Source organism: Pyrus communis, chromosome 7 (genome assembly GCF_041283825.1).
Source record: "Pyrus communis isolate YQ-2024b chromosome 7, ASM4128382v1, whole genome shotgun sequence".
Lineage (NCBI taxonomy): Eukaryota > Viridiplantae > Streptophyta > Magnoliopsida > Rosales > Rosaceae > Pyrus > Pyrus communis.
The window spans coordinates 7,639,533-7,710,238 of record NC_142571.1 but is presented as its reverse complement, the minus strand read 5'-3'; the positions used below and the strand labels follow the sequence as shown (position 1 = coordinate 7,710,238).

Sequence of the window (70,706 nt, the reverse complement as noted above, 5' to 3'; positions counted from 1 at the left end):
ACGGCATGATTGTTTACATTGAGAGATACGTTTTTGCTTTTATTGGTAATGGGCCTATTATGCCATGGTTTCATGACATGAAACCTCACGCAACAACAGTTGTAACTTGTTTTTATTGATAAAATATGATCAAATTAATATTGTGTACTATCTAAAAGAAATTGGTTATCTAAATATTTTTAGGACCTTTTACCCTTTTAAATTTCACCGCTTTCATTCAACAATATCTTTTGATGAAGCTTTCATGCAACAATATCTTTTGATGAAGCTTTTATGTTTGTGTTTCGAATGGACCATTTTGAGCTGTCCATTGTACCTTCTTATGGTGTTTTATTGAAGCATTTTAGTCAAACGGAAATAAATGTACACATCCCTCCCTTAGTGCATGGATCCTACGTGGCATTTTGGTTACCATGTGTCAATAATTTTGAATCATATGCACAGGTAATCTAAGGAGTTTTGTTCTTATTTACCGATTCTCTTTTAGAATTTTAATTATCTTGATTCGATCTTTCTCAATTACTAATTAGCCAATTTCTCCTTTTTAAGATGCTTTTCTATTTTTCATTCTTAGTTTGAATTTCTTTTGACTTTTAATCTTTATCTTCGTCTATATGTTTTTTAGGGGGTGTATTCTATTGAGTTTTTTAAGGACTTTAAAAGAGTTATAAATCCATGAAGTTTAATAAGGCTTCATAGACTTCATGTGAGTTTAAGGGAATTCATTCAAAATCTTAGGGGAGAGGCTTCACTTCGTAAAGCCTAAAAAACACTATAAATCTTTCACTCCTAGTGACTCCACTGGATGACCATGCTTGTTTCGCAAGACAAGCCATCTGATTTGGATATGGACACAATCAGATCTTATAAGTCTTAGAGTCTCTACAATCTAAGGATAGGCGTGCGCTGCAAGTAATCAAACTCCAACAGTATAAATACACCCATCTAGGGTTCATATATGGTAACACAATCTTTACACTTTAATTCTCTTGCCCACTGCTTGAGTCTAAAGATCATTCACTAACTTGACTGTCGGAGAGCCTTTGGCTAGCACACCCCCCAGCCTAAGGTTTGCTTATGGTTGTTTTACTGTTTTGCAGATTGCTAAGGATTACTTGGATTTGTGCTCAACCATCACTAACGGAGCAGGTTTGGTTCCAACATTTACATTATATCATCTTTTTCTTAGAACTACATCGATTTGATTCTCCTTCTCGGAGATATGTAGGCAATCCTTATCAGATTCAATCATACCCCCTTGTCAATCAAACCTATTTTTTTGCCATAAATAAAGAAACTTTATTTATCTTACATGTTCTTTCCTTTCTCTTTTTAGTGATGTAGGGAATACGCCACACTCTTCGAACAAGGCATAAAATTTGAAAACTTCGTGCATGAATGCAAGTCTAAAATTCAAAGTAGCATTGTTAGAGGAGTCTCTCTTAGCCCATCCCATGATAAATACTTAGCGGCTTGGGAGATTCGAACCGTAATAATCGTGTCAATGATTGGGGGGCTATGGGTACGGATACATGGCCCCCTGACCCGAAAGTTCCATACACCCTCTAACCAAGGCCGGTTTTGAGATTTTGGGGCCCCTGTGAGAGACTCAAATAGAGGCCCTTATATAGTCTAAATTTTGGTTGCTATATTTTCATTTATATTTTTTTTTTCTTGTGTATAAATTGATATAAATGCAAAAGAAAATAAATAAAAAAGAAGCATGGTTTGGTGGCTATGTACCTATCTGCATTCTCTATGTTTTTGGGTTTGAAACTCCTTACTTTTTAAATACAAAAAGCATGTGTGGTGGCTACGTACCTATCATATCACGGTACATATATCATAATCAGAACCACTTATGTTCTTTATTATCAACTAGTTAAACAATTCACTAGTTATGATATTTCTAGCATCTTATAACCAGCTATTAGTTTTTTATTGCATTTTTTCTCATGCCCTAAAGTGAGGATGATTCTAGCCCTCACTTGGTTCATTGTGGTTAGATTGGTTAAAATTTGAGATTTGTGTCTTAAATCAATTAAACCAAATTAATTTAACGGTAATCAATTGGGTGTGAGCATCACTTGCTCACCTCCACTTTAGTGTTGTGAGCAAAGTTGTACTATAATTGTTTTATCTTTTTGTGGATGACTAAATAGTCTTCAAATGGAATGAAAATAGATGATCCTTAAATGGTGACCAAAAGTAAACGAATGACATGTATTCGATTAAATGATGTCATATATGGAAAGGGGGGGGGGCTTTTAAAGATTATATCTTCAAACTTTGTAGGATTTTAATTAATTATGATATTCCTAATTATAGATTTATTTCAAAAGTTATCTTTTAAAATGATAGAAATTAAACTATAAATATTAAAAAAAATAATAATAATGTAGCTCAAAAAGGCCCAAAATGATTCCACATGGAGTCAAACCCGTGCACAATTAAATGTAAGAATTAGTGCTTGACAGCTCCCCCAAGGCAACATTGTGAACAATGTTCATACCCTTTCTATATGTATACGTTATAAAGGTTATTAAAATTCATAGGTCCCAAAAAATCGGGGGTCATGTGCGGTCACACCCCTTGCACCGCCTTAGGGCGGGCCCTGCCTCCAGCATCCTGAAAGTTTATACAACTTGCAAAGTTATAGGTTATAACATTCAAACCTGGCCTCTATGACATCTAAGGGAATATTCTAAAGGGGTAGATCCAAAATCATCTAAAGGTGGCTCTGAACTCCGACCCTGAGTACGTCTACTTTTATATTGGGCCAACGTACTAAGTAAAGTATATTCTACAACATTGTATGTTAGTAGGTTTGAAGGAGGCATCCAAACAAGGAAATCCAAAAGAGGAATTTTATTCCAATAGAGCTTTGATATGCTCTGACTAAGCTAGTCAAGGTAGTCCAATCGAAAACGCTCAGGTTCGATGCATAGGGTCCGACAAAAGGATTCAAAAAGTGTTTTCGACCCACATGCCAACAACCAAGTCTCCATAGAACTTTTGTTTAAGCTTCATTGGATACTGACACGCGGTCAAGTCTAGGAAAGAAATCCCTTCCTCGTACTACATTGCAAGTATTGAAATCCTTGATCCAAGAATTGGGCCAAGGAAAAAAGTTTTTATTGGCTTGTTTCTTGCAGGTTGTTTCAAATATGGTTTGAAATTCTTAAGATCGATAAATGTAGTGATATGCATAGAGCAAAAGATTCTTCATGGGTTTTGTGAAATCCCGTATCCGGAATTTCATTAATTAATTATGTATTTCGTTATTCAAATTCATGTTTTGTTTACGTGATTTTTAACTTTATTTTAAAGTCATTAATTTTAGAATTTTAGCCATATAGTTACAACAAGGTGTGAAATTAACTGAGGGTTTTAGGAACAAAAAAAACAAAAAAAGGGATTGGATAATGCCAGATGGCAGCAAGAGAGAGGGAAAGGGTGAGATGTGGGAAAAAGGAGGGGCGGGAGGCCCAATTAGGAGAGGAAGGAAGGAAGGGAAATGAGGGAGAAAGAAAACCACCAAATTCGGGTCGTCTTTGACCCGCAAACCCCACTAGCTCCAGGTAGAAATTCCAACGATTTTCGTTGGTTTTTCCGCCGAATTTCCCTCATCCGTCACTTGCACACTCCACCCTGACCTTTATTCTTCCATTTCCACCAAAAATCTGAGAGTTTTTTTGCCTTACTTTGGTGAAATCCGCATGGTGGGTGCGGCGGGTTCAAGGGCGGCGATCGGTCGATTCCAAAAGCCTCACCGTCGACCACCACCCATTTTCAACTTCTCTTGAGTCTAGGAACAAAGCTCAGGGGTGGGTTGAGGCGTCAGAGCTTGATTGGAGTCGAATCGAAGTGCACCCAACTTAGGGTTTCCAGCGAATTAAAGGAATTTCAAAGGGTTTCTCAACTGAATTGGACTTTGGCCCAGGTATGAAAATTACTCCCCTTATTGAGATCTACTTGCCTGTAAAATTTGGTAATTTTTAGAAATAGTTTAATTTTCCGGTGAGTTGGGGTGGCCGGCCGCCTTGTGCTGCGGTGTGTGGCGGCAACATATAGGCCGAGGCACCCCTGACCACCTGAAGCTAATTTGGATGCCCTGATTCCATATGTCACCTTTGATTAACGAAATTCCATTGTTTGGGTATAATTTCGTTAAGGTCCGACACTTGAATATTATATGAATCAATGATCCAACCGTTGGATTGGCACTAAATTTTAATACATTATAGAACGTAATATTTGAGGACTATAGAAACTTACAAATCAGGAATCTAACGTACTGATCTTCCTGAATTGGTTTTGAAAGTTCGTAAAATAAAAACGTTGACGGGCGCAAGAAATTGTGATTGGCGGAGATCCGATTGTCAGATCGTGGTGAGATTTTATTATGATATTCTATGAGAATATTGTGAACCTTAGGAAAATATGATGTGTGGATCTTCCAGATTAAATTGCTAAGGTGTGGACCCTATCATTGACTGAAAGTTGATTTTTGGTCAACATGTTTGGAACCATTTGAATTACTAAAATTAGTATTACTAAAGACTCAGTAAGGCTTTGCAGACTTGTCTCGGTGAGTGACTTTAATATATGTGATATTGGTGATTACCCTGTTTTCGTAATTGTTATCCTGTGTGGATATGAGTTGGTTTTATAAATATGTTTTCTATTAAAATGCGATTTTTATAATTGGCCATCGATCTATTTTATTAAATGTGATTTGATTCATGGATTGGAAATATTTGGAAAAAGTGATTTGAAGTGCATATTGAAATGCTTGTTAAACTGAGGGTTAGTAGGGGATCGTTACCCTAGTGTCAGAGGGTTAGGTGATATCGAGTCTGCACCATGTAGCAGTGGTACATAGATGGTCCTACTTAATTAATCTACGTTGGGGGACCATACTATTTATGGATTGTGCTTGATTGATATGCGTAGGGCGATCCTTATGGCCATTTATACTTAGGGTGATCACTACCTAACTGTTATGTAGGTGTGACTTTGCTTGGTTAATCCACGTTGGGGGGTCACTACCCACTTGGTTATCTTGACCTTGCTTGGTTAATCCGCGTTGAAGTTCACTAGTTAATCCGCATTGGGTGATCACTTCCTAACAACTGTAGGAGTGACTCTGCTTAGTTAATCCGCGTTGGAGGGTCACTACTTATTTGGTTACTTTATCAGGGGTGGCTCTGCTTGGTTAATCCGCTTTGGGTGGCCACTTCCTATTTGGTTATTTATGTAGGTTTTGGTCGAACTGCGTCCCTCTAGCCTTAGTTTTTAATGTACATATGAACAATGGTTTTTGGGAATCTTGTGGTTTAAATTAGAAAAGCCGTTGGATGTCTGGGTGACTCTTTTGGAGTTTTCAGCGACTTGATTATGATTTTGTAAAACATGATTCTATACTTGATGTTTATAGATTGTGATCGATGGTCTATTTTTTATTGGATATCACATACTTGTATTATTGTCACTCACCCAAGTGTCGCAGCTTATCCGAGTGCCTGATTTGCCCAGTGTGCCATCTCCATGATGTAGGCATTAATTATACATAGTACAGGTCTGGGTAGATTATGAGAAACCGATTGATATTTTGGTCCCGTTGAGTGGTTCGGAATTCTTGCTTGCTCATTTCCATAAGGTTAGTCTAGAACCCTAGATTCAAGTGAATGAGAATTACCCATAATAGACCTTATGAATTTATAAACCATGTTATTACTGAAAATCCAAATTGGGAATTATATAGAGCTCTTTAAATAAATTCGTGAAATGATATGTTATATCTTTGATTGACTAAGTTAAAAGTCAAAATCCGGCATCCTTGAGTTATGAATTGATTAATTGATGGGATTGTGGAATGACGTTGGATGTGATTGTTATTACTATGATTATCTTAGTTGATCAATGTGGCTTGAGAATAATACTATGCTTCGTTGGTTATTTGATATGTTACATGTTGTGGATGGAGGTAGCATGTTGATAATAAAGTAAATTATGTAATGATTGTTCAAGTGTAGTGAATGATAAACTACGAATTGTTTGATCCCTTTTGAGGGTATGTAGGTAGTCTAACGAGGAGGTTAGATGTAGCCATAAAAGTACAAATAATCACTACGTAATTCGAGGCTTGAGTTGTGCTTGGTACATATCTCGGAGGTGAGGTATGTTATATATATAGGTACTTGGTGACGCCACGTGTTGATCCTGGACGTATGTCGGGATCGGGGCATAACAGGTTTAATGTTTAATTTCTAGTACCGGAGTATGGTGGTACTCTGGATATCGCAATGAGAATACTTTATAGATGCTAAGTTTGGGAGGTAATGTTTCTTAGAATCAACATTACTATTGGGGTTTTTGAGTTTTGTCCCGGATCCACAAGCTTACTCTTATTTTGCTCAATTGCTTATTTTATTTCTTAAAATTTGTTTACTTTGGAAAGATTTTATCAGATTTAAATAAGAAGGCATAAGACAAGTAAAAAGTTCGCAGAAGCACATGTTTATTATCAAGGTCCCAGTAAAAGGGCTCAAATAAATTCTACAATTTTGGGGTGACAAGCTTTCACCCCTGGCAAAAGAAATTTTTGAAGGCTACTTGGCTAGAATCCTTGTCGCTAATGGAGTTTTTACCATAGGACCAATTGCGTGCTATGCCTATCTTGCTGCATTACGAGAAGATACTACATTGAGGGCGAGTATTCTGATGGAGATACCCCACGTCGTCGTCCACAAGTGGAGGATATGAAGAAAGCAGTGACGAAGAACCCTATAAAGAATCTCAACATGTTTTTGGGATTCCACCCACATGCAAGGATTGCATGGAGGGTACTATGAGGAGTGAATGTTATGGAACAAATCTCAAAAAGCGAAGGCTATTAGCATGGAATTATGGCTAAATTGGGTATTACTTAGCTTCGTTTGGCAGAGATTGTTGAGAAAAAAAAAGAAAAAGGTTTTTAGTTGAAGGATTTCTAACATTGAAAGATCAGAGAGGAAAATGAGTTTGGAAAGAAAGCTTTGGTTAAAATGCAGAGGTTCTATGGTGTGAAAGTGAAAATGACCAGAAATCTCAAAGTATTTAAAGTAAGTCACTAAAGGATCTCATCGTTGAATGTGAAAAGTCTTTAGTCTTGGGATTGATGGGTATAAGATCGAAGCCACTTAAAGAAACAAGTGATTGGTTTTTGTGAAACGTGCACATGAAATGGAGGCATCCATCATCATTATAGTTGATTTTGGATGATTCTAGGGGTTGCGTGACATAAACCAAAGCGACTTAATAACCTCATTTTAACGCCAAGGGTCAGATTAACACAAATGTAGAAGACCAAACAGTACATATTCAAGCTTACTCCGAAAGGCATGACCTTGGGTAACGTAACCTAAACACTTGAATTCTTTAGAATTCTCCTAGTTTAGAACAAGGATTCTATCCGGATATGGACACAATCAAATCTTTAAGTCTTGAAGTTCTTACAATATAGGAATTGGTGCGCATCATAAGTAATCATACCTCTTAAGAGGGTGCAATATCTACTTTTAGATATCCGTTAGAATTCTCCCAGCTTAGAACAAGGATTCTATCTTAAAAATGTTTCTCTCCCCACGGTGTAAATACATCCGTCTAGGGTTTATTTTTAGTAACGTAACCTAAACACTTGAATTCTCTTGCCCACTGCTTGAGTTTAAAATTATTCACTAACTTGACCGTCGGAGAGCCTTTGGTCGACTGCCTACAGTTGTTTATTGTTTTACAGGTAGTCGAGTTTGAGCACATACACGGCAATGCTCGAATTTAGTTTCAACATCAGTGAGGCTCCAAAACAGAATGATGGTAGCATCATGGCCCTATTTGTGCAACTTTGAGATGAAAGTTATTTAGTCCCTGACCAAACTACAAGGGCATTCTTACTCTGATCCACTTGACTCTAAATAGTTTTAGAGTAAAGCGGAATAATATGTTGTTCGGACTTCTTCATGTGTGGGAATCCGGGTCCATAATTGCCATGTGGTGTAGGGGTTATTGAGGTTCATGAGATTTTTTTTCTTCTTACTCTGGTATGCCCATTGTCATTTTCCATTACAAGCTAGTAGTAGAGGTGGACAAGTGTGGAGTTGTCACACAGTGCTTTGTGGGTGATTTTTGTTTTAGGTTGTTGGAGCTGACTTGTATTGGTTGGAACCCTTAGGTTAGCTATTAATGACTGTGTGCATCTTGAACTCATATGTTGTTGTGGCACGTTGTACCTCGTTTGATATGGGTTTAGAGGAATAACTTAGAAAATCCCGCAAAGAATTCCAGCTTGTGCTATGAGTGGTAAAAATGCGATAACACCTTCTACAAAATTCTACATAAAGCTTACATCCATATCTTCGTGATGATGTATTGCATAAAACTTAGTTTTTTTCGAGCATGTATAGTTTAACCTGGCAAATTGGTTGTGTAGTTGTAATGTGCTGGTTGGGCTGGCCTACTGTTCAACTGCTTTGCATGCCATATTTGATACCGTTCTGTCTTAGTGGAAAATTGTAGCTTTATTTCTTATCTTTTAAGGAATATATAGCATGTTACTAGAAAAAATCGGGAAGGCTTTGAAATCTTCGTTTTCCCATAGATATGCAGTTCTTACGGAAATGCAGCTTTGACTGTCCTTGTTCCAAAATCTGGAAGTTTGGCTTTGTAGAAAATTATGAAATTTCGATACAACGATCTTCAATGTCCTAGCTTTCGTCTCTAACTGGCCTTGTATTGAAATTCATCTGGGAAATCAACTTTCCATTAAAAATCATTTAAGTGCGCATAATTAGTTTCAGGCACGATTACATTGCCCCAGAGCTTTGCGATACTTCAGTTAAGAGTTTTATGAGTTAGACTTGTGATGAGGTGTTGTTCTGCACAGAGCCAAACTTGTCTTCGCTTCTTACTTGCAAGTATTAGTGAACCAAGTTCGTTTTGGGTGAATTTGTATGGACATGCTTTTCCCTAAATCCTAGGAATATCACATCTTGGAATCACAAGGTGAGTGGTGAACAAAAATATACCAATAATCTAATTAATCCTAGCTCAAACAAAAAAAGTTAAGCGACGATAATTGAAAATTAAGCAATAATAATGGTAGAGAAATGAGACTTCTATTTTGTAATTCTTTGTGTCGTAGCAAGATCACTGCGCTGCGTTGTACAACTATCACGGTTCATATTTGAGTTCGGAACTTTGATGGAACTTGAGACTTAGCTTCAAAGTTGAACTCAAACTTTCTTTTAGGAGTGGCTTGCCACCAATGAATTTATTTCCGTTTTGAGACTTTGCTATGCTTGTCGAAATGGTTGTGTCATTGTTGAAGTAGAAGCTGCTCACTTTCCTAACCTTATTACCTGTTATAGTGTACCACAGATCATGTGCCTTCATAATATGGATTTTGTTATACATCAAGCCCATGCGTCACTTAATGGATCCCACCACAATGGAGAAAGACATGTGACTTAGTCGCTTAAGATTGGGAAATCCTTATCCTATACACTTGCCGAAGCTTTTCTTCTTCTTCTTGGGTTAGAACTTCTTCTTCATCCAATTAGCATTTTAAGAGAAAGAGGTGGCGGTCCACACATATTGAATTGGGATCTGAACAAGGAGAAATATGTTGTTCTTTTGAGTTATTTCTCCTTATCGTTTTTTTGAGTTCTCTCTCCTTACCATTTTATTCAAATAACAATTTGGTTTCTGGATGGATAGTAGCTAAGCACCCCAGATTAGGATAAATGGAGTAGCCAAACTGCATTAGACTTAGTGCATAGGTTCTTTGTTCAAAATTATTGCGTAGAGCCAAGGTTGTTGCAAATCAAACTTGCCTCATAATAGTTAGATTGGGTCGAGTGAGCGGAATTCTCTATAATTCTGTTACGAGTCTGGTGAGAGTTGCATGTTTCAGTTTATGATGTAAGCCATGAGTTTGGCAAATGACGTCACTGAAGTAGAGCACACGAGTTAACTAAGCACTACAGATTGTACTGTCTGTATTGGACAGAGAAGATGAGGTGGATTACGAAACGGATGGTGCAAATCCAGTGTGTCATAATATAGTCGGTTTCAGAGAGTAATCTGGTGATAGAGTTTGTTTGTTTTTGATGTTTTTGGTTGATCATTTTGGATCTATTTCTTAGGGTTAGAATAACAGAGAATGGAGAGAACTTAGAGTTGGTACTGACGGCTTCAAGGCTGTGCAGAATGCAGCAACATTGATTTCATTAAGTAAAGAAACTCTTGTAGGGTATGGTGCATTGCCATGACCCATATTTGTTTAAGAAAGTGATTGATAAAAGGCTTAACAACCATTTCAGCCTTACTACCCTAAATTGAATCCTAGCCCTTCATTTGGGTTTAAGTGATTTAATCTAGAGTGTACACTTGTCATTCATACACTCACACATATATTAAAATTGAAACTAGTTGTTGGTGACTAAAACCCTTCATTTCTTTTTTCTTCTTCGATGCAGACCGAATCCAAGCTTGAGAATTCCTTGCTGCCTTCGATCCCTCAACTTCAGAAGCGGTTTAGCTTCCAACACTCCCTTCTAAATTGCTTCTGGGAGTGAATCTAAGCAATCTCCTCAGGTAATTGAATCTTTCATTCGGTAATGTTTTTGTGAAAATGTCTGCGATCTGATATTCTGTGCTGCAATAGAGTAGCTTGATTGTGTTGTCCTGCAATGCCTCTCTGATGAAATGATATCTCCTTTTGATGTGCTTTGTGCTCTGATGAAATACTGGGTTTTTGGTCATGGCAATTGCAGAGGTGTTGTCACACAGAAGTGGTGTGGCATCAACCTGTAATTCCCCAAAGTCTTTAAGTATGAACCTTAGCCAAATAACTTGAGCTGTAGCTTTTGATGCATTCATATACTCTGCCTCAGCTGTGGATAGTGCAACACTTTGTTGCTACACAGCGGCCCATGAGAAAACACCTGAACCAAAAGTGAAAGCATAGCTAGATGTGCTTCTGTTATCATCTTCATTGCCACCCCAGTCACTGTCACAAAATCCAATTAAGATAGTTGACTTCCCCATTTCTTACTTGATGCCATAATCAAGTGTTCCTTGCACATATCTTAGAACTCTCTTTGCTGTCCCCATGTGTATCTTGCTAGGATTCTGCATAAACCTAGAAAGTAGGCTTGCTGAGAACATTAGATCCGGCCTTGTTGCAGTTAGATACAATAGACTGCCAACAATGCTTTTGTAGAGACTAACATCTGCAGGTTCACTTTCATCATCATTCTTAAGCTTCTCATTTGCAATTAGGGGTGTAGAGACTGGTTTACATCCCTTTAGCCCAAACTTTTCAAGCAAAGTTTCAGCATACTTCCTTTGATGAATGAAAATTCTACTTGCTTCTTGAATTATCCCAATGCCAAGAAAATGATGCAAGAGGCCTAGATTAGTCATTTCATACCTCTTTATCATCTCTTCTTTGAGCTTTTCAATCATTGTAGTATCATTTCCAGTGTAGACAACATCATCCACATATATTGAGACAATGAGTGTCTTGTTGTTGCTTTCTGTCTTAGTGTAGAGTGTAGCTTCAGTACAACTTTTCTAAAGTCCTTCCTCAGTGAAATAGGAATCAATCTCACTGTACTAAGCTCTTGGAGCTTGCTTTAGGCCATAGAGAGCCTTCATTAGCTTGTACACATTTGCTAGAAACTCTTGACTTGTGATCCTTTGAGGTTGTTTCACAAACACCTCATCCTCTAGCACTCCATTTAGAAATGCAGATTTGACATCTAATTGATGCAATTTCCAACCCTTCTTGGTTACTAGGACTATCAAGGTCTTTATGGTGTCTAACTTGCTACTCGAGCAAAGGTTTCATTGAAGTCTACACCAGACTTCTGTGAGTAACCTTTGGCCACTAACCTAGCCTTGTTCTTTTGCACAAAACCATCTAGGTTGAGCTTGGTTTTGTACACTCATTTCACTCTAATCACAGGCTTGTTACTTGGTCGATTTACAAGTTCCCAATTGTAATTCTTCTCAATCATTTCAAGTTCTTCCTTCATTGCTTTCTTCCAAGCTTTGTCTTTCTCAGCTTCTTCATATGATTCTAGTTCCACTACACAGTAGTTACATGTAGCATAGATCTCATCCAAGCTTCTCAACCTCACTAGAGTTGAACTTGGTGTTGTGATCTATGATTGAGTTGGTTATGGACTCATGCTTACTTACTGTGGAGTCCCTTGTATGTCATTATTCTTTGTGACTTCTTCTTGAATTGAGGTCTCCATATGCTCTGTTGTTTGCCTTTCGTTGAGATTAAGTTGTAGAGAGACATTGTCATTCTCTTCTACCTTTGTTTCCCAATTCCATGTTGAGTCTTCATCAAAGATAACATCCCTTGATAGGATTATCTTTTGAGTTGACAGATTTTAAACTCTGTACCTTTTCTCACTGGTTCCATAACCTATAAAAACATCCTTGTTGCTTGATTTCTCCAACTTGTGCCTTAGTTGTTGAGGAATGTGAGTATATCACACTGAGCCAAACATTCTCAGATGCCTCACAGAAGGCTTTTTGCCACTGAACACTTCAAATAGAGTCTTCTTGTGCAATGCTTTAGTAGGACACCTATTTAATAGGTACACTACAATATTTACTGCTTCACCCCAAAATGTATAGGGCATGTTCTTCTCATGCATCATAGACTTAGCCATTTCAACTATAGTCCTATTCTTCCTTTCTACAATGACATTCTGTTGTGGTGAATATGCCACTATGAGGTGTTTCTCCAATCCCACATCTTCATAGAATACATTGAACTCATGTTAAGTGTACTCACCTCCCCTATCATTTCTTGAATATTGTGAATACCTCAGACTTGAACCTCATGAAATACACCAAATACATCCGTGAGTAGTCATCAATAAAGGTTAGGAAATACCTATTTCCACTGATTGTTGTTGTTTGCATTGGTCCATTGATTATTGTTGTTTGCATTGGTCCACAAACATCTGTGTGAATCAATTCGAGTCGCTTTGTTGCCCTCCAAGCCTTTTTAGCTTCAAATAGATCTTTGTGATGCTTGCCAAACACACATCCTTCACAGGTTTCATTGCATTGATCCATCTTTGGTATACCTTGCACCATTTCATGTTTTTGCAGATTTTGTAAGCTTGTCATGTTTAAATGACCAAGCCTCTTATGCCATAGCTTTATAGAACCTGTCACACTTGTTTTTCTTGCCACTTCCTCTAGATACTTCAATAAAAGTGGAAAGCTTCTGTTTTTCACTTCTACTCTAGTCACTATGTTTGATAGGGACCTGTCATCATACATCTCAACCACAGTTCCGCCAAAAAGTAGGAAATAGCCATGCTTCATCATTTGACCCACACTGAGTAGACTCTTATCCAATCCAGGCACTAATATCACTTCCCTTATGCATCTTCTTCATTTCTTGGTGTTAATGACTAGAGTTCCTCTTCCAGTGGCTTTGACAATGTTTCCATCTCCTATTTTCATTTTTCCAGTTAAGTTTGTGTCAAGGTCAATGAGTAATGACTCATGTACAGTTATATGGTTGCTGCAGCCATTGTCAATGTACCATACTTCATTGTTTTTCTCCATTTTTGCACTAAAAGCACATAACACATTTGCTTCTTCTTTCACTTGATTTGCACAGTTCACCACATTCTTTGATCTGCAATCATTCATGATGTGCCCGAACTTGTTACATTTGTGGCATCTAGGCTTGTCCTTGAACCAACACTCTCTAAGATGGAATTTGTCATAGTGCTTGCATTGCTACTTGGTTCTTAGACCTTCATTTGAGTTGCTGCCTTGGTTAGGCTTAGGGTTTTGATACCCCTTTCCTTCCCATTTCTTGTTCTTGCCTTTCCACTGTGGTTTTTGTTTGCTTGCACTAGCTTGACTACTAGATCCAACATTGAGTGATTGAAAAACTTTCTCAGGTGCAAAATCAGCATGCCTCTCAAGCCTTTGGTCAAAAGCTCTTAAAGATGCCATCACATCTTGCACACTAAGAGTTTCAGTGTCTTTGGTTTCTTCAATGACACTCACTATTGAATCATAAGGTTTAGTCAAACTAATCAATAGTTTCTGGACAATTCCTTCATTAGGCAGTTCCTCACCATATGTTCTTATTTTATTTACAACATCAAATAGCCTAGTAAAGTAGTCTTTTAACAGCTCATTGTCCCCCATTCTTGTATACTCGAAATCTCTTCTAAGGGATTGAAGTTTTACCTTTCTGACTTTAGTGTCTCCTCTGTATTCTTGCTATAAAAATTCCCAAGCTCCCTTTGCAGTATTTGCATTTGCTATTCTCGGGAAAATGGTGTCTGAGACAGCACCTTGGATGATTCCAAGTGCTCTAACATCCTCCATTCGATTCTGCTTCAGTGTTTTGAGTTGTGTTTCTGTGAGATCCTCCTCTAGAGCATCGACCTCTATCTCAGGTAGTTCATACCCGTATTGAACCATATCCCATAAATCATAGGACTTGAAAATGGTTGTCATTCTTATTCTCCAAAAATCATAGTTCTCCCCCATCAAAGACTGGAGCTTTTAGCTCACTGCTACTGTTGGATCCCTTCATTTGCAGGGTTGTTTTGCTGGTTGTTGTTGTTGTTGTTGTTGTTGTTGTTGAGGACACTACGTAGGTGCTTCCAAAGATCTCACCTTTGCACAAATTACGCCCAGAAAGTTGTAAGATAAAAAACTAGGCTCTGAGGCCATGATAAAGTTTGTTTGTTTTTTATGTTTTTGGTTAATCGTTTTGGATCAGTTTCTTAGGGTTAGAATAATAGAGAATGGAGAGAACTTAGAGTTGGTACTCACAGCTTCAAGGCTGTGCAAAATGCAGCATCACTAATTTCATTAAGTAGAGAAATCCTTGTAGGGTATGGTGCATTGCCACGACCCATACTTGTTTAAGAAAGTGATTGACAATAGGCTTAACAACCATTTCAGCCTTACTACCCCAGATTGAATCCTAGCCCTTCATTTAAGTTTAAGTGATTTAATCTGGAGTGTACACTTGTCATTCATACACTCACACATACATTTAAATTTAAACTAGCCGTTGGTGACTAAAACCGTTCATTTCTTCTTTCTTCTTCGATGCAGACCGAATCCAAGCTCGGGAGATCCTTGTTGCTTTCGATCCCTTGACTTCAGAAACTATTTAGCTTCCAACATCTGGGTCGCCATGTTGGACCGAGATAGAGCACAATGTGGCTCCAGTTCGATTTGTGAAATAGGATGACGATGTTGATCGTGGGTTCAGCAAAGTAGGGAGTGTACCTAAATTCGTCAAACGTTGCTGTTCTAAGTCAGGTTGAGCTTGCAGGTTGAATGGTGAGTTGCGTACAAATGGGCGTCGAGGATTATGGGGTTGGCGATGTTCTTGGAGACGGAGCAATTTGATTTAGTAGGGATCGACTCGATGCCTCCTTTTTCTGTTCGTTTCTATGACTAGCATGGACTTCATCCCAAATTGGAGTTGATATCGTTCTCTCGATTTCCATGAGGTAGTTTTTACACCATGAAAGTCTGTCTACCAGGCCTGGTTTTACAATGACTCACAAAACTATTGACGATTCTCCATGCAGTAAAAAAAAAAAAATACAGAAAAGAAAAAGAACGAAAGAGTGAATTTAGTCTATCATCATGGTTCTACCTATGATTATGTTCAATTCTTATAAAAATAAAATAAAAAATAGCACAAGGCATTTAAATGGGTGTATTCGATTGGAATTTTGAGGGATTTTAATTCATTTAATGAATCTAGGTGTTATCCAAGCATGAATTTAAGTGATTCTATGAAATTCAATGTGTATTCAATTATGAATTTAAGATAGTATATTAAAATCCTTAGAAATCCGGATGTATTCAATTATGACTTTAAAGAAGTTTATAGCATTCTTGGTGTATTTTAGAATTTGATTTTTATTGAGTACTACAGTCCAGTGGTATTCCTTTTAAGTGAGAAGACTTAGGTTCGATTATCGCCAAAGCGAATTTGAACCACATTATTGCTAACCTATTGTGAGGCTAAGCTCAACCTATCTTTTCTCGTTTGTTTCAAAAAAATAAAAAATAAAAACAAAAAAAATTTGAAAAAGTTGAGGAATTAGAAGGAATTGGAGAGATTTCATAGTGTATATTAAGCATCCACAAATCTCACCTCTCTCCCATGAGATTTCGAGGGAATTGAATCCAAATTTTAAATAAAATCTCTACAAATAAATTAAAGTCCATAAAAATCCATGGATTTGTAAATTTATTTAAATCTCTCAAATTCCCAATTGAATACACCTCTCTAAAATTAATCAAAATGCGCAGGTCATGTAGGATGTCCTTCCCTTATTATATTTGTAAGACGTTGTAACTTTTTTGCGATTTCCTTCCTAGAAGATTAATCTTCGTATTGACTTTTGGGATTTCATGGTTGTCTCTGGAACATCGGTCAAAGTTCTTTATTTTCCAGGATCTTTCGGCTTTCGTTATTACTCATGGCAAGGGACGCTGGTCTGGGAAATATGAGTTCTTTGTCAATGAGAGTATCAATTGTTGGAATCAAATTTGCGCACATCCAAGGACGGAGGCAAAATCAAGTCGGACTTGCCCATGATCTCCAGGGAGGGGAGAATAGTGTTGATTGGGAGTTTGGTTGAATCCGAATAGGACTGTCTACATATCTCCAAAAACGAGAATCAAACCGCAGGTGTAGTCCTAAGAAAGAATAAGCAAATAAATTCTTCAACTCGAGAAGCACTAAAAGTTCAACTCGAGAAGCCCAACTTTTAGTGAAAGTAGGTGAAATAATCATCAAATTGATTCCATAAACAAGATTGAAATATGCCATCGATAATCAAAATATTTTCTTTCCCCAATTTTCTTGTTTGGTCAACAATGGAATTTAACCCCTATTTAGTAGATTGTTGATTCTCCAAAAGTCATAGCAGTTTATAATCACCCATACCTTGAATTTCTTGAGTCTCCACTTGTGAGTTGTCATGTTTTAGGAGATCTTCAATAAGATTCTCAATAACCAAAATTACTTGTTCATTTCTTCCAGCTTGACCTCCACCGTTTCTTGGCATAATGAAATATCATTCTTCATCACTTTAGCTTATTTTCTAATGATTGCTTGACCCGTACTTGCCAAATACAATTTGTATAAATAAAAAAAAAGGATTGCTTAACAATTAGTCACTTCAACCAACGCCAAGTGATAGGATTTTACCTTGTTTTTGCCTAGACTCTTGCATTTGATCCCACCATAAATGCACATCACCATCAAAACAAGAAGCAACGATCTTCACTATCTTCCTTTCCGGAATTGATTGTATCTTGAAAAGTTTCTCTACGTCCTCAACCCACAAGAGAAAACCTTCAATGCAATCACTTCCCAAGAAAATAGGAATATCTTCAACATCAACTAGATGAGGGTGGCTTGGGGTAATTCTCTTTTCACACACCGCATCTATTGCCATTTCCTTATGAACAACGCCGCTTAGGGTTTTGCTTCTCCCATAATCAATTGCCAAAGAACAGGGCAAATCCTTGCTTTGATACTAATTGACGCATCACGAGCGTGAAGGATTACAAACGTAAATCTTGAAGAACAAAGGATTCTGGAGTCCACTAGATTTTGAAAGAAAACCGAAAAGGTTGTTTGATTAATTCTTAAATTGATGAATTACATTGGAAGCCAAACAACTTAAAAAGACATAAACACAGCCTTAGGGAAGCTCAAGGGTCTTAGGGAATTAAAATGACATGAATTCCAACAGAAATTGAAAAGTTCAAAATTTATTACAAAGTTTATTTTGCAGTTTTGGACTTCTAAACAACCCCGGATGGCTAAAATTAATCATACATTGCGACAAAGTAGTGAGTTTGAACTGGGATGTTGCACTCTTTTCGAAAAGGTATCATCGGCTCAAAACGGAGCTCGTACGCCAAATATATAAATTCCCGCCGAATCCTTTTGTCTTCCTTCAGTCCATTTCTCAAGCAACCAAAAAATCCCAACACAATATTCTTCTTCCTATTTGAACGCCATATTTGGTATTTGAGTGGAGATTTTCTCTAATGCGTCATTCCTTGTCAGTTTTAAAGCGCTCCATTTTCTTTACTTTTCTTCACAAAAATTCACCCCAATCTTGTCCTACATTATTGTCTACTGTAAATCATTTTGGTCATTCCGTGAAAAATTTGTCAATATATTCGTTAAATTGTCACGTAAACGATCACGTGACCACCTTTTTAAGAAACCCCTCCACTGGACGAGAATAACACCGTAGCAGAATTAGTGTGTACTTACTCTGATTAATTAGTGTCCATTAACTAGAAGAAAAAACAAATATACCAAAAAAATAAACTAGAAAAAAGCGTCTGGTAGTTGGATTTGTTTTTGTTTTAGGCTCTTGCAAGCAATTGTTGACCCAAGTTTAATCATCAAAATTGCACATGTAATACGCATGTCACTTGAGTTTCAATCATCTTATAATTTAGTTTAATTTAAAGTAGAGTATAAATTTACCCTTCATCATTTCATTTAGTACAAATTTATCGTTGTATATATCGTAAAAAAAGGTAGAGTATCAAATTATCAATTCTATAGATCTATACAATTAACTCGTTACTTTTCTCTCGCAACAAAAACAACATATTCATTGAAAGGATGGGAGGAAGCATTTGTTCCATCATAAACTATCCTAAATACATATCCGAACCATTCAACCAATTGCTATATTCACAATAATTTCAAAAAAATAAAAAATAAAAAAAATAAAAAAATAAAAAAATAAAAAAACACTTACTCGAAATAAATACAAAAAGAAAATGCAAAGTTTTGAGGTCTTAATAATTTACAAATACATATGAATTTGCAGTATAGTTACATTTTTTTGGGATATAATAGAATACATACACGATATTATGCATAGTGCAATCATAGTTTCGGTACAAAAGTTCTTCATTGCAGGCAAATTATTATGAGTTTCTGAACGCTACCAGTCACGAATTCCTTCTAGCACGATTACAATGAGCATCACCAATCTCTAAATAAATTTCTCTAGAATCCGTGAGTTGAGAGTATCTGGGGGTCAAAAAGTCTCCAACAGCAAGTTGGAGGACGTACGGACCTCGTTCAAACCGTTATCTCCCTTCTCCGACTTGATAATCTCCAAGACGTTCCCAAGAATGTTGCCTGCAAGCTCCTCTCCATCTTCGTGTATTAATTGCCTGATCTGATTAAAGGAAACGACATTCTCTAAAATGACCTTGGCAAAGATAAGGCCAAGAAACTCTGGTGCTCTCGGGGCATCAATCACCGTATCCTCTAAGGTCGACAGAACAGTTTCAAACCTGGGCAGATAAAAGAAGAAATTAAATAATAGAAAAACGCACAATACCCAGAAGACCGTCAGTTTCAATAACCAAATGCAGATGTAAACTTTCCCTTACCCTTTGATGAGCTGAGATTGACTCAAAGTTCCATCATGGGTCTTTGTAAGGTTGACTAGAAGCTTTGCCAAGAGATCTCTTTCAGCGTCCTTCCTCTCAAAAGAGTCTGTGACCCAAAGAGATATCATCGACGGATGGAAGCTTGGTGAGTTCAAGTCTTTAATGCATAAAGCAGCCTCTTTCTCGTCTCGAGCACTGAAAATAGAAAGGAAAACAAAATTAAGGAAGAGCATATGAAAAATCTTAACAAGGGTTATCAGAAGTTGTATAATACATCAAACCATATATATCTAGAACGTAATCTAAAACGAGTTCTTGGAAAGCCAATGACTGAACCTCGGTGGATCCCATATTCTGACACCAACTACATTTACGAGAGTCCCAACGAATTGTGCCTACCACTTTATAACATAGCAAACAAGTAATCGCACAAAAAATTCCATCACAACTAACTCAACTCCTTTACTTTGATTGTTTTATTCCTTTTCCATTCTGTACCACCCCCTGTGGGGTCCATTCAATGCCAGAGACAAACAATCCCGATTCTATTTATGCAACTTGAAGTCGACCAAACAAACTGGAGACGACCAACCATTGCTCCTAAGTCTTATTCATTCCCCAGGCTCAGAACACACATGCCCCACTTTCCTTTCAAGAATTGAACGCATAATCACATTAAGCAAATCATCGGAAGATTTTTTTTAGCACGCAGAGAATTATCACATCTGAAAGATGCATTGAACTAAGAAAATTACAAAAAATAATTAGAAGTCTAAAGCATGCATGAGACAAGAATTTCTTAACCCCAAAAAAAAAGTAATGCGACAGGACTGCTCTCTCAAAAATAAGAATATACCTGTAAAATTCTCTAATTGCTGCCAAAGACATATCTCTAAGACGGTCTTCAGTCAACACATTTTCTGAAGGAACATTTTGTGCAGCATCTCTGTGCACTTCCTCAATATTTTTTGGTCCTTCAACTTTGCTCCTCTGCTGCCATTTATTCTTTCTCAAATCAATTGCATCCTTCAACATGAACCTAACCCTAGAAGATAATTTCATGTTATTCGATAAGCTTTTCATCCTTTCAAAATATGCATCCATGTGCTTCTTGGCTTTCGGATGATCAATCATCTCCCCAATTGTGCTCATTAGTATGCACAAAGCTTCAATATCTTGCTCATCTGGAGTCTGTTGCTGACCAAACAACTTTTCAATGCATTTGTGCATTATTCTCTCGGTCAACATTCTCTTTTTGTATAGCTCCCCAATCAAGCTAACATTACCCAACCTTTGTCTTCGCGCTTTGATTCTTTTCCCCTCTCTTTCTTCTTCAGACTGTTTCACCTGACCCTCCTCATCAGCCTTATTGGTCTCCTCTTGCTGTCTTCCTCCCCTCTCAAATTCCTCCTGGCACTTGTTATAAAGCAATATCTTAAAAGTTATCTTTTCATTGTCCTCACTGAAATCAGGCAACTCTCCGGCAAGATAAAAACAGAAGTTAGCATACATCTCACAGAAAGTAGGCTCCATAAGAGCCTTGTCAAAGATCTGTGAAATGACACCAGTTAGAGTCATCGCATTATCCATATTAACAGCTTTCACTTGCTCGAATAGTTTTTCAAAGTTTTGAGGAGTTAACTTGTTCAGTATAGCCTTTAACTGCCTTTGCTTGGCCTGCTCTTCATCACTCACTTTACCCACTTCATACTTCCTGTCAGCTTTGTGCATCACCTGTAATGGAGTATGAGGAGAAGGCATCAAGCCCTTAGGTTGAAAATTCGCAGCTCTCTGCCACCTGTCAGCATCAGAATTATTTCTTTGCATCCCTTCCTGATGACCAACAGAGTGAGCAGGCCCAGGCAGGATTCCTCTAACATGCTGCTGAACTGGTGTCAGTGCACGCGGATTCCTCAAAACTCCAAACTTTGGTCCCTGGCCAGTTCGGAAATTGGCAGCACCTCCCATATTCCATCTATCATCATCCATTATTCCACTCCCACGACGGTCAAGTCTTGCGGCCCCTCCTTGCCTATCAACAATTCTTCCCGGACTAGGGAGCGAATCATAATAAATAGAAGGAGCAGCATTCACATTAGCATTCAAGATCTGTGCTATATCAGACATAATTTCAAAACCTTCAGGAAGCTCCGTATATTGCACAGAAAACTTCAAAAGGAAATCTCTGGAATATTTCTTCGCCCCATGTTCATGTCCATCTTTGTCAGAATCATCCGCTCCACGGACCTGCTCTCCAGTATCTGAGGTTTCCAGTTTCGGTGCATGCGGATTCCTCAAAACACCAAAATTTGGTACTTGGCCAGTTCGGAAATTGGCAGCACCTCCCATATTCCATCTATCATCATCCATTATTCCACTCCCACGACGGTCAAGTCTTGCGGCCCCTCCTTGCCTATCAACAATTCTTCCTGGACTAGGGAGCGAATCATAATAAATAGAAGGAGCAGCATTCACATTAGCATTCAAGATCTGTGCTATATCAGACATAATTTCAAAACCTTCTGGAAGCTCCGTATATTGCACAGAAAACTTCAAAAGGAAATCTCTGGAATATTTCTTCGCCCCATGTTCATGTCCATCTTTGTCAGAATCATCCGCTCCACGGACCTGCTCTCCAGTATCTGAGGTTTCCAGCTTCGGTGCATGCGGATTCCTCAAAACACCAAAATTTGGTCCCTGGCCAGTTCGGAAATTGGCAGCACCTCCCATATTCCATCTATCATCATCCATTATTCCACTCCCACGACGGTCAAGTCTTGCGGCCCCTCCTTGCCTATCAACAATTCTTCCCGGACTAGGGAGCGAATCATAATAAATAGAAGGAGCAGCATTCACATTAGCATTCAAGATCTGTGCTATATCAGACATAATTTCAAAACCTTCTGGAAGCTCCGTATATTGCACAGAAAACTTCAAAAGGAAATCTCTGGAATATTGCTTCGCCCCATGTTCATGTCCATCTTTGTCAGAATCATCCGCTCCACGGACCTGCTCTCCAGTATCTGAGGTTTCCAGTTTCGGTGCATGCGGATTCCTCAAAACACCAAAATTTGGTACTTGGCCAGTTCGGAAATTGGCAGCACCTCCTTTATTCCATCTATCATTATCCATGATTCCACTCCCGCGATGGTGAAGTCTTGCAGCCCCTTCTTGCCTGTCAATAATTCTTCTGGGTTCAGTGGTGGTCACAACTGGTACAGACTCCTCAGTTGGAGCATCTGAAGAAGAGGACAAAAGATTTGAAACCTGTTTTTCAACTGAAGCAGTAGCAGTTGCACTTGCAGATACTTTTTCCATCACCGGCAATGATTTAAGGATGGATTGGTCACCCGCGGATTGCATAATTTCTCCTGATTGTCTCAAAGGCTTGGATAATTCACCTTTTTCAACAACAGTTGAGCTGTTTGGCAATGGGTCGACAACCTTCTGTCCAACCGTTCCAGCAGGTGGTTTGATTACAACAGGACCAGTTGCGGATGGAACAGAGGCACTTACATTACGTACATCGCGTGCATGTTCCAGGTTAGGTGGATCCAACACATTGTGTACAAGGGACCCAGACTTGCTAACAGGCGGGGTACTATGAGATGACGGATTAATGAAAGGTACATGTTGGGAAGCCTGGCTGCCTGGATAGCTGAACCTCGGTGCTTGTGAATTGGGTGGCATATGACTACTAGTTAAGGGATGAGAACTTGAAGCAGAATAATATAGGGGACTGGGATTGTAAGAATTGGCATAATAGGTGGTAGTATGAGGATGTGCAAATGATGGAATAGGCTGGGATTGAGGAGGAATGTTTGGGTGAGTCCTGGGGGCTGATGGCCCACCATCTGGATATGAATCTGTCCTTTTATCAAGCCTCAACTCTTCATGTGTAATATTCATAGGAATTTTACGAGGGCCGCCAAACTTCCTACCCAGTTGCTGGGGGCATTGTGACGCCATGCTGATCCCCAAGTTGCCCATCTGAGGTATCTGAGGACCCATTTGGGGCTGCATCTCATTCATGAAACCAGGGCTTATAAAACCACGCTCAAAGGCAACGCCCTTGGACGCATCTCCTGGGGCTAAAACCAACAGAAAATATTAATACCTGATTATTTGCATTTATCAATATAAATGATGTTATTATTATTTTTTCATTTATTTGGTTCTCTTTCCACGTGGGGTATGCTTAGTTAAACACAGAGGCAAGCATATTCATTTAGAGGCTTTATCACCAGGAATCCTTATACATCCATGTTTAACTATAAATTTGTAGTATTATTTTAATATATGTAATATTTATTATAATTTATTATATTTTAATTGAGATGTCCTAACCGTGTCCGTATCCTATTTTTTTAATTTATCGTGTCGCGTGTCACCGTATCCATATCCGTGCAACTTAGAACACATTACTAAATCACCTATTTGGGAGAAAACTGCCAAGAAAATCTAGCATTGACATCGTAACGTTGCTATATAACAGTAAAAATATGCCGACATTCCCCAACATCGATTACAACATCCCCATGGTCCAGAGTGTGAACTTACGCTTTGCTGGTGTAGTGGGTTTTCTTGTGTCAGAAGTCACGGAGACAGATTGAGAAGTCGGAGGCTTTGGAACAATTCGGGAGCATCTCTGAGGGGCTAATGCGTCAGCTGTCTGGGGAGCTGTGCTTGCAATGGGTACATCGGAACCTCCTACATTATATCAATCGTAGGAAAACATTACCAAGAAATGAAAATCAAACAAAATGGGAAACGCAGATTTTAATCTACAAAACAATCATGATATTATCCAATAAATTTCTAGACTGATAGAAGTGAAACTTCGAAATCTGTACCATGCAATTGGGGTTGTGAATTATGAGCTCCATTTTGTACGTCGCCACGTTGTGCAGGAACCATACCGGAAACTTGAGGATTTACACTGGTTACACTTACAGCGGCGCCGGTGCCCTTAGCGTAAGCGGGTGCGTATCCCCTGTGCTGCTGATTAGAGCTTGCGGATCGCCCTGTTTTCAGGTACTGCGTCTCGTTCTTATCCAATGTTGATTGATTGAAGGACATATATTCCTACGATTAATTCCCAATTTTTTTTTTCCTAAATCTTCTCTCCAACCAAACATGCAGATCCACAAACCCCAAATCAAATCAATCAAACCTAATTAACCGAAAATCGTACCGTAAAGCGAGTGCTTAAGAGAATGATTAGGGTTTGATTTGAGTACCTTGAGAGTGAGAGTGAGAGTGAGAGTGAGGAGAAAGAATAAGGTTTTATTGAGAAACCGTGAAAAAGTGCCGAGAGTGATATGAGCGTAAGCGACTTTAAATGACCGAAAAAGACTTGTAATCCTTACTGCCAATCGTTTTTCTTTCCTCTTTTACTCACTAAGCAACCTACCTCGCTAAGCAAACTCACTAACCTAAAATAACGGATTCAGATCATCTCCGGACCCTTCTGTGGGGATCCATCGGAATGCTTTCATTCTGGCCGTTAGATGAGATCGTGCGGCCAGAGATTTATTTATTTGTTTATTTATCCATCTCCTCTCTGCAAAACGAGGTCTTCTTCCTCTTTCCTTTCATCTTAAGACCTTACTTTCTCTGCTCTTCCTCCTCCTCCACCTTCCCCATAAATTCAACAATTCAAAATTTATTTATTTATTTCTAATTCTCCTACGTGATGGATAACCAAGATTCAAGGAAATTCTTGTTCTGTAATTTTTAATGCTCTAACTAGCTCGGTTCTTGGGTTGTCAAAAATTATTGGACGAAATTTTCGATATTTTCTTCATTGATTGTTTACAAATTGAGAGAAAGACAGACAGAGACGAAGGAAATGAATCCAAATTTAAAGAAAGAAATGGGGGTTCCCAATTCTTTCCCACGCCCAATGAGATATGCCTTCAACTAGCAGTTGATTCAGGGCATGTCCCTTGGACTTGCTTCAAGGCGCCCGAGGACTTGTGCCTTCATTTCCTCTGTGGGCTAGGGTGAATACTACCAGCGGATCTGGTGAATCCTTGAATAGTCGTCCCTCTGCTAACCAAAAAGAAGCCACTGATGCGGATAAAAAAAGACGGGGTGGAAGGTTCCCAGGAGAGATTTGGAGTAGAGGTACGAGATGAATTAGCCCATAGGGAAAAAAGACTTTTGGAAAGGATTTTTCCAAATAAAAAAACCCGTAATTTAGAAATTAAAATAAAGTTGCGCAGAGATAGAGATGGAGATGGAAAAGGAGAAGACAGCACCAGCGACAGAGAAATATGAGCAAAACATTGCAGGGACCGGTGCAAGTGTGTTATGAACCTAACAAAGAGAAGGGGAAGACTGAAGAGAACGGAAGGAGAGTAGACCTGGCTACCTCGTTTTGCGAAGAGGAGTTTTAAAAAAACAATTAATCTGTGGCCACACGATCTCATCCAACGGACATAATAAAATCGTCCGGCTGGATCCCCAGAGAAAGATCCGAAGATTAGCTGAATCCTATAATAACGACAAAAACATAAAAAGTTTATTCGTGCCTATTTAATTTTCTACTGTCACCTCTTGCTACTACTGTGTAATAGTGTTCATTTTTACTTGTAAATGAGAGATGTTAGATTTGATTCTCGTCAAATATGAATTTAAACTACATTATTATTAGCTCATTATGAGATTTAGCCCACTTTCTCATCCTTTAATGAAGATAATATTGTATGTTAAAAAAAAAAAAAAATTCTAGTATCATTGCTGCTTAGTATTACGATTTAATAATATTAATTTTCACTTGTAAGTGAAAGTTTTTCTTTTCTATCAATTTGGTGCACGCACACTATTTGATCAATTTAATAAAAGTTCAACAATCAATTCGGTCAAAGGCTAAATTGATACAATTTTAATACCTTATAGTGTAAACTAACCAATGTAGTTCGTCAATACTTATCAATTTTATTGTTTAATTTTCTTTATTTTTTAACTTTTTATATCTTTCTATGATTATTATTTTTTGTTTGTTTTGCTTTGTGATCAGTGGCGAAACCATAGAGGCACAAGGAGGTGCGGCCGCATCTCCATCATCTGAAATTGACCCTAAAAGCGAGAATTTGCACCCTAATTTTTCTAAACTTGCACGAAATAGACACAGAACGTTGCTGCTGCACTGTGCGAGGCTTTTTTTGCAGGTACTATCGGCAAAAATTCGCCTCATCGATATAAGCGAATATCCATTTAATATTGGTACTATTGGCGAATATTGAAGAAATAAGTCAAAATATTGGCCTTTCCGGTGCGAGCAACGATTGTTGCAGAAGTAACGGTTCAAAAAACGTCGCGAGGAAGAATAAGCATGTAGTTCTTGGGTTTACTACTTTAAGTTGAAATGTATAGTTTTAATTTGTTGTGGCTAACAATGAAACTATAGCTGCAAGCACTTCAATTTTTTTTTTCTTTTTCAAATATTATAAATAAAATAAAATAAAATAAAATAAAAAAATCAACCTCAAACATGCTGTTAAGATAAGAAAAAAAAAACATAAAGTTTACGCTAAGATGAATTATTAATCAAACCATTCTTAAATTTTTCTTTCTAGTTCAGAGTTTCATAAAAAATAGAAAGTAACTCACATTATATACGAAATGTATTTTTTTCTTTTTAGTAGCATCGCTTGTATTAAAGAAATGCGCACCTTATATATTTTCATAAAAGAAACTCAGTTTCATATACATGTGTAAAACATGGTATATAATGCAATATAATAAGATACAAATTACTTAGCTTATATACCAAATATCGTTCATATACAAATATTTTCTCAAAATATTCGTCGATATATTTGTAAGTTACGCTATCGGTATTTTCACAAAAATTGATATCTAAAACCTTGGATATTGTGAAAACACCAATGCGAAATAAAATGAGAGATCAATGGATGAGTAATAGTATGGTTGTTTACACTGAGAGATGTGTTTTTGCTTTTATTGATAATGAGCCTATTATGCGACGCTTTCATGACATAAAACATTGTCGGCATCAATGTATTAATAAATTATGAATGACATTAACATTATTTACTATCTAAAAGGATATTTTTGTCTAAATTTTTTTGGGACATCTAACCCTTTTAAATTTTGCCCTCTCCGGACAACTCTTGGCTTCGCCACTGTTTGTGGTAGTGTTCAGGTAGCGATATCTTTTGATGAAGCTTTTGTGTCTTGATATTTATGTTTGTGTTTCGGATGGACCATTTTGAGTTGTCCATTGTATCTTCTTATTGTGTTTTACTAAAGCATCTTAGCCTAACAAAAAAGATGTACACATCTCTGCCTAAGTGCATCAATCCCATGTGTCATTTTGTTTACCGCGTGTCGATAATTTTCTATTATATGCACAGGTCGTCTAATGAGTTTTGTTCTTGTTTACCGCTTCTCTTATGAAAATTTAATTATGTTAATTCATTCTTTTTCAATTACTAACTAGTCAATTTCTTAAAAAATTATATTGTTCATTGTTAGTTTCAATTTCTTTTACCTTTTAATCTTTATCTTCGTCTTTAGGAGATGTATTCTATTGAGTGTTTGAAGGATTTGAAAAAGAATTATAAATCCATGAAGTTTAATGGGGTTTCATAGACTTCATGTGAGTTTTAGGTGAATTCATTCAAAATCTTAGGGGAGAGAGGCCTAATTTCCTAATGCCTAAAAAACATTATAAAATTCTGCACTCTTTAAAATACTTTAAAATCAAATCCTTATTGAATACACATCGAGTTTTATGGACTACTTTAAAATCTTGAAGAATACACCCGGATTTATGTGGAACTCTATAAACTTCTTTAAAATCTTAATTGAATACCCCCTTAATTTTTAAGTATTGCCGATTTTCTATTAGAGAAATGCTAGCAGGACTCGCCTAAAAAGAAAGTCCAGCAAGACTCTTTATTCAAAAAGTTATAATTACATGAAGAATTGAACTTTTGTGTTTTTACAAAACCCCAAAAGTATGTGTTTTGCATTATAGCCCAAGTTGAGGTTATTGCATTTTAGCCCAAATTAGGATGAGAACAAAATAGTCTTCTTTTTAAATGAGAATTGGATTTTCATTTCATTTATTTCTATTTAAATCAATTCTATGGATACAAAGACCAAATGACATTATTGCATTCAAGTTTAATTAGTTAAAGTTTTAATTAATTAAAGAAATCGTGATTATGAACCTAAGCCTACGATAATTGAGTTAGGTGATTGGTCGTCTCTCAAATTTGTTTGAACCATGGGAAAGTATAGATTTTTGTTGTAATTTGATATGATCAAATGTTGTAAAAGAGCACGAGCTTTTCTTTACATTAAAAGTACTCCTCTTATGTTTTTTTTTTTTTTTTTTTTTTTTTTTTTTTTTTAACAAACGATATTGTCTACACTAAAGGGGTGGGCTAAACCTCACAATGGGCTCGCGATAATGTGGTTTAAATTCACCTTTGGCGAGAATCGAACTTAAGACATCTCACTTACAAGTCAAGATCGATCTTTACAAAATATCTTAACTTCTTTTTTTTCTTTCTTTAATAAAGATTTGATAGAAATGTAAGTTTCTCCAGTAATGTGACTTTCTATGTGAAAAGAAAAATGGAAATCTATAAAGAATGAAAGAATATGTTTGTCCAAATCGATCTTACTAAACATCTTAACTTTGTCTTCTTCTTTGTTTTAATAAAGATTCGATTGTGGTGTAAAGTGTCTCCAATAATGTGAGTTTGGCCTTTACAGCTTTTATCTTTACCAAAAGCATGGATGTCATGGTTGATCTTTATTAAATATCTTAAACCTTTTATTCTTTTTGTTTTAATAAAAATTCAACTGGGAATTTTGCACATACACCACTTGGACGATTATGGTTTCTGCAAATATCCCTTAAAGAATTTCTTTTGACAACTAACCATGGTTCAAAACAGACTAAAGGCCAACAATACCAATACATAGAAGCCGACCAAATGAACAAAACTTGGAGACTGATTAACCAAACAATAGTCCCAAAATCACCAAGACACATAATTGAAAAGGAATACCAGTTGACTATAATACTAAAATCAATCACCATTCCTAGACCGAGATCCAACACTAGCTCGTGTTGGATCAAGTTAAAGGTTAATAGTCATCCTAAGGCCTTAAAGGCAACTATACAGTCCAGCAAAGAATACAAAGTTTATGTTAGTAATACCATATAATCTTGCTTTAAAAATGTTTTACAAGCATAGTGGGAGTATCATATGCTACTAAATCAACCACATGGACCAATAGTTGTAATAGGACCAAATTGTTTTAATGTGATTAAAATGCATGCTTATATGTGAAGAGCAAAAACCCTCAACCAATCAAATATTAAGTTGACTAGTGAGAGGGTTTTTTGAACATTCTTTTGTGGCCTTCCACCATGGTAGGCTCTTCACAAGTGCACCGTGCTTTAACCCTACATTACAAGAGGCGCAAAGCCTGCATTTACATTTAAGGAGTCTATTCTACGCATTTCAACGTCCTTCCTCTCAAAAGAGTCTGTGACCCAAAGAGATATCATCGACGGATGGAAGCTTGGTGAGTTCAACTCTTTAACGCATAAAGCAACCTCTTTCTCGTTTCCAGCACTGAAAATAGAAGGGAAAACAAAATTAAGGAAGAGCATATGAAAAATCTTAACAAGGGTTATCAGAAGTTGTATAATACATCAAACTATATATATCTAGAACGAATCTAAGACGAGTTCTTGGAAAGCCAATGACTGAACATCAACAAGATGTATTTAAATCTTTAATGTCAAAGATTGCGAGCATCCACCAAGGTCTGACGCTGACATCAAGTGGATGCTTCAGGGCAAGAATGAGTTCTTTTATTATGGTAAGAAGAAAGCAGGGGAAAACGAGGCTGACAACAATTAAACTAAACACATTTATGGGGTGTAGTCAAATTCGGATTTGAGAGAATTTTAAAAGACTTTAAAATCTTAGTGTAGTTAATTAAAGGATTTTAGAATCCCTTCAAATCTAGGTGTAGTCAATTAAAAGATTTTAGAATCCATTTAAATCTAGATGTAGTCAATTAAAAGATTTTAAAGTATTTTAAAATCCATCCAAATTTAAGTGTATTAAAAAAAATTAAGATTTTGGAGGATTTCAATAAATTGTGGATTTTATGGGATTTAAGAGTAAAAAGTATATATAACCAAGAGTAAAAAGGATCCAACCCCACCCCCTAGAATTTCAAATCCTTCCACCACAATTCACTACAATTCATTCAAATTCTTTAAAATCCATATAAATTTTGTAGAAATCTTTAATCCTCTTTAATCATATCAAATCTCTCATTTTTAAAATCCTTTAAAATCTTAGTTTAACTACACCTCTGAGATATCACATTACTTGTCATTACACTCACTGCATTCAAGTCAACCTAGAAGTTTCCAAAGTAGCAGGTCAAATGTTGTACGAAGTCTACAATTCTCCATGCAAAATAACTTCCCAAGGTTTCTCAATATCCTTTAATGCACAACAATAAATTCAGCAAAACATTACGATGGCAGATAACCTTCCAAAAAATTAAGACATACATGGAAAATTATAAAATTATCCAAATTTATTTCTATATCTGCGCAAGTTATGCAAAGAAACCCTATAGTATATTTTTCAATAGATGTGAAAAAAATAAAAATAAATGAACATTCAAACAATTGCAATCATGTGGTTTAACTAAAACAACTAGCCAACTGCATAGGAAGTGAATTTTCCAATTGAGACCTAACAATTATAGATGAGTAGGTTACCAAGAAGAATGTTAGAGTAGATAGAAATCACTGTCTTACGGCCTACATTCTTTTATTTTCTTTTCTAACACAGATATTCAAACTTAAGGACCTCTACCTACACCTTGTTAACTACATTGCAAAATATAAAGTTGGTACAGAGGAAAAGGAAGATGATAGAGAGAAAACTAGAGAGATTGTATTGATTGAATGGATAAAATGTATACAAATGAACTTTTGGAAATGATAGCTATACAATCCCTTATATAGCCATATAACCTACTTACAATAATACCCCTCTAACTATATTTCTGTTATATCAGTTATTACTCCCCCCTCAAACTAAACTTGGAGGATCTAAGTGAAGTTTGAGCTAGCTAGGTATTTGAGACTGATCTGGAACTACGAAACGAAGATGTCTGCACTGCTTCAACCCCTGTCTTTTGCAGTTTGGAGCAGTGTATGATAGTCTGGAGTTGTTGACATTAAGGCACTGTGTGACTGGACCCTTTTTGGAACCTCTGATTTGCTGCAAACTGGTGACGTGCTTCTTGAATTTCCCTTGAATGCAACCAAGAACTCACTGAATACTTGGAGAATGGCACTCCAAGAAACTAAATCTACCAAGGAGAATGACACTCCAAGAAACTAAATCTACCAAACTAAATCTTCCAAGGAGAATGACACTCCAAGAAACTAAATCTACTATGGAGAATGACACTCCAAGAAACTAAATCTTCCAAGGAGAATGACACTCCAAGAACCCAAATCAACCAAGGAGAATGACACTTCTTTTCACTTCGCTGACATGAAACTTAACAACAAAAAAATTATACCGGGAGATTGATACTCCGTTTCTTTTCTCAAAATACATAAATCTCAGATATAATACTCCTCAGTATAAATAACCTTCTTCATTCTTCACACAAAACGAAATCATAGAGAGTCCAAGTCACAGAAATTGTAGATCAACATGCACAATACCACCATGGCCGAGGCCAGAGTTGCCTTCAACACTACCTGGACGCTGCGACATAAACATAAATCACACAAGCCTCATAGATCACATGTGACCAAACTCCACCAGGGTCTCAGAAGTTCGACAGAAAGAGAAGAATACCATCTAACACCGAAGGACGGAAATATACAAAGCCAAACCATGCAGCTCAATGGAAACGCTTTGCGCGTAGATTCATCTAGGATTCATTCCTAGCTTAAACCCTGTGTATGTAAATGCATCGGAACCAATTTTGGTCAGTCCGTCCTCAATGTTCTAAGAATAGTCAGAAGCATCCTCATTATAAACAACTGTTCATAATTTTTCAAGATGATTTGTGAAAATGATGAACCTCATGTCGAGATAGGCATACCAGCTGCTCACGAAACCATTAACAACCACCAAAAAACCCAGAAAAGATTCATTCTAATTGTTCAGAATTCAGAGAAAAGGAACTGAAAACATAACCTGCACAAATAAATCTTGAGTTGTGCATTTTGTCAAACATATGGACTGCACAAAGTTTTGAGATGTCCTCCACAGCAGATAGCAGAGCATTGATCAAAGCCACAGAAAATATAATTCAGAGAGTTGATCTAGGAACACCACCAAGAATTCAGAAGCCTGATCTTGCACCAAGACACTAACATAATCACTCTTGCTCTCTTGCTTTTGTCCGATCAAAACGCAAAGGCAAACATTAACAGACAAATCAAGAAACGGGGGTTTCCATCTCTCTATCTCTCTCTCTGGTGTTAATAGACAACCATTCCCTTGTGCCGTGCGGTTTCCACTTCAAACCCACCAATCAAGAACTCATCCATCACTTCCTCCGCGACTTTCTGATGAACAGATCGCCGCTACTGCTGCCAGATCCGAACCCTCTGAGATATGGGAAGCCTATGAAACTTGATTTTGAAACCTTAGACGATATAGTTGAAAACCATAAACAATTCATCTCTCGAATCACAGATAACTAGTGGAAGCAGTAAAGATCACACCACCAATAGTCATAATCTCAATCCGAAAAAAAAAAATGAAGAAGAAAGAAAGAAAAAGAAATTAATGAAAAGCAAAAGGGAAAAGGAATCGACCACCAGGATCCATGGCGTGAGCCTGGTGGCTCTGATACCATGTTAACTACAATGCAAAATATAAAGTTGGTACAGAGGAAAAGGAAGATGATAGAGAGAAAAACCAGAGAGATTGTATTGATTGAATGGATAAAATGTATACAAATGAACTTTTGGAAATGATAGCTATACAATCCCTTATATAGCCATATAACCTACTTACAATAATACCCCTCTAACTATATTTCTGTTATATCAGTTATTACACCTCACTCATCCCATGCCACTTGAGCCTTGCTCATGGATCCCATATTCTGACACCAACTATAATAAGATACATATTACTTAGCTTATATACTAAATATCGTTCATATACAAATATTTTCTCAAAATATTCATCGATATATCTGTAAATTAAGCTATTGGTATTTTCACAAAAGTCAGTATTTAAAACCTTGGATATTGTGAAAACACCAATGAGAAACAAAATGGGAGATGAATGGTTGAGTAATAGTATGGTTGTTTACACTGAGAGAGGTGTTTTTGCTTTTATTGATAATGAGCCTATTATGTGACATTTTCATGAGATAAAACCTCGCCGGCAGCAATGTATTAATAAATTATGAACGACATTAACATTGTTTACTATCTAAAAGGATTTGGTTGTCTAAATTTTTTTGGGACATCTTACCCTTTTAAATTTTGCCTCTCTCACGACAGCTCCTAGCTTCGCCACTGTTTGTGGTAATGTTAGAAATTTTTTTTTTTTTGACATCTTACCCTTTAATATAGATAATATCGTTGGTTAAAAAAAACAATTCTAGTGTCATTGCTACTTAGTATTACGGTTTAATAGTATTCTTTTTCATTTGTAAGTGAAGGTTTTTCTTTTCTATTAATTTGGTGCAAGCACACTATTTGATCAATTTAATGAAAGTTCAACAATCAATTCGGTCAAAGACTAAATTGTTACAATTTTAATATCTAATAGTGCAAACTAACAAATGTAGTTCGTCAATACTTATCAATTTTATTGTTTAATTTTCTTGATTTTTAACTTTTTATATCTTTCTATGATCATTATTTTTTGTTTGTTTTGCTTTGTGATCAATGGTGAAGCCATAAAGGCATAAGGAGGTGTGGCCGCATCTTCATCGTCAAAAATCAACCCCTAAAAGCGAGAATTCGCACCCTGATTCCTCTGAACTTCAACGAAACCGACACAGAACGTTGTTGATGCACTGCAGACAATTTTTTTTTTATTGATACTATCGGCAAGAATCCACCCCACCGATATGAGCGAATATCCATTTAATATTGGTACTATTGGCGAATATCGAAGAAATAAGTCTAAATATCGGACTTTCCGGTGCGAGCATCGACTATTGCAGAAGCAACGGTTCAAAAAAGTCATGAGGAAGAAACAAGCATGCAGTTCTTGGGTTTACTGCTATTTAAGTTGAAATGACAATTTTATTTTTGTTGTGGCTAACAATGAAACTACTGCTGCAAGAACTCTTGATTTTTTTTTTTTTCAAATATTATAAAAAAATCAACCTCCAAAATGAAAACATGCCCTTAAGATAAGAAAAAAGAAACATAAAGTGTACGCTGAGATGAAATTATTAATCAAACCATTCTTAAATTTTTCTTTCTACTTCAGAGTTTTATGAAAAATAGAAAGTAACTAACATTATATAAGAAATTGTTGCAGTCCTATTAGATTAGGAATGTGATTGTGTAAAGCCTAGTGTATCTAGGAATATCTCTTATATTCCTATTAGGAGTTGATTACCTATTAAGAGTTGTAATCCTAAAAGGGTAAGGAATTAACCTTCCATATTATTATAAATAAAAGGACGATGGGGTGGAATAGAACACACCTCACAATTACACATCTCTCTCTTCTCTCTGTATGCCGCACCCTCTCTCTCTATATGGCCTCCATAATCATTCAATAAATTATGTCTACAACACGTTATCAGCACGCTCTTGATGCTGAGCTAACAAGAGTTTGATCTTCAATCAGGTGAATATTACGTTTTAATCATTCTTATTATGATTAATCCATTATTTTATTGAATTGATCTACATGCCATTGATTCAATTTAATTTTTCTATGTTGAACGTGATACAACGCATTGGAGATGCAATTCCAGCTTTTCAAGAAGGATCTTCTACAAATTCAAAGGCTTTTGTGGTTTTCTGCCAATCATGTACGCTTAAAATAAAGGAAGATATTTGAAATGACCATGAAGCATGAAAACATTCCCCATGATGCATGAACCTCCTACATTTTTATTTACCTTCCGATATATATATATATATATATATATATATATATATATATATTGTATATGTTCATATATTTGTCTATATATATATACATATACATTTCATGAATTACGGAATTATGCTATGTGGAATTTGTGAGTCAAAGCGTATAAATAAATTAGAAGCAATTTAGGGTTTGTCAAACCCTAACTATGTCGAAAAAAAAAGAAAAAAAAAATTTGGGCATTATGCGGCACCATCGCCGTACCTCCACCATAGCAGCAGCCTTCTGGGCTTGCTACAAGACACCCACCCGAGCCTTTAGCCTAGTTAACCTGCATCGGCACGAAGCCCAGCCTGTTCCCTAAGGAAGCCTGCTGTAGACTTACTAGCCCTTCCTTGTGAACTTGGCCCAATCTGCCAACAAGCTTTGTGCTTGCTGGGCTTTGCATCTGCCATGGCCCGTGATTCTATATGCCAGCCCATGTGGCTGAGCTTGTCCCACGACCCAATGAACACAGCTTCGGCTGGGCTTGCCCCTGCACCATGGTCTTGACCCACATATGCCAATAGCTTGCTGTTGGGCTTAAAAACCCTTGGCCCGTGGCCTGTTGCCACTTTTGTGCTGTTTTTGCAACCAACCCAAGCCTCTAGGGCTTTGCCTTACTCATTGCACCTAGCCCAATTTTTTGGGCTATGGTTTTTTTAAATAAGTGATATTTAAATAATTTTAACCCAAATGTTATTATTATTTTTGCTTCTAGGATCGACCTCGAATGGTCCCGATCTATTGAATTAATTAAAAGTAACCAGCAGTCCATTAATCTGACATGACATCCAAAATTATTGGCCTGAAGCCCACTTTTGGACATTAACGATTCAATATTTTATTTCTCTTCTTTGAACTATTGACTCACTTTCGCAGTCTCGAAGCGCTCACACTTGAGTTCCTGAAGCAAATCAAATCCACTACACTTAAATCAACATATTGCATTATGTGTTATAGCAGGAACCTCTCTTTTATATACTAAATGTTCATAAAATAAATTGAACTTGTAGTTTCAAATTTAGTGCCCTTGAAACCCGAAGTTTTCATAAAACAATATACCCATGAAAACCTGACGTTTTTCATGCAAACCATGTCTTAGAACTTGAATGTTCTAACTTTGATGCTTATGGACGATTCATTCTCATAGCACCAATCACAATCTTGTTCTCTCCAATTCAATGGATTGTCGAACTGTCACAAGTTTGATTTCCCTTATCTGGATGTTTCTAATAGAAACCACTTTATGTGGGGTACAAGACATTGCTTGAAGCACACCATGATTATGTCCATGAATGTGTACAATTATGAAGTTTATAAATTAATTGAATTTTAACTAGAGAATACTTTTCTCGTCCTTCTTTCTAACTTGCTCATGAAGCACCAAGTGTAGAAAGTGGAAGTTTACCAAATTTTCGGATTTGATTACTACCACAAATGTGAAAGAAAGGTATAGACCCAATTTAGCTAAAGTCTATCGAATGGCTCAACCCAATTCGGTCAAAGCCTACCGAATGGTGATGCCCTACTTCTGCATGAATGCATATGGTCTGCTTCGACAGAGATGCACTGAACCGTACTACTTTGCGTCGGCAGAGACCTACCAAACAGACCCCTCCAGCTTCGGCTGGAGCCTACTGAACCCAATTCGGGGTCTGTCTCTCTCACCTTCCAATTTCGAGTTTGTTTTTACAATATATGGTAGAATCAGGGCCTGCCAAGGTGTGGCATCATGCCCGAAGCATGATCCTTGGCATCTAAGACCTAAAAGTTCAAGAATAAGGGATATTATTCCTGAACCTCAACCCTATAGAATCTACTTCCATCTCGATTGAATAGATCATTGGTTATGCACCTGTTTATGCCTCTACCAATGTCATTGAGGAGTACCATTCTCATAGTCAATTTGTGAGACTAATTTTGCTCCACCAAATACTGTTGGAAGAGTAGAATTTTGACATGGATGGCCTTGTTGGCTGAATCCCCTTAGTAAACCATTTACTTTGTGAATACTTTTCCATATTCTTGGATTCAAGTTTGGTGTATGTTTTAATTATGGATAATCTTATTGATATTGTCCTCGAATACGAGTTAATTGAATCATGTTTCTTGTATACGTATGACCAAATTCAATTAAACACGTGATTAGGTAGGAATGTGGGAAAGTTAGTTGTCTGGATGAATGCGATACTACGCACACTAAATTTACACCTAAATCACATCTCTAACAATGACTTCAGGTCTATCCAACCTGATTAGGAACATTGGCACGCTCCTCGTTGTATGAATGGTACTGAATTACCATTTAAGATGCCTTATATTCTCACTATTCTGGGTTTTTAAGGATATTCGAAATGACAATGATCATAAATGAAACCATCGAAGAAAATAGAATGGAATATCTTTACACCACCTCCAAAAATGAGCATGCAGCTTTGATTTGGGGCCAATCAACACATTTTCTTACCCAAAGTAAGGATTTTGTGCCTACAAGCACACTTTGCCAAGCCTGCTGATTAGGGAAATTGATTTCTATATCATTCCTTGCAATGATACAACACGACTCTCATAGTGGATTCAGGGGAATATATGTGGACTAATCCAAACAAAATGCAGACCATATAAATACTTATGGTTTTGGTTGATGAATCGACAAACTGGTCGCATGTTTGTCCACACACATTGCTGCTAAACCTCTTGGCCGATTAAGGGTTCACCACCCTACTTATCCTATAAAGTCCGAGAGACTGGATAATGCCGGAGAGTTTATATTGACCGTTTGCAATAAATTATTACCTGTATTTTGGGTTTATAATTGAACATCGAATTCCCATGATTCACCCCAAATAGCCTCGCCTAACGGTCATAAAGCACAATTTAAATGATCGTTCATATTTTGGTAAACGTACCAAGTTTTTGGTTTCTGCCTAGGGCTATCCCATCTTGTACGCAGTTATGTTGGTCTGCCTTAAGCCCCATTGCCACCCAACCATTTTGACGTTACAGTTTTACAGTTGGTTACTGGGTACAAACTTGACATTTTTCGTATTTATGCATTTGAGTGTGCATTCCATGTGCCAAGTTGCGCTGCCGCAACGTACCAACATGGGTTCTCAAAGAAGGATGTGAATCTTTGTCAATTATGATTCTCCTTCATACTAGCTCTCTTAGAGCCCTTCCATGCGATATATTTACTACTCATTTGCAGGTTGTCACTTCAATTAGACAGTCTTCCAGCCGTTAGGGGGAGATAAAAACGTTAACGTTCCTGTAGAACAACAGAAGTTGCGTGGATGTTGCCCACTATGTCTCGTCTCGATCCCCATACTGCACAAGTGTGATAAGCAGATGCAATGAATTCTAGCTTTAAGAATGGTTCCCCAGACACATTCCTCTGATCTAGCTGAAGTGACGAGATCATATACCAGCTGCAAACATGCATGCAAGGATAAACGTACTTAATGGACGTCGAGTCAACATCCCTAGAGGGTGTGCCACCCCTGTTGGACTATTTGGACGCCCCTGTTGGACGGTCCAGTACACGGGCGGATAGCCTATCAATCTGTCTTGGCCTGGAACATGACAGATTACTCGGTTCGTAGGATTCACATCCCGAGAAGAGGAAGACACCAAACAAAATGAATCTATACTCGATCGCTGTCTCAAATCATTTCCATCTCATGAGATTAATCCAGATTACTCCAGAGACTTGAAGTTCTTGGTCCAGTATACTAGTTTGGATGAGCTAAATGGAATTGAAATAAGATTACCATCGATGATGTTTTCACTTATATGGTAGCTGCCGACATAAATGAAAAGTGAAGATATCGAACCGTGTTTCATTGATTAGGTGACAACGTAGAACTGATTGGACAACTGAAATTACAATCCAGGTCAAATTCCTTACCAAAGTGTGTTTTGGACCCGTTGTTCCTACACTGCCCAAGGTAACTCTGTTGTGTTACAAATGGGAAAGGAAGCGTTATGAGATGAATGAAATAGTGCAATATGATGCACGTCTTACGACGAAAGGTTTCTCTCAAAATGTCCTGTGATTAATAGCAGCATTATGAAATGTGGTTAGTGTTTTCTCCATGGGGATATAGATATAGAGATGGACATGTAAGTTCCAAAAGAATTACATGGACTGGTTCAAATAGTTCCAAAACCACGGAACACCTTCTTAACTTGTTTGAGGCATTCGCTTACAATCCGACGGATGTGGTATACCCGTCTAAGTGATTATTTGATCAGTCAGGGATATGAATGAATGCCCTTGCGTGTTAAACTATGAAGTTTTATTCTGAATTGCTAGAGTTACATTTTATGTTGTTGACATGAATCTCACTAAGACTTTAGAAGAGCTTGAGAAAGCTGCCTCGCACTTGAAGATGGAATTTGAGACGAAGGATCTTAGGAAAACTCGTTTATGCCTTGACCCAAAGTTCAAGTATTGTTATGACGGTACCTTGGTCTACCAGTCAAACTACACCCCGAAGGTGTTACCTTGGAGTATACCTATGGTCATCCATACATTATATGCAAATGAGACCCTTGAAGAGGTTATGGAATCCGAAATTCCATATCTAAGTTCAACTTTGCACTTCATTGTACTTAGCTCATTATATTAGATAGAACATCTCTTTCACTGTTGATCTATTGGTAAAGATACAGCACCGCGCCTACACGCAACCACTAAATTGGTATTAAAGACATGCACTGAAGGTACTACAAGGGCAAATCCCATCGCATCTCGAAGGGATCCGACCCCCCTGATCCTCGGAATGATATTTGCCTTGTTTGTTATGCTGATGTAGGTTACTTATCAAACCCGCACTAGGCAAAATCCCCGAATGGTTATGTCTTTACCGTCAAAGGATATTGCAATATCTTGGGGGTCTAGGATATAACCTTAGTTGCAAAATCTTCGAATCGTTCCAAGACTTGCCTCACTTTACTACGCCACAAGTGAGACATGGTTAGGAGTTCTTGTTGAGTATATTCGAAGTACTTGCTGTTTTCTATCCATCATTGAGTCCTAACGATGATCCATGAAGATTATACCGCATGTATCCACCCGACCAAGCCATGATATATCAACGAGGTCAACACCAAGACATATTACGTCTACATCTACATTAGCAAAGCATCATGATATTGAAGTCATGCAAGCCAATCCCAGACAACCTTGCCGACCCTTACACGACGACACTGCCGAAGTCAACCTTCCAGAAGCTTGTCCGAGGAATTGGTATGCCTAACTATCATATGCAATGCTTGTAGTTCTCATTTGGAAGTTTTGTCAAACTTAAGGGGAGTATTCAGAAGTATACTCACTTGATCTTAATGTACTCTTTTTCCCTACGATTAGGAGCATTTTTGCCATTGGGTTTTTGCTACCTATCTAGGTTTTAACGACACACCTATCCTGCGCTGATCATACCCTTGTGAGCTCTTCTACTTACGTCCAAAAGATGTATAGTTTTGACTTAATGCAACTTCTCACTTTTCTCCTTAGTCTATGGGTTTTCTCCCACCTTGGGTTTTACCATAGCGAGGTTTTGTGAGTTTTACCTTTTTATGCATTCTTCCGTTGATTTGAGACTTGCATTCGCTCATTGTGCCGATGACTTCATCAACTTTACTTCATCATTGAAGACCTGATGTGCCATTCACTTGAGTATTTACACACTCAAGGGGGAGTATTACAATTTTATTAGATTAGATGTGATTGTGTAAATCCTAGTGTATCTTGGAATATCTCCTATATTCCTATTATGAGTTGATTACCTATTAAGAGTTGTAATCCTAAAAGGGTAAGGAATTAACCTTCCCTACTACTATAAATAAAGGCACAATGACGCGGAATAGACCACACCTCACAATTACATATCTCTCTATGCCGCACCCTCTCTCTCTTTATATGGCCTCCATAATTGTTCAATAAATTATGCCTACAACAGAATTGTATTTTTCTTTTTAGTAATATCGCTTGTATTAAAGAAAATATGCACATTATATATTTTCGTAAAAAAAACTCAGTTAGAGATACATGTATAACACAGGGTATACAATGAAATATAATAAGATACATATTACTTACCTTATATACTAAATATCGTTCATATACAATATTTTCTCAAATATTCATTGATATATCTGTAAATTAAGCTATTGGTATTTTCACAAAAATCGATATTTAAAATGTTAGAAATTGTGAAAACACCAATGTGAAACAAAATGGGAAATGAATGGTTGAGTAATAGTATGGTTGTTTACACTGAGAGAGGTGTTTTTGCTTTTATTGATAATGAGCCTATTATGCGACGCTTTCATGACATGAAACCTCGCCGTCGGTAATGTATTGATAAATTATAAACAACATTAACATTGTTTACCATCTAAAAGGATTTGGTTGTCTAAATTTTTTTGGGACATCTTACCCTTTTAAATTTTGCCTCTTTCCTGACAACTCTTGGCTTCGCCATTGTTTGTGAGATCAACTCGTCAACTTAATGTTGGGAATGCGTTGAAATGCAATGAAAGATGATGTGAGGACTTGCGATGATGGAGTTGTACAACTATTTTGCTACATATGGATGAGCAACATGGAATGTGAGATCACATGCTTTTGTACTCAGACCAATATTTAAGTTCACGGATGGTTCACACCATTCTTTCTTAGGACTACACCCGTGGCTTGATTCTCCTTCCGGGAGATATGTAGGCAGCCTTTTTCGGGTTCAACCACACCCCCCCCCCAATCAACATTATTCTCCCCTCGCTGGAGATCATGGGCAAGTCCGACTTGTGACCATGATTTTACAAAAGCATGGGCTCAGAAAATCATGGTCTCAAATATTGGTTGGCCAATCAACTTTTCAAAAATTGGTCTGAGTACAAAAACATGTGATCTCACATTCCATGTTGCTCATCCATATGTAGCAAACTAGATGTACAACTCTATCATCCCAAGTCCTCACATCATCTTTCATTGCATTTCAAACCATTCCTAACTAAGGCAAATTCTCCAACGCATTCCTTATCAACAAAAGACTATCTGCAATCTCCATAGAAAACCTTTGGTATTACATAAAGAGCCTCCCTCTCACAATCAATGTTGAACAGAGGTTTGTATCTCCCACCATTGATTGCCATTAGAACAGGGCAAGCATCTGCTCTGATGCCAATTGACATTACACGAGCATAGTAAATGGGATTCAAAGGTAAACCCAAAAATCGGAAAGCTGGAACCCACAAGTTTAGAGAGAAAATTTCAAAGGTTAATTGATTAATTCTTGAATGATGATTACATAGAAGACGAATGGCTCAAATACACTTAACTTCGCCCTAGGGAAGCTTAGGAATCTTAGTAAAATTAAGATGACATAAATTGAACGAAAAGCCAAAAGTACAATTTTTATTACAAACTTTAAATGCTGTTTTGGGAGTCTAAAACGACCTTAGATGACCTTAAACACGACGGGCTCATGGGATGACCATGACTCTTGTTCTGCTCACAATTCTATTCAAAACGATATATTATACGCCCAATTCTAATACCAAAATACTTCTTATTGCCTTTTATGTCGCCATATCAAATGAATCCGATATCTCCCAACTTTAATTCTTCTTTTTTCAAAATTTGAAACATTTTATTTTCTTTATCTTTCTTTGTCGGAATTGACTCATATCTTGTCTTATATCAGACTCCTCCACTTAAAAAAACTCAACCTTGAGTTCTTCTTAAAACGATCTTGATAGCTAGTTGGCAACTCCCTTGTTAAGCAAATAAATTCTTCAAGTTGAGAAGCACTGAAAGTTCAACTCGAGAAGCCCAACTTTCAGTGAAATTAGGTGAAATATCATCAAATTAATTCCGTAAACAAGATTGAAATATGCCATCGATAATCAAAATATTTTCTTTCCCCAATTTTTTTGTTTGGTCAACAATGGAATTTAACCCCTATTTAGTAGATTGCTGATTCTCCAAAAGTCATAGCAGTTCATAATCACCCATACCTTGAATTTCTTGGGTCTCCACTTGTGGGTTGTCATGTTTTAGGAGATCTTCTTCAACAAGATTCTCAATAAGCAAAATTACTTGTTCATTTCTTCCACCTTGACCTCCACCGTTTCTTGGCATAATGAAATATCATTCTCCATCACTTTAGCTTCTTTTCTAATGAATGCTTCACCAGTACTTGCCAAATACAATTTGTATAAATAAAAAAGGAATTGCTTAACAATTAGTCACTTCAACAAACGCCAAGCAATAGGATTTTACCTTGTTGTCGTCTAGACTCTTTCATTTGATCCTACCATAAACGCACATCACCCTCTAAACAAGAAGCAACGATCTTCACTTTCTTCCTTTTCGGAATTGGTTGTATCTTGAAAAGTTTCTCTACATCCTCAAGCCACAAAGAGAAAACCTTCAATGCAATCACTTTCCAAGAAAATAGGAATATCTTCAACATCAACTAGATGAGGTTGGCTCGGGGCAATTCCCTTTGCGCACGCCGCATCTATTGCCATTCCCTTACGAACAACGTCGCTTAAGGTTTTGCTTCTCCCATAATCGATTGCCAAAGAACAGGGTAAATCCCTACTTTGATACCAATTTACGCATCACGAGCGTGAAGGATTACAAACGTAAATCCTGAAGAACAAAGAATTCTGGAGTCCACTAGATTTTGAGAGAAAACCGAAAAGGTTCTTTCATTAATTTTGAAATTGATGAATTACAACAGCTTAAAAAGACATAAACACAGCCTTGGGGAAGCTCAAGGGTGTTAGGAAATTAAAATGACATGAATTCCGACAGAAATTGAAAAGTTCAAAATTTATTACAAAGTTTATTTTGCAGTTTTGGACTTTTAAACAACCCCGGATGGCTAAAATTCATCATACATCGCAGCAAAGTAGTGAGTTTGAATTGAGACGTCGCGTTCTTTTTGAAAAGGTATCATGGGCTCAAAACAGAGCTCGAACGCAAAATATATGAATTCCCGCTGCGTCCTTTTGTCTTCCTTCAGTTCATTTGTCAAGCAACCAAAAGATCCCAACACAATATTCCTCTTCCAATTTTAACGCCATATTTGGCGTTTGAGTGGAGATTTTCTCTAATGCGCCATTCCTTGTTAGTTTTAAAGCGCTCCATTTTCTTTACTTCTTAAAAATTCACCCCAATCTTATCCTACATCATTGTTCACAGTAAATTATTTTGGTCATTCCGTGATAAATTTGTCAATATATTCGTTAAATTATCACGTAAACGATCACATGACTACCTTCTTAAGATTATTTTTGTCAAACAAACCCCTCCACTTAACGAGAATAGTACCATAGCAAAATCAGTGCGTACTGACTCTGATTAATTTATGTCCATTAACTGGAAGAAAAAAAAATACAACACCAAATATAAACTAGAAAAAAAGCATCTGGCAGTTGGATTTGTTTTCTTATAATTTAGTTTAATTTAAAGTAGAGTATAAATTTACCCCTTCATCATTTCATTTAGTGCAAATTTATCGTTGTATATCTCATAAAAGAAGGTAGGGTATCAAATTATCAATTCTATAGATCTATACAATTAACTCGTTACTTTTCTCTCGCAACACAAACAATATATTCATTGAAAGGATGGGAGGAAGCATTTGTTTCATCATAAACTATCCTAAATACATATCCAAACCATTCAACCAATTGCTATATTCACAATAATTTCAAAAAAATTAAAAATACACTTCACTCGAAATAAATACAAAAAGAAAATGCAAAGTTTTGAGGTCTTAATAATTTACAAATACGTATGAATTTGCAGTTAGTTACATTTTTTTTGGGATATAATAGAATACATACACCATATTATGCATACTTCGGTACAAAAATTCTTCATTGCAGGCATATAATTATGAGTTTTTGAACGCTACCAGTCATGAATTCCTTCTAGCACGATTACAATGAGCATCACTAATCTCTAAATAAATTTCTCTAGAATCCTTCATTTGAGAGGATCTGAGGGCCGAAAAGTCTCCAACCGCAAGTTGGAGGACGTACGGATAATCTCCGTACGTCTTCAAACCCTTCTCCGACTTGATAATCTCCAAGACGTTCCCAAGAATGTTGCCTGCAAGCCCTACTTCCAGAAGAAGCCCTGGCTCCTCTCCATCTTCGTGTATTAATTGACCGATCTGATTCAAGGAAACGACATTCCTAAAATGACCTGTGGAAAGATAAGGCCAAGAAACACTGGTGCTCTCGGGGCATCAATCACCGTATCCTCTAAGGTCGACAGAACAATTTAAAAAAACCTGGGCAGATAAAAGAAGAAATTAAATAATAGAAAAATGTACAATACCGAGAAGACCATCAATTTCAATAACCAAATGCAGATGTAAACTTTCCCTTAACCTTTGATGAGCTGAGATTGACTCAAAGTTCCATCATGGGTCTTTGTAAGGTTGACTAGAAGCTTTGCCAAGAGATCTCTTTCAGCGTCCTTCCTCTCAAAAGAGTCTGTGATCCAAAGAGATATCATCGATGGATGGAACTTGGTGAGTTCAACTCTTTAATGCGTAAAGCAACCTCTTTCTCGTCTCGAGCACTGAAAATAGAAAGGAAGACAAAATTAAGGAGGAGCGTATGAAAAATCTTAACAAGGGTTATCAGAAGTTCCATAATACATCAAACCATATATATCTAGAACGTAATCTAAGATGAGTTCTTGGAAAGCCAATGACTGAACATCAACAATATGTATTTAAATCTTTAATGTCAAAGATTGTGAGCATCCGCCGAGGTCTGACTCTGACATCAAGCGGATGCATCAGGGCAAAAATGAGTTGTTTTAATATGGTAAGAAGAAAGCAGGGGAAAACGAGGCTGGCCACAATTAAACTAAACACATTTAGTTATCACATTACTTGTCATTACATTCACAGCATTCAAGTCAACCTAGAAGTTTCCAAAGTAGCAGGTCAAATGTTGTACAAAGTCTACAATTCTCCATGCAAAATAACTTCCCAAGGTTCTCAATATCCTTGAATGCACAACAATAAATTCAGCAAAACGTTACGAGGGCAGATAACGCTCCAAAAAATTAAGACATACATGAAAAATGACAAAATGATCCAAACTTATTTATTTCTATATCTGCGTAAGTTATGCAAAGAAACCCTAAAGTATATTTTTCAATACATGTGAAAAAAAAAACGTAAACCTTTAAACAATTGCAATCATGCGGTTTAACTAAAACAATTGGCCAACTGCGTAGGAAGTGAATTTTCCAATTGAGATCTAACAATTATAGATAGAAATCACTGTCCTACGGTCTACATTCTTTTATTTTCTTTTCTAACACATAAATTCAAACTTAAGGACCTCTACCTACACCATACTCATCCCATGCCACTTGAACTTTGCTCATGGATCCCATATTCTGACACCAACTACATTTATGAGAATCCGAACGAATTGTGTCTACCACTTTATAACATAGCATACAAGTAATCGCACAAAAAAATCCATCACAACTAACTCAACTCCTCTACTTTGATTTTTTTTTTCTTTCTTTTCCATCCTGTCTTCTATACCACCCCCTGTGGGGTCCATTCAATGCCAGAGACAAACAACCCCGATTCTATTTATGCAACTTGAAGTTGACCAAAAATCCTGGAAGATGACCAACCATTGCTCCTAAGTCCTATTCATTCCCCTGGCACAGAACACACATGCCCCACTTTCCCTTCAAGAATTGAATGCATAATCACGTTAAGCAAATCATAGGCAGATTTTTTTAGCACGCAGAGAATTATCACATCTGAAAGATGCATTGAACTAAAATACAACAAAAATTAATTAGAACGGTCTAAAGCATGCATGACAAAAGGAATGAGAAAGGACTGCTCTCTCAAAAAATAAGAATATACCTGTAAAATTCTCTAATTGCTGCCAAAGACATATCTCTAAGGCGGTCTTCAGTCAACACATTTTCTGAAGGAACATTTTGTGTTAAAGCTACTCCATATGCATGTGTGGGTGGTGAAGTTGGAAGAGTTCTATCGAAACTATGAACATTAGGTGAAGATAACATAGTTGATCCTCTTGGACTAGGAGGCCCCCTTCTAGCTGATGGATTGATTCCAGGACCACGGACCAGCCTACTAGACTGTGCTTGTCGTTCTTGTGCAGCATCTATGTGCACTTCCTCGATCTTTATTCGTCCTTCAACTTTCCTCCTCTGTTGCCATTTTTTCTTTCTCAAATCAATTGCATCATTCAACATGAACCTAACTCTAGAAGATAATTTCATGTTATTTGATAAGCTTTTCATCCTTTCAAAATATGCATCCATGTACTCCTTGGCTTTTGGATGATCAATCATCTCCCCAATGGTGCTCATTAGTTTGCACAAAGCTTCAATATCTTGCTCATCTGGAGTCTGTTGCTGACCAAACAACTTTTCAATGCATTTGTGCATTATTCTCTCGGTCAACATTCTCTTTTTGTATAGCTCCCCAATCAAGCTAACATTACCCAACCTTTGTCTTCGCGCTTTGATTCTTTTCCCCTCTCTTTCTTCTTCAGACTGTTTCACCTGACCCTCCTCATCAGCCTTATTGGTCTCCTCTTGCTCTCTTCCTCCCCTCTCAAATTCCTCCTGGCACTTGTTATAAAGCAATATCTTAAAAGTTATCTTTTCATTGTCCTCACCAAAATCAGGCAACTCTCCGGCAAGATAAAAACAGAAGTTAGCATACATCTCACAGAAAGTAGGCTCCATAAGAGCCTTGTCAAAGATCTGTGAAATGACACCAGTTAGAGTCGTGGCATTATCTATATTAACAGCTTTCACTTGCTCGAATAGTTTTTCAAAGTTTTGAGGAGTTAACTTGTTCAGTATAGCCTTTAACTGCCTTTGTTTGGCCTGCTCTTCATCACTCACTTTACCCACTTCATACTTCCTGTCAGCTTTGTGCATCACCTGTAATGGAGTATGAGGAGAAGGCATCAAGCCCTTAGGTTGAAAATTCGTAGCTCTCTGCCACCTGTCAGCATCAGAATTATTTCTTTGCATCCCTCCCTGATGACCAACAGAGTGAGCAGGCCCAGGCAGGATCCCTCTAACATGCTGCTGAACTGGTGTCGGTGCACGCAGATTCCTCAAAACACCAAAATTTGGTCCCTGGCCAGTTCGGAAATTGGCAGCACCTCCCATATTCCATCTATCATCATCCATTATTCCACTCCCACGACGGTCAAGTCTTGCGGCCCCTCCTTGCCTATCAACAATTCTTCCCGGACTAGGGAGCGAATCATAATAAATAGAAGGAGCAGCATTCACATTAGCATTCAAGATCTGTGCTATATCAGACATAATTTCAAAACCTTCTGGAAGCTCCGTATATTGCACAGAAAACTTCAAAAGGAAATCTCTGGAATATTTCTTCGCCCCATGTTCATGTCCATCTTTGTCAGAATCATCCGCTCCACGGACCTGCACTCCAGTATCTGAGGTTTCCAGTTTCGGTGCATGCGGATTCCTCAAAACACCAAAATTTGGTACTTGGCCAGTTCGGAAATTGGCAGCACCTCCTTTATTCCATCTATCATTATCCATCATTCCACTCCCGCGATGGTGAAGTCTTGCAGCCCCTTCTTGCCTGTCAATAATTCTTCTGGGTTCAGTGGTGGTCACAACTGGTACAGACTCCTCAGTTGGAGCATCTGAAGAAGAGGACAAAAGATTTGAAACCTGTTTTTCAACTGAAGCAGTAGCAGTTGCACTTGCAGATACTTTTTCCATCACCGGCAATGATTTAAGGATGGATTGGTCACCTGCGGATTGCATAATTTCTCCTGATTGTCTCGAAGGCTTGGATAATTCACCTTTTTCAACAACAGTTGAGCTGTTTGGCAATGGGTCGACAACCTTCTGTCCAACCGTTCCAGCAGGTGGTTTGATTACAACAGGACCAGTTGCGGGTGGAACAGAGGCACTTACATTACGTACATCGCGTGCATGTTCCAGGTTAGGTGGATCCAACACATTGTGTACAAGGGACCCAGACTTGCTAACAGGCAGGGTACTATGAGATGACGGATTAATGAAAGGTACATGTTGGGAAGCCTGGCTGCCTGGATAGCTGAACCTCCGTGCCTGTGAATTGGGTGGCATATGACTACTAGTTAAGGGATGAGAACTTGGAGCAGGATAATATAGGGGACTGGGATTGTAAGAATTGGCATAATAGCCGGTGGTAGTATGAGGATGTGCAAATGATGGAATAGGCTGGGATTGAGGAGGAATGTTTGGGTGAGTCCTGGGGGCTGATGGCCCACCATCTGGATATGAATCTGTCCTTTTATCAAGCCTCAACTCTTCATGTGTATCTGGATGTGTAATCTTCACAGGAATTTTACGAGGGCCGCCAAACTTCCTACCCAGTTGCTGGGGGCATTGTGACGCCATGCTGATCCCCAAGTTGCCCATCTGAGGTATCTGAGGACCCATTTGGGGCTGCATCTCATTCATGAAACCAGGGCTTATAAAACCACGCTGAAAGGCAACGCCCTTGGACGCATCTCCTGGGGCTAAAACCAACAGAAAATATTAATGCCTGATTATTTGCATTTATCAATATAAATGATGTTATTATTATTTTTTCATTTATTTGGTTCTCTTTCCACGTGGGGTATGCTTAGTTAAACACAGAGGCAAGCATATTCATTTAGAGGCTTTATAACCAGGAATCCTTATACATCCATGTTTAACTATAAATTTGTAGTATTATTTTAATATATGTAATATTTATTATAATTTATTATATTTTAATTGACGTGTCCTAACCGTGTTTGTATTCTATTTTTTTAATTTATCGTGTCACGTGTCACCGTATCCATATCCGTGCAACTTAGAACACATTACTAAATCACCTATTTGGGAGAAAACTGCCAAGAAAATCTAGCATTGACATCGTAACGTTGCTATATAACAGTAAAAATATGCCGACATTCCCCAACATCGATTACAACAACATCCCCATGGTCCAGAGTGTGAACTTACGCTTTGCTGGTGTAGTGGGTTTTCTTGTGTCAGAAGTCACGGAGACAGATTGAGAAGTCGGAGGCTTTGGAACAATTCGGGAGCATCTCTGAGGGGCTAATGCGTCAGCTGCCTGGGGAGCTGTGCTTGCAATGGGTACATCGGAACCTCCTACATTATATCAATCGTAGGAAAACATTGCCAAGAAATGAAAATCAAACAAAATGGGAAACGCAGATTTTAATCTACAAAACAATCATGATATTATCCAATAAATTTCTAGACTGATAGAAGTGAAACTTCGAAATCTGTACCATGCAATTGGGGTTGTGAATTATGAGCTCCATTTTGTACGTCGCCACGTTGTGCAGGAACCATACCGGAAACCTGAGGACTTACACTGGTTACACTTACAGCGGCGCCGGTGCCCTTAGGGTAAGCGGGTGCGTATCCCCTGTGCTGCTGATTAGAGCTTGCGGATCGCCCTGTTTTCCGGTACCGAGTCTCGTTCTTATCCGACGTTGATTGATTGAAGGACATATATTCCTACGATTAATTCCGAAATTTTTTGTTCCTAAATCTTCTCTGCAACCAAAAATGCAGATCCACAAACCCCAAATCAAATAAATCAAACCTAATTAACCGAAAATCATACCGTAAAGCGAGTGTTTAAGAGAATGATTGGGGTTTGATTGGAGTACCTTGAGAGTGAGAGTGAGAGTGAGGAGAAAGAATTAAGGTTTTATTGAGAAACCATGAGAAAGTGCAGAGAGTGACATGAGCGTAAGTGACTTTAAATGATCGAAAAAGACTTATAATCCTTCGGACCAATCATTTTTCTTTCCTCTTTTCCTCACTAAGCAACCTCCTCGCTAAGCAAACTCACTAACCTAAGATAACGGATCCAGATCATCTCCGGACCCTTCTGTGGGGATCCATCGGGATGCTTGCTTTCATTCTGGCCGTTAGATGAGATCGTGCGGCCAGAGATTTATTTATTTATCCATCTCCTCTCTGCAAAACGAGGTCTTCTTCCTCTTTCCTTCATCTTAAGACCTTACTTTCTCTGCTCTTCCTCCTCCTCCACCTTCCCCATAAATTCAACAATTCAAAGTTTATTTATTTATTTCTAATTCTCCTACGTGATGGATAACCAAGATTCAAGGAAATTCTTGTTCTGTAATTTTTAATGCTCTAACTAGCACGGTTCTTGGGTTGTCAAAAATTATTGGACGAAATTTTCGATATTTTCTTCATTGATTGTTTACAAATTGAGAGAAATACAGACAGAGACGAAGGAAATGAATCCAAATTTAAAGAAAGAAATGGGGTTCCCAATTCTTTCCCACGCCCAATGAGAAATGCCTTCAACTAGCACTTGATTCATGGCATGTCCCTTGGACATGCTTCAAGGCGCCCGAGGACTTGTGCCTTCATTTCCTCTGTGGGCTAGGGTGAATACTACCAGCGGATCTGGTGACTCCTTGAATAGTCGTCCCTCTGCTAACCAAAAAGAAGCCACTGATGCGGATAAAAAAAGACGGGGTGGAAGGTTCCCAGGAGAGATTTGGAGCAGAGGTACGAGATGAATTAGCCCATAGGGAAAAAAGACTTTTGGAAAGGATTTTTCCAAATAAAAAAAACCCGTAATTTAGAAATTAAAATAAAGTTGCGCAGAGATAGAGATGGAGATGGAAAAGGAGAAGACAGCACCAGCGACAGAGAAATATGAGCAAAATATTGCAGGGACCGGTGCAAGTGTGTTATGAACCTAACAAAGACAAGGGGAAGACTGAAGAGAGACAACCGGAACGGAAGGAGAGTAGACCTGGCGACCCCGTTTTGCGAAGAGGAGTTTTGAAAAAACAATTAATCTGTGGCCGCACGATCTCATCCAACGGACATAATGAAATCGTCCGGCCGGATCCCCAGAGAAAGGTCCGAAGATGAGCTGAATCCTATAATAACGACGAAAACATAAAAAGTTTATTCGTGCCTATTTAATTTTCTGGTGTCACCTCTTGGTACTATTGTGTAATAGTGTTTATTTTTACTTGTAAATGAGAGATCTTAGATTCGATTTTCGTCAAAGATGAATTTGAACCATATTATTATTAGCTCATTATGAGGCTTAGTCAATTTGAACCACATTATTATTAGCTCATTATGAGGCTTAACTCACCTTCTCACCGTTTAATGAAGATAATATCATATGTTTCAAAAAAAAAAATTTCTAGTGTCATTACTGCTTAGTATTACGATTTAATAGTATTAATTCTCACTTGTAAGTGAAAGTTTTTCTTTTCTATCAATTTGGTGCACGCACACTATTTGATCAATTTAATGAAAGTTCAACAATCAATTCGGTTAAAGGCTAAATTGATACAATTTTAATACCTTATAGTGTAAACTAACCAATGTAGTTTGTCAATACTTATCAAATTTATTGTTTAATTTTCTTTATTTTTTAACTTTTTATATCTTTCTATGATCATTATTTTTGTTTGTGTTTTTTGTTTTTTTTGCTTTGTGATTAGTGGCGAAGCCATAGATGACACACCTCGACCGTGGACGAGGCGTGCTGGCCGTCACGAGAGAGTGATATAACTATGTGCACAGTGCGGAAGCAAAATTAATAATAAAAGTACGAATAAATAAAAACCAAACTACTAAACAAGGTAGTACAAGTGCAAATGTGAGCGACGAATATTCAGAGCACAGGAAACCTAAGTATTGTCCAAAAGAATGAATACAAAATACACAACGCCAAAAGGTATTCCTACGTTTGAGATATTCTGTCAGAACCACTGAACAATCCTCGTGAACCGTCCAAGTTGCCACTAACTAAAACTTGGAGGGGCGCAAAACAGAAAGTGTGAGTGGGCAAAAACAAAGCTTTTCAAAATCATTTCAATATCAAAAGTTCTAACTCCTCGCCATAAAACCTGTATACTTTCCCAGAAACCAGAATATACATACATACATATATATATATATATATATATATATATATATATATATATCCATAAGCATGATTAAAAGTATGCCATGACAAATGTCTCAACATAAGAATGAAGGTAATCTAGGTGACGTTAAACAATATAAATAACATGTCAGCCGGAGTCACCTAACGTGACCTGTACGGCTGAATCTAGAGCTCATGTCCACAACTCACTAACTAAAACCTGCACACAAGTCGGAACCACCTAAAGTGGTCTGTACGACAGGATTGGGTGTAAATCAGTACGCTCAAGTGCTACGATCACGTGAAGGCTTGGTGAATAATCACGGGTCACCTACGAGTCAGAACCACCTATAGTGGTCTGTACGACAGGACTGTGCACCTAACTTGGATCCAAGATGAGCGTGTGGTATGGGAGGTGAACATCACGTGAAAGACTGTGCCCTACTCTGGGCGGGAGCACTAACACCGGGGGTGCAGGTTATGAGCTCTCTATGCATCACACATAACCACTAACTCACAATCATAACCCATACGCTTACCTGGCACTTACCTGTGCGTCCACAGCACCAACATATATATATATATATATATATGCAACCACAAATGCATAAATAAATACGCAAACATTATGCATGGCCTTTAAAACATATAAACACTTATATTTGATTTTCTGGGAAAAACACAAGTATATAGGTATATACGGAAAACCAAAAGCCCACTCATTGGTATGTGGAAGGGTCGTAACCCCCTTGCCTCGAGTGACCGCACTCGTCCTCGGGATAGGTCTCACCTATATGCGAAACAACTATAAAGACGTTAATTTAAAGCACATAACCAACATTACGTAATAACTTCTCATACAATACTTAAATGGGGTGTGCGAATACACCAACGCGATCTACTCAACCTCACGAACATCCCCATATTTTTAGAAAATTTTTTCCGACGTCGCACTCGTCGGCCACGTGCCAGGCACATTGACGGCGTCAATTAACGCCGTCAGGAATATTCCGTTAAAACTAACAGATTCCGTTAAAGTTAACCTGATGCCGTTAGGAATATTCCTTCCAAACTGACGGAATATTCCGTCGTCTTCTCCGGCCAACCTCCGGCGCCGTCGTCGTCGCTGGAAAACTGGGAAAAGTTCAAACCTTCGTTTCTCACTCGTTTTTCAACCAAATTTCATGAAATTGGTACCAAAATGAAGCTTACAACTAGTAGAACAAAACCTTACCACTTTAAAGACCTAAAATCCACGAAATCTCGTCGGAAAACTTCACAAAATCCAGCCAAACCTGCAACTCACAATCCCAACTTCCAAAACCTTCAAACGAACCACGCCGAGCTTCCTAAGGACCTCACCAAGCTTCCTACAAGCTTCAATTTCCTTAAAAAACAACATTTCACGTGTGCATGAACAGTGACCAAAATCCGGGATCCATGGTCTGACGTGAAAACGAAGGATTTCCTACCTGAAATAGATATGGTTGAACTCGTATAAACTTCACGAACACGAAGGTAAAATTTTCTTCCTCGATCCGTAACGTTTTCATCGCTTTTTGTTCTTGTCCGTACCAAGAAGAAGAAGGGAGAGAAAGAGAGAAAGACACGGGACAGGGAAGACATAGAGGATAAGAGTGGGTGTGTGTGTGGTTCAGATGTTGCCAACCAAAACCCCAAAACAACCACACCACAAAACATAACCACTAGGGGCAAAAACGTCACTTCACACCTACGGTATAAATAATTCGGGACGGGCTGTCACAATAGAGGCACAAAGAGGTGCGGCCGCATCTCCATCTTCGGAAATTGACCCTAAAAGCGAGAATTTGAGCCCTAATTTCTTTGAACTTGCACGAAATAGACATAGAATGTTGCTACTGCACTGTGCGCGGCTTTTTTTTGCCGGTACTATTAGCAAAAATTCGCCTCATCGATATAAGCGAATATCTGTTTAATATTGGTACTATTGGCGAATATCGAAGAAATAAGTCAAAATATCAGCCTTTCCGATGCGAGCAACGATTGTTGCAGAAATAACGGTTCAAAAAAGTCGCGAGGAAGAATAAGCATGCGGTTCTTGGGTTTACTGCTACTTTAAGTTGAAATGTATAGTTTGAATTTTGTTGTGCTAACAATGAAACTATAGCTGCAAGCACTTCTGATTTTTTTCTTCTCCTTTTTTTTTTTTTTTTTTTTTTTTTTCCAAATATTATTAAAAAAAAAAAAAAAAAAATCAACCTCAAACATGCCGTTAAGATAAGAAAAAAAAAAACATAAAGTTTACGCTAAGATGAAATTATTAATCAAACCATTCTTAAATTTTTCTTCTAGTTCAGAGTTTCATAAAAAATAGAAAGTAACTCACATTATATAAAAAATGTATTTTTCTTTTTAGTAGCATCGCTTGTATTAAAGAAATGCGCATGTTATATATTTTCTTAAAAGAAACTCAGTTACATATACATGTGTAAAACATGGTATATAATGAAATATAATAAGATACATATTGCTTAGCTTATATACCAAATATCGTTCATATACAAATATTTTCTCAAAATATTCGTCGATATATCTGTAAGTTACGCTATCGGTATTTTCACAAAAATTGATATCTAAAACCTTGGATATTGTGAAAACACCAATGCGAAATAAAATGGGAGATCAATGGTTGAGTAATAGTATGGTCATTTACACTAAGAGATGTGTTTTTGCTTTTATTGATAATGAGCCTATTATGTGACGCTTTCATGACATAAAACCTTGTCGGCATCAATCTATTAATAAATTATGAATGACATTAACATTGTTTACTATCTAAAAGGATTTTATTGTCTTTTTATGGGACATCTAACACTTTTAAATTTTGCCCCTCTCCGGACAACTCTTGGCTTCGCCACTGTTTGTGGTACTGTTCAGGCAACAATATCTTTTGATGAAGCTTTTGTGTCTTGATATTTATGTTTGTGTTTTGGATGGACCATTTTGAGTTGTCCATTGTATCTTCTTATTATGTTTTACCGAAGCATCTTAGCCTAACAAAAAAGATGTACACATCTCTCCCTTAGTGCATCAATCCCATGTGTCATTTTGTTTACCGCGTGTCGATAATTTTCTATTATATGCACAGGTCATCTAATGAGTTTTGTTCTTGTTTACCGCTTCTCTTATGAAAATTTAATTATGTTAATTCATTCTTTTTCAATTACTAACTAGTCAATTTCTTAAAAAATTATATTGTTCATTGTTAGTTTCAATTTCTTTTACCTTTTAATCTTTATCTTCGTCTTTAGGAGATGTATTCTATTGAGTGTTTGAAGGATTTGAAAAAGAAGTATAAATCCTTGAAGTTTAATGGGGTTTCATAGACTTCAAGTGAGTTTTAGGTGAATTCATTCAAAATGGGAGAGAGGTCTAATTTCCTAATGCCTAAAAAACATTATAAAATTCTTCACTCTTTAAAATACTTTAAAATCAAATCCTTATTGAATACACATCGAGTTTTATGAACTACTTTAAAATATTGAAGAATACACCCGGATTTATGTGGAACTCTATAAACTTTTTTAAAATCTTAATTGAATACCCCTTAATTTTTAAATGTTGCTGATTTTCTATTAGAGAAATGCCAGCAGCACTCGCCTAATAAGCAAGTCCAGCCAGACTCTCTATTCAAAAAGTTATAATTATATGAAGAAGTGTAACTTTTGTGTTTTTACAAAACCCCAAAAGTATGTGTTTTGCATTATAGCCCAAGTTAAGGTTATTGCATTTTGGCCCAAATTCGGATGAGAACAAAATAGTCTTCTTTTTAAATGAGAGTTGGATTTTCATTTCATTTATCTCTATTTAAATCAATTCTACGGATACAAAGACCAAATGACATTGTTGCATTCAAGTTTAATTAGTTAAAGTTTTAATTAATCAAAGAAATGGTGATTATGAACCTAAGCCTACGATAATTGAGTTAGGTGATAGGTCATCTCTCAAATTTGTTTGAACCATGGGAATGTGTAGATTAGATTTTGGTTGTAATTTGATATGATCAAATGTTGTAAAAGAGCACGAGTTCTTCTTTACTTTAAAAGTACTCCTCTTATGTTTTTTTTTTTATTTAATTTTTTTTTTATTTAATTTTTTTTTTTTTTAACAAACGATATTGTCTACACTAAAGGGGTGGGCTAAACCTCACAATGGGCTAGCGATAACATGGTTTAAATTCACCTTTGGTGAGAATCGAACTTAAGACATCTCACTTACAAGTCAAGATCGATCTTTACAAAATATCTTAACTTCTTTTCTTCCTTGTTTAATAAAGATTCGATTGAAATGTAAGTTTCTCCAGTAATGTGACTTTCCATGCGAAAAGAAAAATGGACATCTATAAAGAATGAAAGAATATGTCTTTCCAGATGGATCTTACTAAACATCTTAACTTTGTCTTCTTCTTTGTTTTAATAAAGATTCGATTGTGGTGTAAAGTGTCTCCAATAATGTGACTTTGGCCTTTACAACTATTATCTTTACCAAAAGCATGGATGTCATGGTTGATCTTTACTAAATATCTTAAACTTTTTCTTCTTTTTGTTTGAATAAAAATTCGACTGGGAATTTTGCACATACACCACTTGGACGATTATGGTTTCTGCAAATATCCCTTAAAGAATTTCTTTTGACAACTAACCATGGTTCAAAACAGACTAAAGGCCAACAATACCAATACACAGAAGCCGACCAAATGAACAAAACTTGGAGACTGATTAACCAAACAATAGTCCCAAAATCACCAAGACACCTAATTGAAAAGGAATACCACTTGACTTTCAAAACAGACCGAGATCCAACACTAACTTGTGTTGGATGTGTTGGATCAAGTTAAAGGTTAATAGTCATCCTAATGCCTTAAAGGCAACTATATAGTCCATCACAGAATACAAAGTTTATGTTAGTAGTACCATATAATCTTGCTTTAAAAATGTTTTACAAGCTTAGTGGAAGGATCATATGCTACTAAATCAATCACATGGACCTATAGTTGTAATAGGACCAAATTGTTTTAATGTGATTAAAATGCATGCTTATATGTGAAGAGCAAAAACCCTCAACCAATCAAATATTAAGTTGACTAGTGAGAGGGTGTTTTGAACATTCTTTCGTGGCCTTCCCCCATAGTAGGCTCTTTTCGAATGTACGCAAGTGCACCGTGCTTTAACCCTACATTACAGGGGGTGCAAAGCCTGCATTTACATTTCAAGAGTCTATTGTACGCATTTGATGTTGTCAAGGTAGGCAACGAGTATGACCTATAAGAAGACATTCTGAGGTCATACTTAAACCCCTACACTAACAAGCATGGTGGATAAAACTTAACTAAGTGAATGAAGTGCCAACGAGAAGCACTTTGAGGCATAGATTCTCTAGAGGCCAAATAAGATGGGTACTTACATAAGATGTAAATGAGTAAGTGTACTCTCTCATTATTATTAATGCTAGCCCATTATTAGATTTGATGAGGTGGGCATAGTAATGGTGAGCCTCACATACCCTATTAAGAGTTTCCTCCAAAACTCTTGAATTTCAATGAAGGATAGGACATTTGACCAAACGTGGGTAGTGCTATTTGATTTAAAGACCCGGATCAAATGGTTTAAAATCAATCAATTTATATTCGTTATGTATTGTTTACCGATATAATTGCAACACGCTATCCAAAACTTGACAAAGAAAAGCCGAAGGCTTTAGTTTCCGTACTTGGTACCACAATCCCATAGATTGTCTTGAATGGATTGTATATGTATGCAAGTAGTCCCATCCTCTTCCTATTAATAATGTATTATTGGAAGAACATGTTAGATATGTTTAACATAGTGAGGATGACACAACGAGATAGACCTTAGTTGCCACTTCGTCTAACCATGCTGAAATTCTTGCTTTACATGAAGTAACTCGGGAATGCTTTTGGTTGAGAGCAGTAGTAAGCCATATTCGAAGCTCCTGTGATCTTTACCCTGCCATTGATATCCCGACGACAATCTATGAAGACAATGCAGCATGCATCGAACAACTCAAGAAGATTGAAGTCACGCAAAACCGTTCACAAGACAATCTGGCCGACCTCTTCACCAAATCACTGTTGAAGGTGACGTTTCAGAAGCTTGTTCAAGGAATTGGTATGCGTAAACTTTCTGAGTTGTAACATTGCTAGTTCTCTTTGGAATTGTGTCAAACTCAAGGGAGTATCCTGAAGAATACTTGCTTAATCTTAATGTACTCTTTTTCCCTACGATTACTAGCATTTTTTCCACTGGGTATTTGCTACCTAACTAGGCTTTAAAGAGGCACCCACCTTGGGTTGATCATATCCCTGATGACGCCCCGTAGACGTTTCTTTTGACTTTGCATTACTCACACATTTTTCCTTATACTACGGATTTTGTCCCTACTCTGGTTTTTGCCATAACCTTAGGGTTTTTTGTGGGACTTACTTCCTTATGTAAGTTCCCACCTTATTGAGAATAGTGTGTTCCTTAGAATCAATGTCAATGAGTCGACTTCCTCAACTTCTACATAATGCTGAATTTACCTTGAGTATTTACACACTCAAGGGGGAGTGTTGTAAACTTCCTATTAAAGTGTGATTGTGTAAATCCCAGATTAGATTTGATTCTAGTTATCCTTTCCTATTACAACTTGTATTCCTTGGGGATAAAGGATTCCTTTCGCCTTATTACTATAAATAAAGGCACTACGTATGAGGGATAACATACACATTCCCTACATTCCTACAAACACATATTTCTCTCTACACTCTCTCTCTCTCTCTCTGCCGCCAGCCCCCTTCCCTTTGTCAGATAAAATTGACCACAACACTTGTTACTTTTCTCTCGCAACACACAATATATTCATTGAAAGGATGGGAGGAAGCATTTGTTTCATCATAACCTATCCTAAATACACATCCGAACCATTCAACCAATGGCTCTATTCACAATAATTTCAAAAAAATAAAAAATACACTTCACTGAAATAAATACAAAAAGAAAATGCAAAGTTTTGAGGTCTTAATAATTTACAAATACATATGAATTTGCAGTATAGTTACATTTTTTTGGGATATAATAAAATACATACACGATATTATGTATATTGTAATCATAGTTTCGGTACAAAAGTTCTTCATTGCAGGCATATAATTATGAGTTTTTGAACCCTACTACTCATGAATTCCTTCTAGCACGATTGTAATGAGCATCACTAATCACTAAATAAATTTCTCTAGAATCCTTGATTTGAAAGGATCTGGGGGACGAAAGGCTTCCAACCGCAAATTGGAGGACGTACGGATCTCGTTCAAACCGTTATCTCCCTTCTCTGACTTGATAATCTGACGTTCCCAAGAACGTTGCCTGCAAGCCCGACTTCCAGAAGATGCCCTGGCTCCTCTCCACCTTCGTGTATTAATTGACCGATCTGATTCAAGGAAACGACATTCTCTAAAATGACCTTGGCAAAGACAAGGCCACGAAACTCTGGTGCTCTCGGGGTATCAATCACGGTATCCTCTAAGGTCGACAGAACAGTTTCAAACCTGGGCAGATAAAAGAAGAAAATAAATAATAGAAAAACTCACAATACCGAGAAGACCGTCAATTTCAATAACCAAATGCAGATGGAAACTTTCCCTTACCCTTTGATGAGCTGAGATTGACTCACAGTTCCATGATGGGTCTTTGTAAGGTTGACTAGAAGCTTTGCCAAACGATGTCTTTCAGCGTCCTTCCTCTCAAAAGAGTCTGTGACCCAAAGAGATATCATCGACGGATGGAAGCTTGGTGAGTTCAACTCTTTAATGCATAAAGTAACGTCTTTCTTGTCTCGAGCACTGAAAATAGAAAGGAAAACAAAATTAAGTAAGAGTTGTATAATACATCAAACCATATATATGTAGAACGTAATCTAAGACGAGTTCTTGGAAAGCCAATGACTGAACATCAACAATATGTATTTAAATCTTTAATGTCAAAGATTGCGAGCATCCACCAAGGTCTGACTCTGACATCAAGTGGATGCATCAGGGCAAGAATGAGTTGTTTTAATATGGTAAGAAGAAAGCAGGGGAAAACGAGGCTGACCACAATTAAACTAAACACATTTAGATGTAACATTACTTGTCATTACACTCACTGCATTCAACTCAACCTTGAAGTTTCCAAAGTAGCAGGTCAAATGTTGTACAAAGTCTACAATTCTCCATGCAGAATAACTTCCCAAGGTTTCTCAATATCCTTGAATGCACAACAATAAATTGAGCAAAACATTACGAAGGCAGATAACCCTCCAAAAAATTAAGACATACATGAAAAATGATAAAATTATCCAAACTTATTTCTATATCTGCGCAAGTTATGCAAAGAAACCCTATAGTATATTTTTCAATAGATGTGAAAAAAATAAAAATAAATAAACATTTAAACAATTGCAATCATGTGGTTTAACTAAAACAGCAACTAAAACAACTGGCCAACTGTATAGGAAGTGAATTTTCCAACTGAGATCTAACAATTACAGATGAGTTGGTTACCAAGAGGAATGTTAGAGTAGATAGAAATCACTGTCTTACGGCCTACATTCTTTTATTTTCTTTTCAAACACAGATATTCAAACTTAAAGACCTCTCCCTACACCTCACTCATCCCATGCCACTTGAGCTTTGCTCATGGATCCCATATTCTGACACCAACTATACTAAGATACATATTACTTAGCTTATATACTAAATATCGTTCATAGGCTTCTCAAAATATTCGCCGATATATCTGTAAATTAAGCTATCGGTATTTTCACAAAAGTGGTATTTAAAACCTTGGATATTGTGAAAACACCAATGTGAAACAAAATGGGAGATGAATGGTTGAGTAATAGTATGGTTGTTTACACTAAGAGAGGTGTTTTTGCTTTTATTCATAATGAGTCTATTATGCGACTCTTTCATGACATAAAACCTCTCCGGCAGCAATGTATTGATATATTATGAACGACATTAACATTGTTTACTATCTAAAAGGATTTGGTTGTCTAAATTTGTTTGGGACATCTTACCCTTTTAAATTTTGCCTCTCTCCGAACAACTCCCAGATTCGCCACTGTTTGTGATAGTGTTAAAAAAAAAGATATTCATCAATTTCCCCCTTGAACTTGTGACCATTGGTCAATTTCCCCCCTCAACTTTAATTTTAGCCAATTCCCCCCCTCAACTCTCATAATTAGTCAATTTCCCCTCAAGTCCCCTCAACTCTCATAATTAGTCAATTTGCACTCTACTGTTAATTTTTTTTATTTTAATTTTCCATCTATTCTTTTTTTAATTTTCAATCTTTCTAATAACTTCCAACAAAATACTAAAATTAACATAAACTCACCTGCATAATATAGGGTAAAATGTACAAAAACATAATACAATTAGTATGATATGGGTTGATTATAAGAAAAAGTTATGAATCGGGTTTAAAGCATGTAGAAGAAGAAATAATAACAAAAAGAAATAATAATCCTAAACTCATGGATGAGACCTATTTCAGTAAAATGGGTTATTCTTAATACGAAGTCGAAAATTATGAATAGACTAGCCATTTTTTCACTAAAACTCGATTCTCCGCAATTTACTTGAACTTAGCTTTCACTTTTTCCCTATGATAAATTGTAAAATTCTAAATTTTAATCTATTTGTCATAGGATAAAGATATAGGAACATGATTAACATACATCTTATTTAGTTTCTTACACACAGTTGTTTAATTATGATCAAATTAAAAAATTAGGGTAAAGTACAAAAAACTACCTCAACTATTGGTGTTACGACACTTTCATACCTCATCTTTTAAAATTGACAATGTCATACCTTATCTTACGAATTTGTGTCAATGTTATACCTTCCGTTAGCTTGGCCATTTATTTCTTAGTTAAATGCTGACGTGGCTTGATCCGGGACCCAAATTTTATTAAAAAATTAATAAAAAATTATTAAAAACAAAAAAAATTATTTAAATATTAAAATAATAATTAAAAAGTACAAAAAAATATTAAAAAAACCTCTCCTTTCGTCCATCCCCCCTCTCTCTCTTCCCTATCTTCCTGCAACCCAGAAAAAAAGAAGAAGAAGAAGAAGAAGAAGAGAAAAAAAAAAATAATAACCCAAACCAAACCAAACCCAGTTCATCCCCCCTCCCCCCACCATAAACCCAACCCCCTGCAACCTAGAAAGGAGGAGGAAGAAGAAGGACAAAAAAAAAAAAAAAAAAAAAAAAAAAAAAAAAAAACCCTAACCCAACCCGAAGGAGGAATAAGAAGAGGGAAGAAGAAGAAGGAAAAAAAAAAAAACAAAGGGAAACCCAGTTTGTCCCCCCCCCCCCCCCCCCCCCAAACCTGAAGAAGAAGAAGAAGAGATAAGAAAAAAAAAAAAAAAAAAAAACCCAGTTCGTCCGTCCCCCTGCACTCATCCTCTCCTTCCACACCCATTCCCTCCCCCCCCCCCACCCCATTTTCTTCGCACCCAGGTTCTCAACCTTTGGAATCGGCCTGGCGAAGGTTTCCCGATTCCACCTCAACGAGATCTGGGTTTTTTTTTTTTTTTTTTTTTTTTTTTGGGTTGTAGGTAGTGGGTGCGAGGTTGGGTGCAGAGGGTGGGGTGCGAAGGTGGGGAGGTTAGGTGCGTGGGTGCGGGGAGAAAAAAGGGTGGGGAGCAGGGAAAGCAAATTGGTTTTTTTTTTTTTTTTTTTCTCTTCTTTTTTGTTTCTGGGTTGCAATTGCATAAAGGGGAAGAAGATGAAGATGGGGAGAAGAGAGAGAGGGGGAAGGGACGAACTGATGTTGGTTGTTGTTGTTGTTGTTTTTTTTTTTTTTTTTTTAAAAAAAAAACTTTTCTTTATTATTTTAATATTTAAAAAAATATTAAATGATTTTTTTTAGTTTTTAATAATTTTTTAATAAAAAATGGGTCTCGGATCAAGCCACGTCAACATTTAACTAAGAAATAAACGGCCAAGCTAACGGAAGGTATAACATTGACACAAATTCGTAAGATGAGGTATGACGTTGTCAATCTTAAAAGATGAGGTATAAAAGTGACGTGACACCAATAGTTGAAGTAGTTTTTTGTACTTTCAGTAGGATGCAAATTGACTAATTATGAGAGTTGAGGGGGAAGTTGGCTAAATTAAAGTTGAGGGGGGAAATTGACTAATTATGAGAGTGAAGGGGGCAAATTGGCCAAAATTAAAGTTAAGGGGGGAAATTGGCTAATGGTCACAAGCTTAGGGGGGAAATTGATGAATACCTCTTAAAAAAAAAACAATTTGTACATCTTGCCCTTTAACATAGATAATATCGTTGGTTAAAAAAAAAAAAAAAAAAAAAAAATTCTAGTGTCATTGCTACTTAGTATTACGGTTTCATAATATTCTTTTTCATTTGTAAGTGAAGGTTTTTCTTTTCCATCAATTTGGTGCAAGCACACTATTTGATCAATTTAATGAAAGTTCAACAACCAATTCGGTCTAAGACAAAATTGATACAATTTTAATATCTAATAGTGCAAACTAAGAAATCTAGTTCGTCAATACTTATCAATTTTATTGTTTCATTTTCTTGATTTTTAACTTTTTATATCTTTCTACGATCATTATTTTTTGTTTGTTTTGCTTTGTGATCAATGGTGAAGTCATAAAGGCATAAGGAGGTGCGGCTGCATCTCCATCGTCGGAAATCGACCCCTAAAAGCGAGAATTCGCACCCTGATTTCTCTGAACTTGAACGAAACCGACACATAGCGTTGTTGCTGCACTGCACACAACTTTTTTTTATCGATACTATCGGCAAGAATCCACCCCACCGACATAAGCGAATATCCGTTTAATATTGGTACTATTGGCAAATATCAAAGAAATAAGTCAAAATATCGGACTTTCCGGTGTGAGCAGCGACTATTGCAGAAGCAACGGTTCAAAAAAGTCGCGAGGAAGAAAGAAGCATGCAATTCTTGGGTTTACTGCTACTTAAGTTGAAATGCATAGTTTTATTTTTGTTGTGGCTAACAATGAAACTACAACTGCAAGCACTCTTGATTTTGTTTTTTTTTCTTTTTCAAATATTATAAAAAAATCAACCTCCTAAATGAAAACATGCCCTTAAGATAAGAAAAAAGAAACATAAAGTTTACGCTGAGATGAAATTATTAATCAAAACACTCTTAAATTTTTCTTTCTAGTTCAGAGTTTTATAAAAAATAGAAAGTAACTCACATTATATAAGAAATTGTTGTAGTCCTATTAGATTAGGAATGTTATTGTGTAAATCCTAGTGTATCTAGGAATATCTCTTATATTCCTATTAGGAGTTGATTACCTATTAAGATTTGTAATCCTAAAAGGGTAAGGAATTAACCTTCCCTACTGCTATAAATAAAAGCACAAAGGGGTGGAATAGAACACACCTCACAATTACACATCTCTCTCTTCTCTCTCTATGCTGCACCCTCTCTCTCTCTATATGGCCTCCATAATCATTCAATAAATTATGTCTACAACATGTTATTAGCACGCTCTTGATGCTGAGCTAACAAGAGTTTGATCTTCAATTAGGTGAGTATCACTTTTTAATCATTCTTATTATGATTAATCCATTATTTTATTGAATTGATCTACATGCTATTGAGTCAATTTAATTTTTCTGTGTTGAACGTGATACAACGCATTGGAGATGCAATTCCGGCTTTTCGAGAAGGATCTTCTACAAATTCAAAGGCTTTTGTGGTTTTCTGCTAATCAAGTACGCTTAAAATAAAAGAAAATATTTGAAACGACCATGAAGTATGAAAACATTCCCCATGATGCATGAACCCCCTACATTTTTATTTACCTTCCAATATATATATTGTATATGTTCATATATTTGTCGATATATATATATACACACACACACACACACACATACATACATTTCATGCATTACAGAATTATGCTATGTGGAATTTGTGAGTCAAGGCATATAAATAAATTAGAAGTAATTTAGGGTTTGTCAAAACTTAACTATGCCCCAAAAAAATAAAATAAAATAAAATTTAGGCACTGTGTGGCACCACCGCCGCACCTCCACCATAGCAGCAGTCCTCTGGGCCTTGCTACAACCACGTGGACACCACCAGGCCTTTGGCCTAGTTAACCTGCATCGGCACGAAGCCAAGCCTGCTCCCTAAGGAAGCCCGCCGTAGACTTCCTAGCGTCTTTGTGAACTCGGCCCAATTTGCCAACAAGCTTTGTGCTTGCTGGGCTTTGCATCTGCCATGGCTCGTGATTCTATATGCCAGCCCATGTGTCTGGGTTTGTCCCACGGCCCAATGAACACAGCTCCGACTGGGCTTCGCGTAAGCCAACCTGCAAGCCAGCCTCGACTGAGCTTGCTCCCGCACCATGGTCTCAACCCACATATGCAAATAACTTGCTGTTGGGCTTAAAAACCCTTGGCCCCTGGCCTGTTGCCACTTTTGGGCTGTTTTTGCATCCAACCCAAGCCTTTAGGGCATTGCCCTACCTCACCTAGCCTAATTTTTTGGGCTATGGTTTTTTTGACTAAATGATATTATTATGCATTTTGAATAATTTTAACCCAAATGTTATTACTATTTTTGCTTCAATGATCGACTTCGATGGTCCCGATCTATTGAATTAATTAAAAGTGATCAGCAGTCTATTAATCTGACATGACATCCAAAATTATTGGCCTAAAGCCCACTTTTGGACATTAATGATTCAATATTTTATTTTTCTTCTTTGAACCATGGACTCACTTTCGTAGTCCCGAAGTGCTCACACTTGAGTTCCTGAAGCAACTCAAACCTTCTACACTTAAATCAGCATATTGCATTATGTGTTTTTGCAGGAACCTCTTTTTTATGAACTAAATGTTCATAAACTAAATTGAACTTGTGGTTTCAAATTTAGTGCCTTTGAAACCTGTTTTCATAAAACAATACACCCATGAAAACCTGACGTTTTTCATGCAAACCATGTCTTAGAACTCGAATGTTCTAACTTTGATGCTTATGGATGATTCATTCCCATAACACCAATCACAATCTTGTTCCCTCCAATTCAATGGATTGTCAAACCGTCACAAGTTTGATTTTCCTTATTTGGATGTTTCAACCACTTTATGTGGGGTACAAGACATTGCCTGAAGCACACCATGATTACGTCCATGAATGTGTACAATTCTGAAGTTTATAAATCTGATCCAATTTTAACTAGAGAATATTTTTCTCGTCCTTCCTTCTAACTCGCCCATGAAGCAACAAGTGTAGAAAGTGGAAGTTTACCAAATTCTCAGATTTGATTACTACCACAAATGTGAAAGAAAGGTATGGACCCAGTTTGGCTGGAGTTTACCAAACGGTATGGACCCAGTTCGGCTGGAGTCTACCGAATGGCTCTACCCATTTTGGTCAAAGCCTACCGAATGGTGATGCCCTATTTCTGCAAGAATGCATCGAAAGACATGGTCTGCTTCGGCAAAGATGAACTGAACGGTACTACTTTGCGTCTGCAGAGACTTACCAAACAGACCCCTCCAACTTCGGTTGGAGCCTACCGAACCCAATTCAAGGTCTGTGTCTTTCACCATCAAATTTCGAGTTTGTTTTTACAATATATGGTAAAATTAGGGCCTGCCAAGGAGTGGCATTATGCCCGAAGCATGATCCTTGGCATCTAAGACCTAAAACTTCAAGAATAAGGGATATTATTCCCAAACCTTAACCCTACAGAATCTACTTCCATCTCGATTGGATAGATCATTGGTTATGCACCTGTTCATGCCTCTACCAATGTTGTTAAGGAGTACCATTCTTGTAGTTAATCTGTGAAACTAATTTTGCTCCACCAAACACCGTTGGAAGAGTAGAATTTTGACATGGATGGCCTTGTTGGCCGAATCCCTTAAGTAAACCATTTACTTTGTGAATACTTTTCCATGTTCTTGGATTCAAATTTGGTGTATGTTTTAATTATGGATAATCTTATTAATATTCACCTTGAATATGAGTTAATTGAATCATGTTTCTTGTATACATATGACCAAATTCAATTAAACGTGTGATTAGGTAGGAATGTGGGAAAGTTAGTTGTCTAGATGAATGTGATACTATGCGCACTAACTTTACACCTAAATTATATCTCTAACAACGACTTCAGGTCTATCCAACCCGATTAGGAACATTGGCACACTCCTCGTTGTATGAATGGTACTGAATTACAATTTAAGAAACCTTATATTCTCACCGTTTTGGGTTTTTAAGGATATTCGAAATGACAATGATCATAAATGAAACCATTGAGGAAAATAGAGTGGAATATCTTTACACCACCTCCAAAAATGAGCATACAGCTTTGATTTGGGGCCAATCAGTTGTCTCCCAACTGGGAACACGTTACATGTAGCCGACCTGGAGCCTGGTGATTGACCAGTTTTACTTGCTTTGGCACAATCTTTTTTAGAACACTTAGGTCAAACAATGATGCTACAACGCATTTTCTTACCCGAAGTAAGGATTTTGTGCCTACAAGCACACTTTGCCAAGCCTGCTCATTAGGGAAATTGATTTCTATATCATTCGTCGCAATGATACAACACAACTCTCTTTTCACAGTGGATTCAGGGGAATTTATGTGGACTAATCCAAACAAAATGCAGACCATATAAATACGTATGGTTTTGGTTGATGAATCAACAAACTGGTCGCATGTTTGCCCACACACATTGCTGCTAAACCTCTTGGCCAATTAAAGGTTCACCACCCTACTTATCCTATAAAGTTCGAGACATTGGATAATGTCGGAGAGTTTATATCGACGATTTTCGATAAAGTATTACATGTATTTTGGGTTTATAATTGAACATCGAATTCCCATAATTCACCCTAAATAGGCTTGCCCAGCGGTCATAAAGTGCAATTTAAATGATCGCTTAGATTTTGGTAAACGTACCAAGTTTTTGGTTTCTGCCTAGGACTATGCAATCTCGTACGCAGTTATGTTGGTCCGCCTTGAGGCCCATTACCACCCAACCATTTTGACGTTACAGTTAGTTACTGGGTACGAACTTGACATTATTCATATTTATGCATTTGGGTGTGTATTCCATGTGCCAAGTTGCGCTGCCGCAACATACCAACATGGGTTCTCAAAGAAGAATGTGAATGTTTATCAATTATGGTTCTCCTTCATACTAGCTCTCTTAGAGCCCTTGCATGCGATCTCTTTACTACTCATTTGGGGGTTGTCATTTCAATGAGACAGTCTTCCTGCCGTTAGGGTGAGATAAAAATGTCAACGTTCCTGTAGAACGGTAGAATTTGTGTGGATGTTGCCCACTATGTCTCATCTCAATCCCTATAGTGCATAAGTGTGATAAGCAAGTGCAATGAATTCTAGCATTCAAAATGTTTCCCTCGACGCATTCCTCTGATTTAGCTGAAGTGACAATATCCTATACCAGCTGCAAACATGCATGCAAGGATAGACGTACTTAACAGACATCAAGTCAACATCCTTTGAGGGTGTGCCACCCCTGTTGGACGGTTTGGAAGCCCTTGTTGGACAGTCCAGTACACCGGCGGATAGCCAATCAATCTATCTTAGCCCGGAGCATGACAGATCACTCGGTTTGTAAGATTCACTTCCTGAAAAGAGGAAGACACCACACAAAATGAATCTATACTCGATCGCTATCTTAAATCATTTCCATCTCATGAGATTAATCTAGATTACTCCCGAGACTTGAAGTTCTTGGTCCAGTATACTTGTTTGGATTAGCTAAATGAAATTGAAATGAGATTACCATAGATTATGTTTTCACTTATATGGTAGCTACCGACATAAATGAAAAGCGAAGATATCGAACCATTTTCTGTTGATTTAGTGATAACGTAGAACTGATTCGACAACCGAAATTACAATAC

General features: G+C 37.2%; 3 protein-coding genes and 1 long non-coding RNA gene across 8 annotated transcripts; all 4 read right to left on the bottom strand.

Annotated features, from left to right (window-relative positions):
• Window positions 1-13,467: 13,467 nt before the first annotated feature.
• Window positions 13,468-14,241, bottom strand: LOC148695620 (uncharacterized). The gene is made up of 2 exons (XM_088697352.1): window positions 13,883-14,241; window positions 13,468-13,717 (listed from the first exon to the last, which is right to left on the bottom strand). The coding sequence occupies exons 1-2, from the start codon at window positions 14,239-14,241 to the stop codon at window positions 13,468-13,470; spliced, it is 609 nt and encodes a 202-aa protein (XP_088553478.1).
• Window positions 14,242-18,892: 4,651 nt separating this feature from the next.
• LOC137733410 (eukaryotic translation initiation factor 4G-like) lies at window positions 18,893-24,749 on the bottom strand. Of its 3 annotated transcripts, XM_088697909.1 has the most exons (6): window positions 24,369-24,746; window positions 24,076-24,225; window positions 22,620-23,606; window positions 20,372-21,857; window positions 19,516-19,710; window positions 18,893-19,416 (listed from the first exon to the last, which is right to left on the bottom strand). In XM_088697909.1, the coding sequence occupies exons 1-6, from the start codon at window positions 24,592-24,594 to the stop codon at window positions 19,155-19,157; spliced, it is 3,306 nt and encodes a 1,101-aa protein (XP_088554035.1). In that variant the 5' UTR covers window positions 24,595-24,746; the 3' UTR covers window positions 18,893-19,154. The 3 variants fall into 3 exon arrangements, with proteins under 3 accessions (XP_088554035.1, XP_088554033.1, XP_088554034.1); XM_088697907.1 differs by having other exon boundaries at window positions 20,372-23,606; window positions 24,369-24,749; XM_088697908.1 differs by having other exon boundaries at window positions 20,372-23,600; window positions 24,369-24,749.
• Window positions 24,750-45,468: 20,719 nt separating this feature from the next.
• On the bottom strand, window positions 45,469-51,602 carry LOC137734203 (eukaryotic translation initiation factor 4G-like). Of its 3 annotated transcripts, none has more exons than XM_088697912.1 (6): window positions 51,435-51,602; window positions 51,048-51,318; window positions 50,755-50,904; window positions 47,618-50,273; window positions 46,101-46,293; window positions 45,469-46,000 (listed from the first exon to the last, which is right to left on the bottom strand). In XM_088697912.1, exons 2-5 carry the CDS (start codon window positions 51,271-51,273, stop codon window positions 46,224-46,226), a joined length of 3,102 nt encoding a protein of 1,033 aa, XP_088554038.1. In that variant the 5' UTR covers window positions 51,274-51,318; window positions 51,435-51,602; the 3' UTR covers window positions 45,469-46,000; window positions 46,101-46,223. The 3 variants fall into 3 exon arrangements, with proteins under 3 accessions (XP_088554038.1, XP_088554036.1, XP_088554037.1); XM_088697910.1 differs by having other exon boundaries at window positions 47,618-50,282; window positions 51,435-51,601; XM_088697911.1 differs by having other exon boundaries at window positions 47,618-50,282; window positions 51,048-51,320; window positions 51,449-51,598.
• Window positions 51,603-60,725: 9,123 nt separating this feature from the next.
• Window positions 60,726-61,998, bottom strand: LOC137734201 (uncharacterized). Its single transcript, XR_015964785.1, has 2 exons — window positions 61,386-61,998; window positions 60,726-61,286 (listed from the first exon to the last, which is right to left on the bottom strand). It is a non-coding gene; the product is annotated as an uncharacterized LOC137734201 (long non-coding RNA).
• Window positions 61,999-70,706: the final 8,708 nt, after the last annotated feature.

Bases quoted from the DNA above. Each gene is read 5' to 3' on its own strand.
- LOC148695620 (XM_088697352.1), bottom strand. From the start codon at position 14,241: ATGGGGGACAATGAGCTGTTAAAAGACTACTTTACTAGGCTATTTGAT. The intron at 13,718-13,882 runs GTATCAAAACCC...GAATGATTGCAG, and splicing joins AAGAAATGGGAAGGAAAGGG to ATCAAAGAATGTGGTGAACT.
- LOC137733410 (XM_088697907.1), bottom strand. From the start codon at position 24,594: ATGTCCTTCAATCAATCAACATTGGATAAGAACGAGACGCAGTACCTG. The intron at 24,226-24,368 runs GTACAGATTTCG...GATATAATGTAG, and splicing joins TTCACAACCCCAATTGCATG to GAGGTTCCGATGTACCCATT. The intron at 19,417-19,515 runs GTAAGGGAAAGT...TTATCTGCCCAG, and splicing joins CAATCTCAGCTCATCAAAGG to GTTTGAAACTGTTCTGTCGA.
- LOC137734203 (XM_088697910.1), bottom strand. From the start codon at position 51,273: ATGTCCTTCAATCAATCAACGTCGGATAAGAACGAGACTCGGTACCGG. The intron at 50,905-51,047 runs GTACAGATTTCG...GATATAATGTAG, and splicing joins TTCACAACCCCAATTGCATG to GAGGTTCCGATGTACCCATT. The intron at 50,283-50,754 runs GTAAGTTCACAC...TGTTGGTTTTAG, and splicing joins ACCCACTACACCAGCAAAGC to CCCCAGGAGATGCGTCCAAG.